Raw genomic sequence first — 72089 nt, forward strand, 5'->3', positions numbered from 1 at the left:
TATATATATAATTCTAAAAAATGCAAATCTATAGTGACAGAAATCAGGTTAGTGGTTACTTGGGGATGGGAGGCAGGGAAAGGTATAAGAGAGAGTTTTCAATGTACAATAGGAAACTTTGAGCACGATGGATCGGTTCATTATTTAATTGTGGTGATGCTTTTATCTACATATACATATGTCACAACACCAAATTATACACTTTAAATATGCACAATTTGTTGTATGCCAATCATACTTCATTAAAGTTGTCTTAAAAATTGCTTCTGATAATAGACTTTAACAGTGATTAAAAATACACGATCTGCCTAATTTGCTTTTGTTCATGGCTTACATCCAACAAAATGGCAATACCACCTCTTAAGCTTTTCCTCTTCTTTCCCAGAAGAATGGCAAAAGCCATTTTAAAAACTTTTTATTCTCAGGACCCATTTCCCTTTATAACCATGCTTACAGGAACTGTTGGCAAGGAGGATCTTAGGAAGTCTTACAGTATGAGGCATAGTCAATTAATTCCCTGTTTAAGCCTGACTGAGAACATGTGGTTACCATAAAGATTTAACAAACTGACAAAGTATATAACATTCCAAGTTTCTGTCTCGTTTCTCAAGCCTTCCTCTACAAGATTCCGCTTTGTTTGGCAGATTCCAAAGTTGTCTAACTTATGTATATGTTTGACTGTAAAAGTTGTTAAGAAAGACACAGGGAAATTATAAAGGTGAAAAGAGAAAAGAAAACAGTTGTCTAGAAAAGATGAGGAAATGAAAAAGATGTCTAGATGATGCACATGTTGGGTCTTTCAAGCTTGCTTTGAGACAATGTCACTAATGGGGAAGGGAATGAATGTTTTTAAATTCTTAAACTTTTTATGATTTATATATGTCATCTGTGTGATTACTAATGTAATACACTTTAGCCTCAAATGTTGTCTGGTAAAATCTTAAGTTTTCTGTACAGCAAGACAATCTCCAAGGCATCTGTACATTCAAATTCCAAGTGTTGAGGCCCCATAGGTAACCACGGCTCTGCCCTTCTGGAACTCAGGCCTAAATTGACTTCCAGATACATTCTCCTCATATCCCTTTTGTATATTAAGGCTATAACATAAACATAAGCGTGATTACAACAAAAACCAAACTCGTTGCCGTTGAGTCTATTCTGACTCAGAGTGACCCTGTAGAATAGAGTAGAACTGCCCCTTAGGATTTCCTAGGAGCAGCTGGTGGTTAGCTATTTGGAAACCCTGGTGGTGTAGTGGTTAAGTGCTACGGCTGCTAACCAAAGGGTTAGCAGTTCGAATCTTCCAGGAGCTCCTCGGAAACTCTATGGGGCAGTTCTACTCTGTCCTATAGGGTTGCTATGAGTCGAAATTGACTCAACGGCACTGGGTTTGATGGACACAGTATTTGCTTTGTAGCCAAACTTAGTAGTTGCATGTTCGGCAAATCACATAAGTATTTTTAAACCTGTGTTCTAGAAAATGACAATAGTAAAATTTAGTTGGTAGATTTATGTTAAGGCTAAAAGTAAAGAATACATGTTATTTTTCTTGAGCATGAGAGAGCAAGTGGGAAGAAAATGTGGAAGGAAACAAAAGACTATGAAATGAAGATTAAAAGAGCAGGAGAAGCAGATCAGCAGAGATAGAGAGCAAAGTTTTCAAAGAAATTATCTGTATGCTCAGCCATATACTTCTAGGTGTTCTGTTTTATTCTGTTTTTCCATTTGGAAGAGAAAGAGGAGGAGAAGGAGCTGACAAAAAAAGAGCATCAGACCAGTAGATGATGAATGAAACTAGTGCTCTTAGGGGAGGAGTTTCCAGAAGACCAGATTACCTTTCTGGAGGGCAGGGGGAGGTCAGAGCAAGCAAAGTTGTTTCCTCTGCTGATGTACTGGTAGAATCTTGAAAGGGGAAGCCTTTCAATAAAGTAGTGGGCAGAATTCTACTTGTAAGGGTATAGGGAGTAGTGGGCTCAAAGAAATTCAGCCTAGTGAGCCTAGACTACCTTTAAAGGAAGAAATCCACTTTCAAACATAGTGCAAACATGTGCTTAAGAAGACTGCTGTTGCCATGAATCTTATTCATCTTTTACTGTTGGATTCAATTTTCTCTGTCTTAAACAGAGTCAGTGTGCTGTTTACCCTGCGTCTGATTTCTTGTTCTTTTTTTCTCTTGAAAATAATGCATTTTTAAATTTCTTTAATGGAGTCAGAATAGTAATAAGCAAGTTTCATTTGAGACAATGGAAGTTTACTTTTGTCCCCAGTCACCACAGACAACGTCAAGAAAGAGAAAGACAATCTGAAGTATTTCAAACTCTCAGTTTGGGTCTCCTCTCTGGTGCTGCCTGAGTCAACACAGAGCACAGCAGAGGGCCCTCAAGGACACCTACCACCTGAGGAGGCCAGGGTTTCATCTGAACAGCTGGCCCACACCAGGCTTAGTGCTTGGTGCTGGTAGTTGTTAGGAAAACTCTTATAAATTCCTTCCCACCCTTCCCCAACATTATTGCAGGCTCTATTTCCTAGAGCAGAGATCACTTAGAGCTGGAAAGAAAGCTGCTTGGTGAGAAAGTAGTAAGGGTTCTTACCTGTTTTTCCCCCTCAGTTTAGATGGAGTGATTTCTCTTGCTTCTGTGTCCCTCTCTTGATTTTTTGACTTCTGTTTCACTTCTCCAATGTTCCTGGGCTTCGGACTTCCTGCAGAGACCGGATAATTAGAAACAACAGCCCCTTCACAGAATAAAGTAATATGAAACTGAAAGCACTGAGTGCAAGGCCGTGACTCAACCACTGTAAAAACAATTGCTGGAAGCTGTGCTAGTGGGAGGGTACATGGGTTTCACACGATTTCTCAACTAGAATCTTCAAATTTTCGTTTAATAACAGTTCTTAGAGGCCATTTGCTGTGGGAAGGAAAAAAAATATCCACTGGGTCATTTGAATGGAATGAAAGGTACCTCAGATACGGGGGGTCAATTTGAGAAGTCTAGGATAAGGAAGCAGCATAATATTTTTTTTAGGTCTACTTTCCTGAAATAACCTACACACTCATAATGGGCCTGGTTACTCATTAAAAGATGAAGTAAATGAAGGAGAGACCATGTCCTATACACTATGAATACCCAGCCCCTGCCCCAGGAGCTGGCACTTGTACAGAATACACAATGGGTAGGGTAGCTTCCATGTATTATGCACATGTTCCTGGCTCGCTGCTGATCTCTTTACATGTATTACTTAACTTAAATATTATGACAAATATCTTCCCATGCTTTTACAAAAACAGAAGCACAAAAAATTTAATCACTTGTCTAAAATCACAGTGCTGTAATTAATCTGAATCCAAGCAGTCTTTTTCCTAAACTCTTGTTGAACCACTTCACCCTGCTGCCTCTTTATGCTTGCTGAGTAAATGTGACTGGCTTTTTTCACCCCTGAAAATCTGAGTGTTTCACAACTGAGATGTCCACAATATGAAATTCTAAATACCGGATTAAAAAAAAAAAATCTTCCATGAAACTGATCTTTAGGAGTATACCTGTTAACACTTCACTATTCAGAAAAGTTTTACTTTACCATTGTCTCAGAGTTGACTCCCTCTCTACAAGAAAACCTCCCTTGCGATTGAAAAATTAAAAACAACCACATGCACCTATCCACCCACACTCACAAACATGATTCTTAATATGTAGCAACATTCAGTATTGGCAATTGATTTGTCATGTTGTTGTTAGGTGCCCTGGGGTTGGCTCTGTGTACAGTGGGATGAAACACTGCTTGGCCCTGCATCCACTCACAATCGTAGTTAGATGAATAAAAACAGCTTAAATACTTTTTAATGAAAATTTTAAACCAGTCCATCTGACCACAATGGCCTGAAATTGGTTAATTTTGGGTTTCCTCAAATGATAAGACAGTGTGTTAAACTAGGAAGGTTAAATTAAGTTCATTCGTAGCTCTGTATTCTGTAAAGTGGACTAGAACACTCTGTACTGTCTTTCCCTTTTCCCTCCCTGTCTTTGACATTTTATAAATGATCAGTCACTGGCCATCCTCTACTTCTTCTGAGGGCAAGAATTTGTAGTGTTAATTCAAGAAAACTTGAAACTCTTTTCACTGCAAACATGTCAGATTGAACGTGAAAGCAGGGTCCGGCTCTTAGTTTCAGGGAAATGAACTAGATGCTAAGAAAACAGCTTCTTGTCTAACAAGTTGTAAGCAGTTTTATGTGTTTTAATTTTATGTCAGCCTGCTTGAATAATTCTCTGTGGAGTTTTTCTTTTCAACTTTGCATAAGAGGAAGCTAAATATTTCTACTTTCCATTTTTATTGGAGTTGTTGTCTTTCAAATCCTAATATCCTTCTAATAGATAGTCATGGATCAAATTATTTCACTGTTTAGCGTTGTTACATTAAAAAAATCTGTACACGTGTATAGGCTTAGGAAAAGGCTTGGAAGAATTTGTACTAAACTATTAAGTCCATTTAATTCACAACAATAAGTGAGGACTGTTTTCAGGAACACTTTTGCAATCATTCATTCTTTCCAGATTTTATTAAGGACCAGCCACATGCTACAGCTATTGTGAGAGTCATATATCAACATTCAAAAGCTGGATGTGGCAGTTTAAGGAAGAAGTAAGAGAAAGAAAAAGAATGCTCAGAGGAGCCTTCTGACTTTTTCCAATATAAAATATTCCAGTCAAGGCAAATACAGTCTAGTTCCAAATTTCATAATTCTCCTTCAAGCTCAGACTTGCCCATGTGATTGGAAGGTGGGAGTGGCAGTGGGGTCTGCCCTTTCACTTCTCCCTTCCTTCCCTTAATTTTTAGGGTTTCTTTTTTCTCTTACAAAAATATTGGAGGTCAAGGTTGTTTAAAGGAAGAAATTCAAAATCTTCTTTCCTAGTGTATCTCTCGATTTTTCTTACCAAGTTTGCTCCTGTACTTACTATTATGCACAGAAGCAAACTTAGTATGAAGTATTATGCACTTATTATTTTCTGTATAAACTGTGAGGGTGTGACTTTCTATATCTTTTGCAACACCAGGGGCTATTGTTTCATGTGTAAGTTAAAATGCTGAGGGGTTATTCTTCCACATCTTGGTAAAAATGGTGGCGAAATGATAGCTTGTCCTTTCAATAAACAACTTCTTTTTTTATAAATTTTTGAACATATTTTAATCTTTTAGTATTCATATGTAATTTCTATGATTTATATTAAAATACTCTGCCCGTTTGTCCTTGAGAAGATTTAAAAAATCCTTTTGCATAACTATTTATGCATACCCAGACACAGAGCAAAGATCACAAGCAGAGTGCTGGAGAAAAACTGATGCTCAGAAAGTTTGTTGTGTCTATCTCTGATGCCTGAAAACGAGACACCTTTATTGTTAACGTTAATGAGCCTCATTTACATATTTCATATAAATACACATATAATTCCTATATGTACTATATATGTTTATGTACTTAGTAACTATAATTCATAATGGTAACTATAAACAAAGTTTCTCTTGCTGCTGTAGCATCATGAAAAAATAGCTGCACACATTTCTGAACTATTTGGAGCATGTATTACTCGAAAAATAGGTGCATAGCCTTTAAATATAGGCTACATGACATGTACTCTGATAGCTCTGAGGGACATCTCTACAAGGTCATTAGTCAGTGTTAAGGTCTATAAAATTGCATAATTAGGACAGGCACATAATCTGGAAGGATATTTCATACAAATTATTATGCATTGGGTTAAGAAAACAAAGAAGGGATTCAGAAATGGTCCTGAGTTTTAAAGTCTCATGAACATGCTCTGAATTGTGAATGTATTTACGTGGAGGTGATTTTCACGTAAAATACTCTATTCTGTATGCTTTAGGGGCACAGCTGCAGGGATTCATTTATTCCTCTGGGGTTAATAATTCTCTTATACAATGGAGGCAAGATCACATAGTTAGAAAGGTGTCATGGATTGAATTGTGTCCCCCAAAAATATGTGTATCAATTTGACTAGGCCACGATTCCCAGTATTGAGTGATTGTTTACCACTTTGTCATCTGATGTGATTTTCCTATGTGTTATAAATCTTATCTTTATGATGTTGATAAAATGTGATTAGCAGCAGTTACGTTAATGAGGCAGGACTCAATCTACATGATTGGATTGTGTCTTGAGCCAATCTCTTTTGAGATATAAAAGAAAGAAGCAAGCAGAAAGACAGGGGGATCTTGTACCACCAAGGAAGCAGCAGGGCGCTTCCTTTGGACCCAGGGTTTCTGCTCAGAGAAGTTCCTAGTCCAGGGGAGGATTGATGACAAAGACCTTCCTTCAAAGCCAATAGAGAGAGAAAGCCTTCCCCTGGAGCTGATGCCCTGAATTTGAACTTCTAGCCTACTAGACTGTGAGAGAATAAACTTCTGTTTGTTGAAGGCATCCACTTGTGGTATTTCTGTTACAGCAGCACTAGATAACTAAGACAAAACGCAAAAGACAATATGTGTGAGTGTAGAGAGAGAGAGAGAATATGTCTCGTGTTCACGAAACACTGCTAGGTGCTGAGGGGTATATGAAAACTACTTTTGCATAGTGACTGCCCTGAAAAGGATTTACTCTACTGGGTGAGATAGACTGTCACCCATAAATAAAAGCAAAGGAATGAGACAACAGGGAGGTGGGAGCACTATCATAGTAGCCAGATTCAAGACCAACCATTGGAAAATTGGAAACTTTTACCAGTGGGAATTTATTTTGATATCAGTTGTGTAAAACTTATTTTTTTTAATAGCTAGGCAGTTGTTCCTATATATATATATATATATATTTAAATTTGTTTCTCCAACATACATTCTTTTCTGTTTCCATTTATTCTTATTATATAAACTCAATACCTCACTTCAAAATGACTATAATTTATAGTTCGCTTTAATATCTGGCAGCAGAATTCTTTCTCAATGCATTGTTTTGGCTCTTCTTACCAAACAATTCATCTGAGAGATAGTACCATGAGGTGAAGACCCTCCAGAATTTTTTTAGGGGTATATTTTAATATAGCAGGCAAGTATAAATTGATTTATATATAATTTATTTATAGATATTTAATAATTATATTGATTAAAATAACTTACAGATAATTTATAGTTATAGATTTTTATAGGCATTTGTAGATAATTTGAAAGCATAACCACTTGGTTTTCAACCCTGAGAAAATATGTAATTGTCAAAAATCTAAATTCTTCCCCTCTTACGTGAAAATTGTTTTTCTATTTATCCTGACCATTCAGTGAGAGATTTCTGCTGGATTTGTGTTTTACCAACAAGAACAACAACAAACAAACAAACCCAGTGCCGTGCAGTCAATTCTGACTCATAGCAACCCTATAGGACAGAGTAGAACCGCCCCGTTGAAATTCCAAGGAGCACCTGGCGGATTCGAACTGCTGACCCCTTGGTTAGCAGCTATAGCACTTAACCACTACACCACCAGGGTTCCCTTGTGTTTTACAGACAGGGAAAAGAATATAATAGGGAAGAATAGCATCTCCTAATCCATCATCCCGTTACGTGCATTATGGATATACTGACCTGCAGATTTGTGGCCTCTTTTGGAGCTAGGAGGACTAGGGGAAGAACACATGATGCTGAGAAATTGTCCTGAAGAGAGCACTGAAAAGTCACGGTAAGGCCAAATCTCCTGATTTTGTGTTAGAGCAAAAGGAAGATCGTGGACTACATTTTAAAGTACGATTTAAATGTATAGAGTTTTTGATCCCGATATGTGGGCTAATACCCAGAACTATATTAAATCGTAATGATCACAATGTCTCTCAAGGGCATGACGCTAGGATTCACCATTAGGTATGATTTAAGCTCTTGGACAAGTGTCTTTTCTTCATCAAGCCATATCTACCTTCCTCACACATTTGAAAATATGTTTTGCTGCTCTCTAGAAAATTTTTTAAAATCATAAAAAGAATGCAAGTACAAGCCAGAAGACAACAATGTAGGTGACAAAATTAGAAGACTTCACTTAAAATGGACTAAGTTTAGGACGTTTAGAGTCTAACCTCCATGAAACCTAGAGTTTGGGCGTTGATGGTAATGGTTATTTATTTTTTATTCTTTCTTTTCTGAATACCTCACTTGTATTTTCTTAGTCTGGTTTCCCTCGTTTTCCCAAAATGGCTGCTGTAGTTCTGGGGACCACATGTTGACTCAATATGCTGAGAAAGAAAAGGTACTTTCTTTTTTTCCTCATGTGTTCTTTATTCTGTGTGAAGAAAACATTTCCCAGAAGCCCTGTCACAGCCGTGGGACCACAGTGCAGAGGCATGAAATAACTACAGGCTACATAAACTGATTAAATTTTTAATTTTATATGTATCTATCAACTTCCCACTTTACAAAGTGAGGAAATTAGTACCTCTGCACAGCTCCCACACCCTTTAATGATGAAAAAATGCAACTTCACAATCAAAGAATATCGTACTATGAGAAAGATGGGTTTATTCCAGGAAGGAAAGGTCAAAGTCTTAAATGACCACTTTGTGTGAGACCTGATCAAATTCTGAAAGAAGGAGAGGACATACCTCCCCCTTATTCCTTGGGTTGATGGGTTTGAGGTGCTTGTACACTTACATCTAAATGCATTTGTGATCTACCCTGACTTCATTTGCTTTTTCACCACTGGTTTTGTTTGTTTGTTTTTTAATTTTTGTTAGGGTTAGAGTTAAGATTTAGGTTGATTTTCATGATTAGGTTTAGGGTTAGGCCTAGGGCTAGCATCAGGTTTAGGTTAGAATTAGTGTTAGGTTTAATGTTAATGGTAGGCTTAGGGTTCCACAGCACTGTTTTGAAGTTTGAGTAGAACTATTCACTGTCAGGACTGTGCCATCCTATGTACCTGCAGTCAAGGTTCTCCATATATCCTATAAAGACTGATCACTCTTTAGCAGTGGCTTACATGACAGTACATTATACTACCTACAGTCTAAATACCATTTGCTAAATATTTCATATTCTTTCACTAATGAAAATGCCAAATTAATCATACACTAAACTTCTATATGACCTTGCAGTGATTTATAAACTTTCAAGTATATTTTATTGCTGTTTAAATATTCAAGTGCCAATGCCACTGTGCTAATTGTTGGGATGTTTTAGTGTATAGTTAGAGCTAATCTTTCCTCATTAATCATATATTTTTTTCTAATTTCATTGGCAATTTTTGTTTGTTGTTTTCTGTATAATTTTTAAAATAAACCTGTCTACTTCTAAAAAAAATGTGCGACATATTTATTTGAATCACATTAAATGTATATATTGGTTATAGCATATTGACATTTTTATTTCACCCATTTTTATAGATTTTTAGTCTTTCTACTAGTATTTTAAATATTTCTTCGTATGGGTTTTCTATACTTTTTTTTTTAAGTGTTGGAATAACTGGCTTTTATTAAGGAATTCCAAATCTTGCCAGAAAATTAATAAATTTTAACGTAATTTTCTTTTTTTATTGTGCTTTAGATGAAAGTTTATAGCTCAAGTTAATTTCTCATACAAAAATTTATACACATATTATTATGTGATATTAGTTGCAGTCCCCACAATGTGACAGCACACTCCTCCCTTCCACCCTGGGTTTCTTGTGTCCATTCAACCAGTTCCTGTCCCTTCCTACCTTCTCATTCTGCCTCCAGATGGGAGCCGCCCATTTGGTCTCGTGTATCTGATTATACTAAGAAGCACACTCCTCACGAATATTATTTTTTGTTTTATAGTCCAGTCTAATGTTTGTTTGAAGAGTGGACTTAAGGGATGGTTTTAGTTCTGGGTTAACAGAGCATCCCAGGGGCCATAGTTTTGGGGGTTCCTCCAGTCTCTGTCAGACCGTTAAGTCTGGTCTTTTTATGTGAATTTGAGTTCAGTTCTGCACTTTTCTCCCATGCTGTCTTGTCAGGACAGTCATCGGTGGTAGCCAGGCACCATCTACTTCTTCCATTCTCAAGCTGGTGGAGTCTGTGGTTTACGTGCACTTTTTGTCTCTTGGGCTAATATTTTCCTTGTGTCTTCTGTGTACTCCATTCTCCTTTGCTCCAAGTGGGATGGGACAAACTGATACATCTTAGACGGCTGCTTGCAAGTTTTTAAGACCCCAGATGCCACACACCAAAGTGGGATGCAGAACATTTTCTTAATAAACTTTGTTATGCCAATTGATTTAGCTGTCCTCCGAATTTTATACACTTCTTAATTATTTTATTCTGCAATATTTTGTATGTTTTGATGCTATTGTAAATTTGATTTTTTCTTCCATTACATCTTTTATCTATTGTTTCCTGTTTCTTTAATTTCATCAAAATTTAGTTTGTCTTTGGCTATGGCAGCTCCTGCTGTTGTTTAGTAATCACTTTTTATTTTTAAAGTTTTAAAAATGACATTAATATGACACATACACTGCACAATGAGCTACAACATAACAAAAGAAGGGTCATTATCTAATTTCCTCAGCAGGAATTCTAAGCTCACTTATTAAGTGAGCTGAGATATTTCATTATTCTAGCTAACAGGTCAGAGTCAGTTGGTAGTACTGTCAATAATATTCTGCAAGCCTCCTCAATGACCTGTGAAAACCATGAGCCTTTGCTGTTCTTAGTTTTTTCAATTTCTTTTAGTAGTTGACGTATGTCTTTCTTTAATTTCTCAGATTTCTTTCTAAATCCTTCCATTAACAGTTCTTCTTGGACCTATAAAGGGGAAAGAGTAATTTTTGAAAAACCCAATTATGAAGATTCCGGATTTTCTCTTTACAACTTCATCCCCAACCCAGTGCCATCGAGTCGATTCCGACTCATAGTGACCCTATAGGACAGAGTAGAAATGCCCCGTAGTTTCCAGTGAGCGCCTGGCAGATTCGAACTGCCAACCCTTTGGTTAGCAGCTGTAGCACTTAACCACTATGCCACCAGGGTAATGTTTTCTCTATGACATTAGAGTGCTGTTTGATGGAGCTCTGCAATGTCTACATAGTTTGGATCTGGATGGTGAGAGCATTCATAATCTATGCCAAAAACCAAACCTATTGCCATTGAGTTGATTCTGACTCATAGCGACCCTATACGGCAGAGTAGAACTGCTCATAGACTTTCCAAGGCTGCAAATCTTTATGGAAACAGACTGCCATGTACTTCTCCCATGGAGCGGCAGGTGGGTTCGAACTGCCAAACTTTTGGTTAGCAGCCAAGTGCTTAACCACAGTGCCACCAGGGCTCCTTTCCCAAAATTCCCTGAGCACCATCTCACTGTGAGTGATGAGGCTCAAGGCCAGGTCAGGCCTGAGAAGGGTCCCCGGAATGTGTTCCAGCCCAAATGTTGCACTTTAGAAGGGAATGTAGGTTTGGTGTAAAATAATTTTTGGTTCCACTTGAGAGAGCATGGCCACATACATATTTGTTAGAACAATTGAAACTGCTGGCCCTATTAGATAATATATTTTCAAGCTCCGTGTTGGGCTTTTCCCTTCTTTTTTTTTGTTTTTTTATGTTGGGCCAAGGAAGGAATTCTCCTTACTTTATAGGGTGACTCAGGCATATATAGAAACAAATGCAGCAAGTTTTAGAGCTTCAGCTACTCTATATCATACCAGGTCATTTCTAATACTTTTAAGACCATATAGATCTACTTGAGGTCTCTTTGAAGTTTTATCCAGGATTCTAAGGACTGTGAGACTGTAGACCAAAAGCCCTATTAAATTGGATCATAATGAGACCATCCTAAAATCACCACAGATAGCAGCCCAATACCCCAGGGAATGTTATTCATCTTCTCAAAGCCTAAAACTATAGAACATACTGCACTGTTGTGGATTCAGCATGATCCAGACGAATTTGAGGTTTTAGTGAATCATATCCATTATGTGCTTCTTTCTGAGATCATGACTTTGCTTCAAATTTTGGTCCTTCTCTTTCTAAGGTACCAGGTCATTACATTTCAGGCACTGCCCAAATCCAAGCTGAACTTATCTTCAGCTTATGCTCCAACATTCTCTCCCGCTCTCTCAGAAAGTTTTTTCTTTCTTCCTTTATCTTCCTTTTCAATTGGGCTATGTGTTCCTGGAAAGTTCTCTGTTGAGCGTTCATCTTTTGCTGACACTCCTGGTTTTTATGTTTTAGCAGCTCCTGTTCCTTCTCAGCTGCCTCCTCCTTGGCCTGCTCCACTGCCCCATGAAGGTTGTAAAGAGGGAATAAAAAACAGTCATGCCAGTGCTGTGCTGTCCTGAGATTAGAGACGCTGAATTGAAGGGAAGGTTTGAAATCTCTGAATTTGCCTAGTGTCATCACTGTTAAGGACACTTTTCAGAATGTAATGGGAAAGGCCCTCCTGCCTGCCTGGGTGAATGCACAACCTCAGCTTCCTTCATTATTTTCAGATCGTGCAGTATACATTCCTCAGGAGAGGAAGCTCATTGTTTCAGAAGATCTTCCTGAGGGCACTGTAGGAACCTCTCTGATGCATGTGAGCTGAGTCCTGCCCCTATACCTGCTATGGCCTTCTTTGCATCCATGAGGCCTTTGTCTGACTGCGAGATGGATTCTTCTGTTGCTACATGCGCCTGCAAGAACCTCTGGAGGACCTTGTTCACCTGAGGAAACAACCAGGAGCAAAAACGTGTGAGGCAACAAAGATCTAGTTTCTTGCTGGGAATTTGTCATTCAAAAAAATCTAAAATCTGACCCCATAAAATTTGCAACCTCCTTAGAATCACCTAGTATTTCCCTTTTGTCTGTAGCCATACTATAATTTCCAAGCCCATTTTTGGGACATGAACACCCTCAACACAGCCTCATTCCTAGCTCTCCAGCCTCCTCTCCCAGATACCACTACTCGTCCCTGGAAACAGCCAATCAGTTCTACAAACACATGACACTTATTGTTTTTATATATTTTCGCAATCTTTTTCTTCTGCCTGTATATTATCTTGGAAACCCTGGTGGCGTAGTGGTTAAGAGTTACAGCAGCAAACCAAAAAGGTCAGCAGTTCAAATCCACCAAGCGCTCCTTGGAAACCCTATGGGGCCATTCTGCTCTGTCCTATAGGGTCACTATGAATCAGAATCGACTTGATGGCAATGGGTTTGGTTTTGGCTGGTATACTATCTTATCCATTATCAACAAGGATAACATCTATCAATGTTTCTACTGGTATCTCCTATCTCCTCTTGTAGGATGCTTTCCTAGGATGCCTTCCCAAATTATAACAGCTGCAGAGTACTCTGAGCTTCCCTACCAGCTCTACCACCTGCTGACTTTGTGACTCCAACAGCTTATTAACTTCTCTGTGCATCACATTTCTTAACTGTATAATATGGATAAAAGTAGTACCTAATTCATAATGTTATTGTTAGAATTAAATTAATAATTCAACAAAAGCACCTAAGGTCATGCCAATAAAGAAAGTGAGTACTCAATATGTGTTAGCCATGATCATCATCATCGTCATCGTCATCCTCATCATCATATTCTGTGCATGCTAGTATGATAACTCTTATCATGCCATATTCAGTTGACTATATATTTGTTTTATTTCAGATCTTAACAAACAAAATTGAATCTTTAATCTTTATATCACCTGTACTAGGAACGAAAACTATCACACTGCTTGATAAATGAAAGAAATATTCTCTTTCTTCTGGATTCCTAATTCTAAATCCTTTCTTTGGGAAAAAAATAGTCCTGGTCTTCTCTAGAGTATATAACTAATTGTGGATATAAAAACTAAAAACGTTAAGAAATAGTCATGCTCTCCTTTCTGCCCACAATGGGTTTTATGGTCTTAGACCCTCTGTCTTACTCTGCTGGCCTTCCCCCTTTTCCTTTATTCCTCACCTTAACTCCTTTCCTGGGCACTCGCTCATAGCCTCTTCAACCTTTTTCCTTGCCTCTAAGTAGAGACTGTGTCCTCCAGGAATAGAGAAAGTTCCTCTTGAAATACTTTCCACCAGGGGCTCTGAAAGCCGCTCAAGCTTAGCCTGGCAGTATTTGTTAGATGCCGCTTCATTCTGCAGCACAAAATCCTCCATCTTTTTCCCTATAATACAATGGGAAGAAGCTGTTAGAAGGACTGATCTAACTGTGGTCCTCTTGGAAGAAGCAGCCCGACAGCCTCAGAGTAGAATGGGACATAGAAAGGACCATGAGCAGGAAAGTTGTGTTAGTCCCAGCTCTGACCAATTCTCTGTGTGTTTTTTGGGACATTTGAAATTCCCTTATGGTCAGGTTCATCATATGTAAAATGATAGTTCTGCACAACATGAACTCCATGATTCCTTCAGCTGTAGTATGATTAACAGTGACCCTACCATCAACAATGAGCAATAGCAGACTGTGACGGAAGTAGAGTTTCTTCCACGAACCTGGGTTGCTATGGATGAAAATGTATACATGAAAAAGCAACCCATTTATTCATGACTTTAAGTGTACTCTGAACAGGGTTTGGAATGCTTCATGAATTCTTTTAACGAGGATTTTGGTGCGTGAAGCTTTAGAACAGATTTTTTTTTTTTTTTTACTTGAACTTGTAATATACAATCCAGCTGATTTTCCTCAGTATGATCCTAGAGATTTGTGTCACTTTAGGGCAGTCACAGACAAACTGAAAAATGGCATTTCAGTTCCTGTGGTAAGCAGAAATAAGATTTCCCTCAAATTTCTCTGCCACGGTGCCCACACTCTGCATTGCCTCCGGGCTGTTAATATCAGTATTGCCCTTTTTGTTTGGTTATGTTGTACGGCACAGTGACTCTATGAAGTGGAGATTAAAAGGGTGGGCCTTTCCTAATTACATGAGAACTTTAAAAAAACAGATGATTTTCTCTAGCTAGTTGCTGAAAAGGAAGCAGAGATACTAAAAATAAGAAAAAGATTCTATGTACCACTGCTATCTTGACTGTGGAGGAGGGTACATGGAAAGGCCCCGAAGTGGCATCTAGAATACAAGAGTGCCCCTCCCTGGTGACAGCCATTAAGAGAATAGGGACATCAGTCCTACGACTCCATGGACCTGGATTCTGCCAACAACCCGAATGAGCTTAGAGGCTTCCCATAGTCTCCAGATGAGAACTAAGCCCTGTTGCCACCTTGATTTAAGTTTATGGATTCCCTGAGCAGAGGGCTCAGATACCCTGTACAGAAATTCTAACCTAAAGAACTGTGAGTCAATAAAAGTGTATTGTTTTAAGCTGCTAAGTACATGATATTTTGTTTTACAGCAATACAAAATTAATCAAGTGCCCACCTTTTAGAAAAAGAGTGAATTGCAGGCCTGCAGAGCCTTGTCACTCACAAGAATCCATGCTCCTCCTACCATAGGATAAATATTAAGACACAGTACCATGAGATTCTTCTGGAATTCCCTCTTGTCATCCTTGAACGAGTGCTCCACGAAGACTGCAATAGCTCCCCTCTCACAGGCTGCGTGCATGTCCAGCAGCTCCTGCAGTGTGTCTGTGGGAAGCCTCACACACTGGGCCATCTGGTTGCTATAGTGGTTGGCTGCCTTCTGCACAGCCTTCGAATTCTCACACTGGGTCAGAGTTGTCACTGCATTCTCCAAACAAGGCACTGATCCGCTGTTGATGGCATCCACGTAGGTTTCCACCAGAGTCCCCAGCCCTGAGTGAACCAGGAAATTTTTGTATAAAATCGAATTCTCATCCAGTGATTTACAAGCTTTAGGAATTTGCATTCTAAAAATCACAAAAGCACTGATGACAATGAACTTTCATTTATTTTTTTCTTTTGTGAATCCATTTCCATCTAAAAACATCATTGTTTTCCTGTCCACTCTTTCATTTTTCTTTCCTCATTCATCACATTACTGATCACAGTCAATATGCTCATGGGTACCCTGAAAATACATTCTCCCATAAAATGAACAAGAACAGGGTAGATTAGATATGTGAAGTCTCCTACATAAATAAGACCAGATGCGTAATTTGCATGGCCCAGTACGAAATGAAAATGTGGGACTCCTTATGAAAAAGAAAATAAATACATCAAGAATTTGATGGTAGTGACACAAAGCATTGCACCAAGCATAGGTTCCTTCCGGCATTGGAGGCCTTCTGATAGTGAGGTACTATGTGAATTCACAAGGTCACAGGGCCATGGAGACAGCCCAGTACATAAGATTTTATTTAATTTTGTTTTTTGAAGTCTCAAGGGCTTCTAGGGACTCGTGGTCTGCTATGTATTTTCTGACCTGTGTAAATTCACAACATATCTTCTCTACCTTCACAGAGAAGCACTTATCCCATAGGACTTCTCACAATGCAGACATTTTCTCTTTAATTGCATTTTGTCTTTTTGCAATTAGTGGATTTGGATTTTCAGATTTATTAGACTTCATGAAACTCTCAGATATGCAGAAACATGCATTTAATTAAGAAACATGCATTTCTATGTGTGGCAGGAACATCTGATTCTCCACTTTCACATAGAGATGCAAATGATACACTGACAAACCCACAGAAAAATCATAGCTTCACACAAACCCATCAACAGAGAGACATGCTTTGGGACAAAGGTGACTCATGGTTCCCAGTGATGACAATTCCCTCTGTCAGAGTCTTGGTCTTTGCATGGCTGAAGATATAGGAACAGAACTCTTTTAATTTCACCTGGAAATTGATATCCAGCTGATCTCCTGGTACTTCCTCAAGCTGGTGTAAGAGACTGTTGTCACTCGTAGGCCAGTCAAAGACAAAGCACTTCCATTTTGGGAAGAAATGCCTGATACACTCTCTAGACAGGTTGGAATTTTGGATTTTGGGATTCTAGCCTGCAGAAGTGGAAAAAGAGCAATCATTGAACGGACAGCCTTCAGACAAAGGGGCTGTCCACTATATTTCCTATGATCTCTGCATCATTGCAGCTTCTGTGCCTATAAATCTTTTTAATCTAATTCTGTAGTACCTCACCGCAAATCAACTTTGTCCTGGTCTATCAAATGCAACAAAAATTCATTTCTGTACAGAGCAAAGAGACAAGGAAGTGCTTCTGGAGACGAAGAGGGGGACCCATCCCAAGTGAGGAAACTCATGTGTAGTTTTTCTTAGCACATGTGTGGAGTTTGGTGGATTAAGTATTTAATAAAGGTTTATTGAATGTTTGACTAATGAAATAAAATTTGGACCCTAAAATAAAGTAATACAAGAAACTAGATTAAGGTATTACTTGTGAAAATATCAGGATTAGGAGAGATAAAACCCAGATCAGTAAGAAAAACTTTTAAAAATCAGAGCTCAAAAAATACAAACACTATAAATATATTTAGAGATACTTCCAAAAAGCTTAAGGTTAAACTAATGTGATTTGGAGACCTCACCCTTGCCCTATATCATGTAGTATCAGACATGAAAAGGCCTGCACTAACAAGCAAAAGCAAGCCACATGATGGATACCTTCCACTGTTTTGTTAACTGCATGGTCAGGATCAGTATGAATCCAATTCCCACCTGGAAAAGAGTCCAGTCTTCACCTTCACACTTCATTCTCATTGCCGTCAGATCTAGGGGCAGATTCTCACTCTCATGTAAGAGTTAGGTCAGAGACTCACTAATTAAAGGGATCCTGTCCCTTTTAGACTGCCAAATAGGCAGATGCCAGCCACAAGCTTGGGGAGGCCACCGGCCACCAACTTCTGCCCTCCCAACCACAGATGTGTGCCTGGTTTCTCAATACCCCTTCAGGATGCTAGTCATAAGGTTGGAGCTCCACCTGACACCCCACTCTTCTGCTGGCTCCCACTAATTAGGGCTAGCTTCCCACCATCCCTTCAGGATGCCAGCTAAAAGTTCAGGAGTCCACATAACACCCATACTCTGATCTGCTTACTCCCCTTTGCCCATGTTGGTTTGATAATTTCTTGGAATGACTCACAGAATTCATGGAGCAGTATTTGTATTTACGACTACCTATTTATTTATTTATTTATTACAACCAGATAGGGCACAAATAAAGAGATGCATAGGGATGGGCCTGGGATGGATCCTGGTGCAGAACTTGCATGTACCCAGGGCACCCTCTACCCTCCTTAGAGCAGAAAGTTCACTCTCTCCAACCTGGAAGCTCCCTTTTAGTTTCAGGGCTCAGGGCTCTTATAGGCCTTGTCAAGTAGCCATGCTGGATTAGATGCTCTAGCCAAGTAGAGCATGCCTCAGCACATGGCCATCACGCCTTGTGAGCTCTTGGTTCCAGGTAAGCCTTCTTGGGCTTATCAGCCCCCAATCATTGGCCTCAGATGTGGTCAAGCTCTCAGGAACCAGCACCAAAGGCCAAATATTTTGCTGTAAGGAGGTTCTACACTTTGCAGTACTTTTCAGAGTGATTCTGTGGCAAATATCGGCTATTAAATGTTTTTTGCTAAAATGAATAAATGGTATTCCTTCCAGCTGTCAACAGTTATCCACCCTCTTAAATATAATCCATGTAGTAAATTTATCATATTAAAATGGTAACATAACGTGTTAGGCTGTAAGAATAAAGAGGGTGAAGTTGTGAGAATGGTAATATGAAGGATTTGAAACTCTTACTGGCAGGATATGTGTTTTTTTCCTGGAACATTTAGGATGTAAATATCCTTTCTCTGAAAGAGGTAGCCCTCCTGGCATTGGTAAAGTATCCATCATGATACATGTACTTTAAAAATTAGATCTTTTAATTTCATTGTGATTTGGTGCTTAGAAACTTCCAATCTGATGAGCTGTTTTCAGTGATATAGAACAAATGGAGCACTTAATAAGGAGCCCAAGTACATAAGCCTTACAAAGTTATGGCACTGATTGTAATCTGGGAATTTTTTTTTATGGTGTCAATTGATCTAGAATCATTTAGTCTAGCATTGAGCCTGAAGCTTCCTCAGTAAGCTTTAATGCCAGTTGCTGGATTTTTTAAGTTATAATACCCCACAAAAACCAACCACCAATTACCATTAAAAAATTATCAATCACCATTAGCATGCATCTCAACTGAGTTTCAAATAAAAATCCTGAATAAAAGCGCTCAATTTATCCCACTCCTTAAGAACCTTCCACCATCTAGGCCGTGCTCTGATACCTGGAATCATCTTCAAGGCATCCTCCAGGTACTCATCTTCAGTGATGGGGCTTTTATCTATCTTCAACTCCAGGGTGAAATCCCATATAGTCCAAATAAAGTCTGGAAAAAAAACTCATAAACTCAGTAGAGTCATCTACCTCATCAGATCTGGAGGAGGATTTTGTCCTGATTAGCTCTGTTAATTCAGTCACATAGCTAGAAACTAAGCTAAGGAAGGAGATGTGCCCTACACAATTTTCAGATTTTATTTAGAAACAAATTTTGTAAACATTAACTTCTGTATCTCCACCTCTTCAACCATGGCAGTTAAGTCACAAGAAGGAAGAAATAACCTCAATTGCCATCCCTGTAAACGTAATAAAACGAGGTGGCTCAGTTCTTGGAAGGATACTGCAGCTGCTCCAGGGCCTGGTGGTTGATGGTACCCATACTGTTGTAAATAAAGGTGCTGCTTAGAAGCACAGCCAGTGCAAAGACCCATGAGTCATTCTTAGAGTCTCCCTAGAATGAAAAGATGAAGAAATTAAAGACTTTTATGAATTGCTACAGTCTGAAATTGATCAAATGTGTAATCAGGTTGCTTTGATAATTACTGGTGATTTGAATGCAAAAGCTGGAAACAAAGAAGAAGGATCAACCATACACCGAATAACTATAAAGTGGACCTCTCCTGATGAATTACACAGGAATCAAATCAACTGTTGTTGTCTTACACTGTTGAATTGATTCCAACTCATGGCTACCCTATGTGTTACAGAGTAGAACTGAGCTCCATAGGGTTTTCTTGGCTGTAATCTTAGATCAGCAGATCAGTAGGCCTTTTCTTCAGTGGTGCCACTGGGTAGGTTCAAACCATCAACCTTTTGGTTACCAATCACGGTCAAACCATTTGTGCCACGTGGGGGCCTCTCACATCAACGACATCTGTGGAAAGAGAAGATGGAGAATAACAACATCATCAGTCAGTACAAAGCCAGGGGCCAGCTGTGGAACAGACCATCAATTGCTCGTGTGCAAGTTCAAATTGAAGCTGAAGAAAATCAAAGCAAGTCCACAAGAGCCAAAGTATGACTTTGAATACATCCTATTTGAATTTGGAGACCATCTCAAGATTAGATTTAATACACTGAACACTAATGACCAAAGGCCAGAACATGTGTGGGATGACATCAAGGACAATATAGACGAAGGAAGTAAAAGGTCCTTAAGAAGATAGGAAAGAAGACATGACCAAAATTGATGTTAGAAGAGACTCTGAAACTTGCTTTTAAGGACAGAGAAGCTAAAGCAAATAGAAGAAATGATGACGTAAAATAGCTAAACAGCAGATTTCAAAGGATGGCTCTAGAAGAAAAGGTAAAGTATTATAATGACATGTATAAAGATTTGGAGTTAGGAAACCAAAAGTGAGAAATGATTGGCATTTCTCAAGCTGAAAGAACTGAAGAAAAAACTCAAGCCTCAAGTTGCAATACTGAAGGATTCTCTGGGCAGAAAATTGAATGGCGCAAGAAGTATCAAAAGAAGATGGAGGGAATACACAGATTCACTGTACCAAAAAGAATTGGTCGGCCTTCAACCATTTCAGCAGGTAGCATATGATCAAGAACTGCTAGTAATGAAGGAAGAAGTTCATGCTGCACTGAAGATTTTGGTGAAAAACAAGGCTTTAGGAATAGACAGAACACCAGTTGTGATGCTTCAACAAAAGATGCAATGCTGGAAGCACTTACTCAGCTATGTCATGAAATATGTTGACAATTGCCTGGTCAACTGACTGGAAGAGATCCATGTCATACCCATTCCAAGGAGAGCTAAACAAATGGAATATGGAATTTGTTGAACAATATCATTAATATCACACACTAGAAAAATTTTGCTGAAGATAATTGAAGAGTGACTGCAGTTGTACATTGACAGGTGACAGCTAGAAGTTCAAGTCAGATTCAAAAGAGGATGTAGACAGTGGGATATCATTGCTGTTGTCAGATGGATCTTGGCTGATAGCAGAGAATAAGAGAAGGATGTTTACCCGTGTTTAATGACTTTGTGAAGTATGGATAACATTACAAAAAATAGGAATTCCAGAACAGTTAATTGTGCTCATACAGAATCTGTACGTGGATGAGTATGCAATTGTTTGAACAGGACAAGGCAATACTAACCAAACAAAACCTATTGTTGTTGAGTTGATTCTGACTCGTAGCGACATTATAAACAGAGTAGAACTGCCCCATAGAGTTTCCAAAGAGCACCTGGTGAATTCAAACAGCTGACTTTTAGGTTAGCAGCCGTAGTACTTAACCACTATGCCACCAGAGTTTCCAAGGCAATACTGTATGGTCAAAACAGGAAAAAGTGGGTAGCAGGGTTATATCCTTTCACCTTACTTATTCGGTTTGTATGCTAAACAGATGATCCTAGCTGGACTAATGAAAAAGAACATGGCATTAGGATTGGAGGAAGACTCATTAATAACCTGCAATATGTAAGTGATACAATCTTGCTTGTCAAAAATGTAGACAACTTAAAGCACTTACTGATGAAGGTCAAAGACTTCAACGTTCAATATGGATTATACCCAAACTAAAAAAAAAAAAAAAAAGAAAATCTTCGCAACTGGACTAATAAGCCACATCATGGAAAATGGAGAAGAAATTGAAGTTGTCCAGGATTTCATTCTACTTGGATCAAAAATCAATGTCTATGGAAGTAGCAGTCAAGAAATCAAAGTAAGTCTTGTCTTGGGCAAATATGATGCAAAAGGCCTCTTTAAAGTTTTCAATAGCAGAGATATTACTTCATGACTAAGAATCCCCTGATCCAAGGCATGATCTAAAAGCACTATATTTGGTTGTGCAGACGCTGAGTGCCATATGTCAGTCTCTGCCCTCAAGAAGAAGAGACTCTGAGCGAGCCGATAAATAGGAAAACATATAACTGCAGTAAGATAATAATCTCTTCAGGAGTGGAACCAAAAGCTATTATGTGGGAGGAGACGGTGTAAGTTCAATAAACTAAAACAAGAATTCTGTGAGTTGAGAGTAGGAAGAGACTATATTTTATTGCGAAATGAGAGCAATAAGTTGAAAATAATTGGACTTTAAAGAGTGGATAAAATGTGGGCTTGTAGAGATGATGGGAACATGTAAGTGGAAGGACCAACACAAGCTAAACCAAAAATGTTAGAAAGCACAGTCCTATAAAGGAATTTATAGTTATTCTATTTGACCTTTGTTTGTTTGTTTTTCTATTTGACCGAAGCTGTAGTAGGTGTGTGGGAGTGGAAGACGAGGCTGAAAATGAGGCTCAAGGCAAGACAAGAAAGTCCGTAAAGGCCAGGCTAATAGAATTAGAAAAAAAAAGCAAAACCAGTGTCGTCGAGTCGATTCTGACTCATAGCGACCCTGTAGGACAGGGTAGAACTGCCCCATAGAGTTTCCAAGGAAACCCTGGTGGCCTAGTGGTTAAGTGCTAAGGCTGCTAACCAAGGGGTCGGCAGTTTCAAATCTGCCAGGTGCTCCTTGGAAAAAAAAATAGAACTAGACACTATCTAATGTACACCACAAATTGTAAGATTGCAAATGATATTTCTACTGCTATTAGTTGCTTAAAGTGTGGTACATTTGGGGTCCTTGAATAATTATAATTTATATAAAAACAAACAGGTTTAGAGTACAGCTTGATTTTATACTGAAATGATCACTGAGAAGTTTAAAATTTAACTTTAAAAATCAAAATTTGTAAATCATTCTCCTCCTTTTTTTTGAAGTAATGGAACTTAAGATCTGCTGCTACTTTCCATTTTCACAGACAAATATAAAATGAGGAGAAATGATTGATTGTACCAAACACTATAAATGCAAATATATCCCATTTAAAATTATCCCAGTTACAATGTTTTTCACGGGTGAAGCTCGTGTTTTAATGGTAGTCAGTGAAGAATTCAACTACAAATTCCAGAAACATGCAGAGAAAGATTTATGAATGTTCCAGATGTAGCTGATGCTTTTATGAAGGTGATTTAAGTAGATTACTGAAACCACATTTTCCTGGCTCCTTCCTCAAATCTCCATCAACCCCACACACTTTAACTGGCAGCTCCCATTGACCTCTCAGGTTACAGTTTAATTTTACTCAAGAGTCTTTCTCTAACATGTTTGATTGGGTTAGGTGCCCACTTCTGTGCTTCTGTGGAACCCATTGCTGATCACATTGTATACCTGTTGTCTCCCAATTAGGTCCTGGACTTTTACCTTGTTCACTGCTTTGTCTGTAGTACTTATCACATACAAAAAAAAACCCCAGAGCTCTGGAATTCAGCTGTTCAATAAGTATTTGTTAAATTATTCACCCTCATGTTAAAAATAATAAGATTTATCTCAAATATACCAAAATGTTTTAGTTACCAAAGAAATAGTTCAATAAAACAGAATTTCACCTTGTTACTTAGAGTTTGAATTTGCAATTTAAAGGAATATGTAACTAAAGTGAATTAAGATGGTGAATTAAAAGGTAAGTAGATAATCAAGTGGAAAGAAGATTTCTCCATGACTCCCTGACTTACCTTTTTCACATCATCCAGGCACTAGGTATCCAGAAGGACCAGGATGTGGTCTGGCTTGGATGAGTGAGGTACACACCCCATCCAGATGCCCTTGGTTTCAGGCCACACCGTGGAGCCCAGACCAAAGCCTGCAAGACAAGAGTAGAAAGTAACCTACAATGACAGCAGAGAGTCCAGTCTCCCAGGGGGCTACATTAATTAAGCTTATAAAATTGGACAGCCATCAAACCATTATACACATTAAGACCTTTTTCAAGTAACACTTCATTGTTGTTGTTAGATGCCGTCGATCGGTTCCGACTCATACTGACCCTCTGTACACCAGAATGAAACACCATCCTCACAATCATTGTTATGCTTGAGCCCACTGTTGGCAGCCACTGTGTCAATCCATCTCATTGAGGGTTTTGCTCTTTTTCACTGACCCTACTTTGCCACCCCCATTCCTGTGTCTGTCACCTTGTCATACTGTGGGGGCTTGAGTGTTGCGGTGATGCTGGAAGCTATGCCACCAGTATTCAGATACCAGCGGGGTTACCACGGGAGGAGAGGTTTCAGCTGAGCTTGCAGACTAAGATAGAATAGGAAGAAGGACCTGGCAGTCTACTTCTGAAAAGCATTAGCCAGTGAAAACCTTATGAATAGCAGCGGAACATTGTCTGATATAGTGCTGGGAGATAAGCCCCCCAGGCTGGAAGGCACTCAAAAGATGACTGGGGAAGAGCTGTCTCCTCAAGTAGAGTTGACCTTAATGACATAGATAAAGCTTTTGGGACATTCATCTGCTGATGTGGCATGACTCAAAATGAGGAGAAACAGCTACAAACATCCATTAATAATCGGAACCTGGAATGTAAGAAGTATGAATCTAGGAAAAATGGAAATAGTCAAAAATAAAATGGAACGCATAAACATCGATATCCTAGGCATTAGTGAGCTGAAATGGACATGGTATTAGCCATTTTGAACTGGGCAATCATATAGTCTACTATGCTGGGAATGACAACTTGAAGAGGAATGGTATTGCATTTGTCGTCCAAAAGAACATTTCAAGATCTATCCTGAAGTACAATGCTGTCAGTGATAGGATAATATCCATACGCCTACAAGGAAGACCAGTTAATACAACTATTATTCAAATTTACATACCAACCACTAGGGCCAAAGATGAAGAAATAGAAGATTTTTATCAGCTGCTGCAGTCTGAAATTGATGGAACATGCAATCAAGATGCACTGATAATTACTGGTGATTGGAATGAGAAAGTTGGAAACAAAGAAGAAGGACCAGTAGTTAGAAAATATGGCCTTGGTGATAGAAACAATGCTGGAGAATGAATGATAGAATTTTGCAAGATCAACGACTTCTTCACTGCAAATACCTTCTTTCACCAACATAAATGGCAACTATACACATGAGCCTCACCAAATAGAATGCACAGGAATCAAACTGACTACATCTGTGGAAAGAGACGATAGAAAAGCTCGATATCACCAGTCAGAACAAGGCCAGGGGCTGACTATGGAACACACCATCAATTGCTCATATGCAAATTCAAGCTGAAACTGAAAAATATCACAGCAAGTCCACGAGAGCCAAAATATGACCTTGAATATATCCAACCTGAATTTAGAGACCATCTCAAGAATAGATTTGACACATTGAAGACTAGGGACTGAAGACAAGATGAGTTGTGGAATGACATCAAGGATATCATCCATGAAGAAAGCAAGAAGTCATTGAAAAGTCAGGAAAGAAAGAAAAGACCAAGATGGATGTCAGAGGAGACTCTGAAACTTGCTTTTGAACATAGAGCAGCTAAAAGAAAAGGAAGAAATGATGAAGTAAAAGAACTGAACAGAAGATTTCAAAGGGCAGCTCGAGAAGACAAAGTAAAGTATTATAATGACATGTGCAAAGTGCTGCAGATAGATAACCAAAAGGGAAGAACATGCTCAAAGTTTCTCAAGCTGAAAGAACTGAAGAAAAAATTCAAGCCTCAAGTTGCAATAATGAAGGATTCTACAGGGAAAATATTAAATGACCCAGGAAGCATCAAAAGAAGATGGAAGGAATACACAGAGTCATTATACCAAAAAGAATTAGTCAATGTTCAATCATTTCAAGAGGTAGCATATGATCAGGAAGAAGTCCAGGCTGCTCTGAAGGCACTGGCAAAAAGCAAAGCTCCAGGAATTGACGGAATATCAACTGAGATGTTTCAACAAATGGATGTAGCACTGAAAGTGCTCATTCGCGTTTGCCAAGAAATATGGACGACAGCTTCCTGGCCAACTGACTGGAAGAGATCCATGTTTATGCCTATTCCCAAGAAAGGTGATCCAACCGAGTGTGGAAATTATAGAACAATATCATTAATATCACACACAATCAAAACTTTGCTGAAGATCAGTCAAAAACAGCTGCCACAGTATATCAACAGGGAACTGCTAGAAATTCAGGCTGGTTTCAGAAGAGGATGTGGAACCAGGGATATCATTGCCGATGTCAGATGGATCCTGGCTGAAAGCACAGAATACCAGAAGGATGTTTACTTCTGTTTTAATAACTACACAAAGGCATTTGACTCTGTGGATCATAACAAATTATGGATAACATTGCGAAGAAAAGGAATTCCAGAACACTTAATTGTGCTCATGAGGAACCTTTACATAGATCAAGAGGCAGTTGTTCGGACAGAACAAGGGGATACTGATTGGTTGAAAGTCAGGAAAGGTGTGCGTCAGAGTTGTATTCTTTCACCATACCTTTTTTTTTTTTTTAATTTAATCTGTATGCTGAGCAAATAATCTGAGAAGCTGGACTATATGAAGAAGAATGGGGCATCAGGATTGGAGGAAGACTCATTAACAACCTGCATTATGCAGATGACACAACCTTGCTTGCTGAAAGTGAAGAGGACTTGAAGCACTTACTAATGAAGATCAAAGACCACAGCCTTCAGTATGGATTTGACCTCAACATAAAGAAAACAAAAATCCTCACAACTGGACCAATGAGCAACATCATGATAAACAGAGAAAAGACTGAAGTTGTCGAGGATTTCATTTTACTTGGATCCACAATCAACAGCCACAGAAGCAGCAGTCAAGAAATCAAAAGACTCATTGCATTGGGTAAATCTGCTGCAAAGGACCTCTTTAAAGTGTTGAAGAGCAAAGACGTCACCTTGAAGAATAAGATGTCCCTGACCCAAGCCATGGTATTTTCAATCACATCATACGCATGTGAAAGCTGGCAAATGAATAAGGAAGACCAAAGAAGAATTGATGCCTTTGAGTTGTAGTGCTGGCGAAGAATATTGAATATACCATGGACTGCCAAAAGAACGAACATATCTGTCTTGGAAGAAGTGCAACCAGAATGCTCCTTAGAAGCAAGGATAGCAAGACTGCATCTTACATACTTTGGACATGTGTCAGGACAGATCAGTCCCTGGAGAAGGACATCATGTTTGGCAAAGTACAGGTTCAGCAGAAAAGAGGAAGACCCTCAACGAGGTGGACTGACCCAGTGGCTGCAACAATGAGCTCAAGCATGACAACGATTGTAAGGATGGCACAGGACCAGGCAGCGTTTCGTTCTGTTGTGCACAGGGTGGCTGTGAGTTGGTACCAACTCGACAGCACATAAAAACAACACATACTTTGCCGAGCATGATGTCCCCCAGAGACTAGTCCCTCCTGTTTTGAATACTGTGGTGATAAAAAAAAAAGTATGTTCTAAAATCAGGTAATGTGAGGCCTCCCACTTTGTTCTTCTTTTTCAGTAATGCTTTATTTATCTGGGGCCTCTTCCCTTTTCATGGGAAGTTGGTGATTTGTTTCTCCAACTCATTAAAAAATGCCATTGGAATTTGGATCAGGATTGCATTGTATCTGTAAATCCTTGAGTCTTCCTATCCATGAGCAAGATGTGTTTTTCCACGTATGTAGGTCTCTTTTGGTTTCTTGCAGTAGTGTCATGTAGTTTTCTTTGTATAGGTCTTTTACATCTCTGGTTAGATTTATTTCTAAGTATTTTATCTTCTTGGAGGCTATTGTAAATGGTATTGATTTGATTTCTTCTTTGATGTTCTCTTTACTGGTGTAGAGGAATCCAACTGATTTTTGTATGTTTGTCTTGTATCCTGATACTTTGCTGAAATCTTCTTAGTTCCAGTTTTCTTGTGGATCCTTTAGGGTTTTCTGTGTATAAAATCATATTCTCTGTAAATAGAGATACTTTTACTTCTTCCTTACCAATTTGGATGCCCTCTATTCCTTTTTCTAGCCTAATTGCTCTGGCTAGGACCTCCAACACAATGTTGAGTAAGAATGGTGATAAAGGGTATCCTTGTCTAGTTCCGGTTCTCAGGGGGAATGGTTTCAAACTCTCTCCATTTAGGATATGTTGGCTGTTGGGTTTGTATAAATGCCCTTTATTATGTTAAGGAATTTCCCTTCTATTCCGACATTGGTGAGAGTTTTTATCATGAGTGGGTGTTGGGCATCTTTTGATTTCTTAACCGCTGCTTCCATGTGTGTTGCTTGTGGAGCCACGTAAAATGAAATCTTTTAAAACTTCAATCTTTTCTCTGTTTATCATGATGTTGCTTATTGGTCCAGCTGTGAGGTTTTTTTTCTTCATGTTGAGGTGTAATCCGTACTGAAGGCTGTAGTCTTTGATCTTTATCAGTAAGTGCTTCAAGTCCTCTTCACTTTCAGCAAGCTACAATGACAAACACTTTGTGTACTCTATTAATATCATTCTTTCAAAGGCTCAAACTCCATCACAAAACAGAATTAATATAGTCTATTAACATGTATTTTTTTTTTTTGGTTTGGTTTATTAACATGTGTATTTTTATCCAACACTCAAAAAGAATAAAAAAGTATGAAATTCAAAAGAATTAAAGAGAGTGCTGAAATAAGATTGTCTGTTTTTCCTGTTCATTTTTATTTAACACCTCCTTTTTCTTATTTGGGTCCCAAATTTTAAAAAAGTCACCTAAATGGAGAATACGCCAGCATGGGAAGGGACAGGACAGCAGTGAGCAGTCACTAGAGTCCAGTTCTGCCAAACAGGCTTCCATTAGCAGAATAGCGAGAATTAAACCTTGAAATGTAGTTGAGGAATCCATGATTTTATCCCCATCGTGTGTATTTAAGGAGACTTTATTTGTTAGACAATAAACATCAATTCACTGTTTGAGATGAAAAATAACAAAGTGAAAATATTTAGGAATATCAGTGTTGTGTTGGAATGCAATAGTAGTTAGTCATTGAGATCCTGGAGTAGTTAGGAGAGTTCTGGAAGTTTAAAGCTGGCAAGGACTCAAGTATTCATTTAGTGAAACTCATTCATTTTGTGGTTGATACAAGTGAAACCCAGAAACTGTTACTAATTAGCACAGCTATTTAGACATACAGCCTGCACTTAACAAAGGCCCTCTAACGTCTAGCCTGGGGTTCTGTGGGCCACACTGGCTGTGTCTACAGGTTCACAGTCTCATGAAAAGGGGTGGGCAACCAACGCGCAAGTAGTAGAAAATGGTAGTAGTAAAATGGTAGGAGCCATGAAAATATGGTTTCGGTGAAATGATCTACTTAAATCACTTTCATAAAAGCATCAGCCGCATCTGGAACACTCATAAAGATTTTGCTCCATGTTTCTGGAATTTGTAGGTGAATTCTTCACTGGCAAATATAAAAGCATGAGTTTTACCCATGAAAACCATTGTAACTGGGATACTTTTAAATGGGATAAATTTGCCTTTATAGTACTTTGTACAATTGATCATTTCTTCTTATTTTATATTTGTCTGTGTCTAAACTGAAGGTAGCAGAAGATCTTTAGTTTCCATTACTTTGAAAAAAAGAGGAGGATGTTTTAAAAATTTTGATTTTTTAAATTAAGTTTTAAACTTCTCAATAATCAGGAGAACAGAAGGCAGGAATGCGTTCTCTTCCCCCTGCTAGACCACAGATTCCCAGTGGCTCTGTTCCTTTATCTCAGGTCACATCTCCTTGCATGTATCCCCATCTGGTGGCTCTGGGCTTTGGCACATTCTGGTATCCACTCTGCTTGTCCCTGTGGGCCTTGGTGTTATAATGACTATCCTGCTATTTCCAATCTCTTGGTATTTCCCCATCTCTCATTGGCTCCTTTTGCCTTGCTGATACCCTTTTAAATAATCCCTCCATTAAATGCTCTGTAATGAACTTTTGAATGAGTTATCTGTGTTCTGCCAGGATCTTGACTGATACATTAGTGTTTGCTGGATTTCCTCCTCCCTTTCCCTCTGTATTTTTTTCTTTTCCTTTCTTCTATGAGTTCTCTGCTCATAGCCTCTGAAGGGGGATATAACAGAAGGGAAAACAGAAAAGACCTGTCAGGCTTTGTGGCTTTTCTTTCCAAATGATTAAACTTCAGGGATTGAGAGACATGTCCAGAAATCTTTGGATGATATGTCTTGTCCAACAATTCAGTACTTTGAACATCTGTTATACGCAATACTTTTTTTCAACTGAGACTAGAAATGAACATGACGAAATATCTGGGGTCGCACAGTTCAGCATGGTTCAGACCATTCAGCTTCTATACCCTGTGTTTTCTCCAAGGAGAGGGCATAAAAGCAAGAATTGGTCGGTAATTTTCCATATCATGATAATTTTTTTTCTTTTTTATTGTTTGCTGATTCATGTAGAGTAAGCCCAACTCCAGTGCCCCAATGAGAAAGGACAAGGTATAATTTCAGGTCATCACCCTCAGATATCAGAGGTATAAAAAAGCAAAGCAAATTACTGCCAGGAACATAAAAGTAGTGCCAAGGTCCTGCTCATGAACCTTGACTGGGAGTGAATCTCTTTATATTCTTCCTATGATATGGAAGGCTTGGTAGAATCAATATAAGATGTTTAAAACATTGTGAGGGTAGAAGCTTCCTCAGCAGAGCATTGGGAAATCACCTGGTTATCATTTGATACTATTTTGACTAGAAAATAAAAAGTACATGTTGAAAGTCCCTCTCAAGGTTCTGAACTGTAATTCATCCATTTATCAATCAATAAATCCATATGAATTTATTTGAACCAGGCAAGGAAAAGTGTCCTCCCCTGATTGATGGTCAAGAATTCGTTCAAAAGAAAGCTAGAAAATGTTTGGTTTAGAAGCCAATGGCAGATTGGGAAGCAAAAAGGGAAGAGGAATGAAAGAAGGGGAGAGTGTATGATAAAGAGAGTGAGAATTGGATTGGTGGGATTCTCAGAGTTTACTGGTCTGAGGTTCAACCATTAGTGATGCTGAGATGGAAGGAGTAAGACGTTAGAAAAACTGACTTCATGGTCTGTGTAGACCAAAGAAGACAAATGGAAACATGGACATATTCTCTGAAAATCAATAAGAATCCAAGAGACAACCCAATAGTAAAAACAAAACAAACAAAAAGAACAAAGGATAAAATAGGAAATCCAAATGATAAATAAATATGTCAAAAGGTGCTTAAACTTATTTATAATGAGGCATATGACATGTAACTCTATAGCCTCCAAATTTGCAAAATTTAAATGTCTGACATTACCATTAGAATTTTCAATTACTGTTAATAAGCGTGTGAAGTGTGTATAAAGTTTAAAAATCTGTTTGATATCTAGAAAGGCTGACGACCCACATAACCTGTGATCTAGCAACTCCAATTTTGGGCACATTACACAAGGGAAGCTGTGTACATGTGCAAAAGGTTATAAGTGCAGGAAAATTCCTGACAGCCTTGTTCATAAATGGTAAAAACTAGATAAAATGCAAATGTTCATAAACCATAAATGGATACATTTTGGTACCTTCTTAGAATTGCACACTATAAAGTAATGAAAATAAATTGCAGCTACATACATTAAGTAGGCGAATATTATAAACTTCTTGATGAGAAAAGCAAGCAAGACACAAAACAATATGCAAAATTTAATTCCATTTATATCAAGATTAAAATCAGGGCAAACTAAGCTTTTTTAAAATATATAAATGCATACTGAATGTGTAAAATCATTTTTAAAGAGCAAAAGAAGTATTACCATGAAAAACAAAATATCAATGAGCTCTAGTGTTTAATGAGGGTGTAAGAGGGTATGATTTGGACTTTTCAGTGTCCGTAATTTCTTGACCTGGGCAGTGATTCCACAAATGTTCACTTTATATTGATTAATTTTATTGTATAGTTATGTTTTATGCACTTTTTTGTATAAGTTACAGCTCACATACTTGAAAAGATTCATAGAGATAAAAGAGAAGAGGGTATAATTTATCAAAGTTTTGCTATGAAATGGGGCAAAAAGAAATAGATGGGTGTGACCTTTCCTTCATTTCCTCCTTCCTTTCATGTCTGAAATAGAACATAAGAAACTACATTTGTATGCTATTTGGAATGAACCTGTAGTTGAGGCAAAAATTGCATGGAAAAAGGGAATAATTGTATGAGCTGAGCTCCTGAGCAGGAGAGTGTGGAAGAATCCAGAGGACTATTGGGGGAGATCTTTAGGTAGGGTTGGGGGAACTTTTCTTTATTATTGTGAAAAACAGCAAGATTTTGTGGACAGATGGGGTAGAAGTTATAAATTTGATGGTAAGAATTAGAAGTTTTCATCATCGTGAAGAGTTGAGCTCTTTTTTTAACATGATCCTAGAGGAGGCGTGATCATCCTGCTGTATCACTGGTTTCAAGCTATTGGCCCCTGCCCCAGAACAACACTCACCAGAGTTCTGCCCTACCAGGTGGTTCATCAGGTAGGATTCTCCTGTACGATACAGCCCTACAATGGCTACCACCATCACAGGCTGGGATATCTCATCAAGAATTTTTAATGCATTTGGATTCACCATCAGCTGCTCTTTCTGGTTTTCCACTAGACAAATGGGGGCCATCATGATGGGTCTAAATGCCTTGATTTCCTGCAAATCCAGAAGAGTCTGTCAGTAAAATACAAGACCCCAAAATCCTCTAATGGTTATTCAAGGCACATGCATAATGCCTTCCTGCTGTGGCACAGGTATACCAAATTCCTACTTTTTGTACATTTCTAAGGGAAAAGTGTATAGCCTGGCATTGGCAGATCATAAATCTCTTCCTTAATTATTCCTATAATCCCTGGTGATATTGATGATGGCATTTAAGGTATTGCTTGTCTCCAATAGCTCATTTCTCTAAAAAATAATATTCTACTTAATGAATAAGGTGAAAGTTTATTTCTCTCTCTAATAAGATTTCAAAGTTAAACAGTCCATCATTCTGATACAAAAAGTCAACAGAATAGCCTAGGACCATAGTCTCATGGGACTACTCAGTCAACTGTCATGATATAGTTCACAAAGTTCATGTTCTGGATCCTAGTGAAGGGAGTAGTGTCTGTGATCTTAAAAGCTTGTGAGTGGCCATCTAAGATATAACTATTGATCTCTCCTCAAAAGAAGCAGAAAGAGTAAGAAGATAACCAAAATCTCAGAGAAGAAACAAATCTAGAAGGCTGATAGCCTACATGAGCCACAGCCTCATCTACCCTGAGGCCAGAAGAACTAGATGGTGCCTGGCTACCATCACCTACCATTCTGACTGGGCTCACAATATTTGGTCCTTGACATAATGGTAGAAAAATGTAGAACAAAACTCAAATTTTTACAAAAATCCAGACTAACTGGACCCTTGAGACCAGAGGACTCCCTGAGACTATTGCCTCTAAACTTTGAACCAAAACTATCACTTGAGATCACCTTTTAGTGAAATAGCAGAGTGGTACACAAAATAAATGATATCACCCATAAGTATGGTACTCTACTGAAAAACCATCTGTATGAGACCAAAATGTCTATGTTTACTTTAAAGCAAAGATGAGAACATAAAGGGGCAGGGAAACCAGAGCACTAGAAATGGAACAACCAGGCCACAATTAAAGAGAATGTTGACACATTTTGAAAAATGCAACTGATGTCACTGAACAATTTGTGTGAAAATTGTCAAATAGGAACTTAACTTCCTGGGTAAATTTTCGCCAAAAACACAGTAAAATATATTATTTAAAAAAAGTCTTCAGGAATACTGGTTCATTTTATTCTCTGTTTGACTACGTTTCACATGCCTCCTCGTAATCCAGGATGGCTCACCTCCACATGACTGGAATATCGCACATACCTCCAAGTACTAAGAGTCGGAATCTACTCTATGGCGATGAGTTTGGCTTTTGATTAAAGAAGCAGTAAGTGTGGAATTACAATCAGAGGGAATGAAAATGTAATATTGCGTCTGGACTAGAAAGGTCTATTTCTGGGTGACATTCTCTTCCCCTATTATGTATTCTGATCTGGGGCCAATGGAAGTCAAAATTGAGATGATACAATTGTATACCTGGAGGTTAAGTGCTGGAGTCCTATTGAGCTCTGTGAATAACTGTTTTGTATCCCTCTCCATCTTCTCAATAAATTGATTTACTTGTTTCTGGTCACACTTTTGTTTCTATTCCATCATCTGCTGATACTTTATTTGCATTTCATCCAACATTTTTTTTTTTGCATCTTGTACAAATTCAGCTATCACAAGTTTCAATGAGAAAGAAAAGAAGAAGAAAAATTCAGGTGGAATTGCAGCATGGACTTCTTTCCACATTTATTTGTTATTGTTGCTACTGCGTAAAAAAATTCCCTGGGACTATTTTTCTTTTGGGGTGATCATTTTCCACTTGTATTGTACACACTAAAAAAGGGCCTTAGGAGCTAAGATGAGTCTCATAGGGACAAAGAAGGCTGAGTCTACACTTGTACATCCACTCTTACAGTTGTGAACTCTCCAGGACCCAGAAACCCCAACAGTATCTACAAACCCTGCATCCTCCAGCCATTTGAGAGCTGTACACTGTCTACACACTGAAGCTAGGCTAGTTGTCTCTAACACTGGTGGTAGATGAGCACTTCCCTCTTATTGTACCCATTGCATGGCCCATTGACCAATTGAAGGGAGTAAAGCTCAACTTTGCTGAAAGACTTTATTAAGCCCTACTCTGATTTACTGCATATTCTCAACACTCCAACCCCATTCCAGGACACAAGTAAATCCTTGATTAAGGGGATGATGCTGAGGGTATATAGAAGGATGGTGTAGAAAAGGAAGAAAAAGTCAACCCTGAACTGAACTGGCCTGATACCTTCTCTTTGTGAAATACACCCCAATTACAAAATTTATAACCTCTCTAGAACCAATGTGTGTGACTTCAAATATAGGATTCAGGTGACGTTTATTTTAAACATTAAGCATTACAAGTAAACATGAAATGAATAGCCTCAGTAGGTAACACACATTGACTTCTCACTTAAGCTGCATCTTTGCAAACTTTATGGCTCAAAAAAAGTACAAGCATCACGATTTCAAGTTTTCTTTAGTGAAAATTGACTGATGTTCTCAAGTTGCTCATGTAACTTGTTTCCTGGTGAGAGGATGTGGGAGAGGAAAGCTCTATTCTTTGGATTATTAGATTATGATACCTAATATACTTATCTCTATGCTTCTTATCTGGAGATCTTGGATCTCCTTCTGCAGTTTTATTCTCTCTTCTTTAAATTCTTCCTTAAGAAGTTGCTCCTGTTCCTAAAGAGGAAAAGAGAATACTTAAACTCACACAGTATAAAATAGGATCACTAAACTTGTTCCGTAATTGCTAAGTTAGTTTCCCTTGTAGTACTTCCACTAATTCTCAAACGCTTTTGGCATTTTTTCTTGAAATAATTTCCTCTCTTCACTTTTATCATATCACTCTCTGAGTCTTCTATCCTTGCTATTAATTTCTCTTGAGCATTTTTCTGTAGTTTCAGAATTGTTATTTTTTATAGTACCTAAAATATTGTTGTTTTACATTGAACACAACTATTCTGTGAAAATTGTGTCCCCACACCCACATACTTTTTTTTTTTTTTTTGCTTCACCTCTCACCTGTATGGATTTTCATATATATGTACTAGTAGAATGTTTGAAATCTAACAGGAAGGTTTCTATATGATGCTGAGAATCAGGGGTAATGTCTGATCATGGAATTCAGTTCAAGACTCCAGAATTTTGCTGGAAGTAGAGAAAAAAGTTAAGATCAGGTCTGTAGTAGCCAATACTGCATTTCTGGGCCAACATTTATGCTCAACATGGATTCATAGCATGACTAAAGAACAGGAATGTACTGGCAGACTGGGCACTTAAGCAGTGTGGTTAAGTGGGTGGATGGTTAGGGAATCTTCCTACTCATTAGAGTGCTTACAGAGAGTCCTACAAGGTATGGCAGAAACAAAATCATTGTGAACTCCCCTCAGTAAGAAAGGTAAGTTGGATATTTTTCAAGGAGGTATAACCCAGAGAAATAATGTATCTGTCATGAAATTACAGTTTTCTCATTTAAAAAAAGAGAATATAATAGTTCCTGTGCCATAAGACGAGGATTCCAATATGTAATATACGGAAAGCTGTTTGTGTAGAGCCTGGCAATTAATAGCTACTGTTTATCGAGTGATTTAATGATGAAAAATTCCATCTAAATCTTCATGTAAAAGACAAGAAATTGGGCACAGATAGAAGCAGTAAGGTAATAATGAGCAGCTGGTAAAGTTCTTATTTTTGACCTAAAGCTATAACCTCCATGCTGTTTTTTAATTTGGAGCAGTGGAAGACAAAACTGAAATGAGACAATTAAATACCTGAAGTTTGAGAGCTAGGATGCCCTCTTGTGCCAACAATTGAGTCCTATCCCTCTACACCTTCTCAGTCAATTGTTTCACGCGTTCCTGATGACTCTTTTCTTTCTTTCTGTTTCATTATCTGCTGACGTTTTGTGTGCATTTCCTCCAATATTTTTAGTGCAGCCTGTGTAGATTCAGCTTTCACACATTCCACTAGGAGAAAAAGGAAGAAATTTTCAGTAGGTTTATAGTGTTACCTCCTTTTTTTCTTCCACACTTACTTGTTACTGTTGTTACTTCATAGATGAAATTCCCTCTGACCATTTTTTCACCCCCAAGCAACCATAAGGCTGCTGATTGTATTATGTCCCACTCAGAAATGACTACCTCAGCTCAAACACATCTTTGCTGTTCTTGCTCTAGTTTGAAGATCACAGGTTTATCCACCCAAATTATTTAAACTTTTAGGAGCATTTGTCTGTCTAGTTTCTTGACTCGCTCCTCATCTTCAGTTTCCTTTTTTTTTTTCTGTGAGAATCAGGTCTGTCTGTAGAATTTCATCAGCCACAGACTCCTTGGACATCAAGTATTTCTGCAGAATCTCTTCAGCGTTAGGACTCAGGGAACACAGAGTTAGCAGTAGGAAATGGCTGTAAGCATTTGTTCCCGAGTTGTCAGTTCACCATATTTTCCTCTAGGGACTATTCTTTTTGAATCTGATGGGACTAGCAGTCAAGGTTCACTGTCACAAGTGGGCACATGCTCCCAGGCTGGCCAATCAGAGTGCGTCACTAAGCAGAGTCCTTCATAGGTGACTGATACAGCTACTGAGAGACAGAGAGTCTTGGTCCTTTTTACACTGAGGGCTTTGAGTTTGGAGTTGTTGATGCTGTGGTTATATATGGAGCAAGATTGCTGGATAATGAAGCTATCGTGAAGAAAGTAGATCATAGGGATGGAGATAGAGGCAGAAGGCTGGGTGAGAAGTGGTGGGTCTGAGGGAACAAGGGACAGAAAGAGTTGATGACATTGTTTGAACTCTTGGATCCTGGTGTCCTTAAATCCAGTTTAAAGGCTAAATTAACAAGTTACCATATTTGCTTAAATGATTATCATTGGAGTTTTTTCCTTTGCATCATCAGTGATTAGTTGTAATAGTGGGCTATCCTGGCAGTGTTAGTTGCACTCTCTTTGATGAGCACCTAGGACTTATCTAGTATAACAGGCTCCCTGTACATGTTTATTGAAGGAAAGAGTAAATGATATGCAGACAATAGGGCACATTTGTGTGCAATTAAGAGTCTCTGAGTGGTACAAACGTTTAACACACTTGGTTGCTAACCAAAAAGTAAGTGGTTTGGGTTCCACCCAGAGGAACCTCAAAAGAAAAGACTGGTAATCTGTTTCTGAAAAATAAGTCACTAAAAACCTTATGTAGCACAGTTCTTCTCTTACACCCATGGAGTCACCATGAGTAAGAGTCAACTTTATGCCAACTGGTGTGCAATTACCCTTGATTACATTGGTGTTTCAAAGAGGCACCTCAGCAGCTTCCCAGAATTGACAGTTAATCTTGGTTACCTGTATTCCCTTCCTGGGTTCCTGCAGGTACTTTTTCTTCAGTTCTTGTGACTTATGAATGAAGAGACGATACCCCCTGGTTTAGAATAAACCCTCTGCTTCACTTCTAGAGGACTAAAAATATCCTGAAGTAAAGCTGAACAATGATCTGATGATGCTTGAAGATTCTGTTTACAAAAGTCATCCCATTTTTTCCCTAGCTGGGCCTTTAATGTAAGAATAGGAAGTAGGGAGAACAACAGGAAAAAAATATTAGCAAGACCTTGGAATTTCTAGAAATGCTTTTCAAAATAGTCTATGAACCCTAGAAACTTATCAATACCTTACCAGAAATATATACTTTCTCCTGACTTGGACTTTCTAGGCCCATTTGTCCTTGGAGGTGATGGTCAGACCAGAGATTACTAGATTATACTGCAATTTTACTAGTAAACTTCCGCTTTTCAAATTAGACCAATGATTGTCATATATGGAATAAGGGTGTAGCAATGTAAGCCTGCTCAAGATAACTAAGACCAAACATTTCTTGCTTTTGGTTAGTATGAAATAAAGTCAGTAAGGTAATCGTGGGCATGTAATCTATTTAGAAGATCTGATTACCAGTTATATGAACTTAATTAAAGGGAAGACTGTTAGCTGATTCATGAAAGAAAAAAAAATGTTTCAAAACTTTGAGTCCATAATACTAAAATTGGTTCTTCTGATTATAAATTGGTGGCTGTCATCATTTTAAAGTCTACTAATAATTGCTACTCTGAAAAACAAATCCCCGTTTTATTTCCAAGTAGTATTTTCCCTTGCAAGACTCTAATTCATATAAACTAGAGAGGAAATTACCAGAATTCCTTTTGAGATAAATGCTTTATGTCTTTGATGAGTTCTTGATGAAGACTCCAATGGCCTCTCTCTCACTGGCCCTGTGCAGATCCAGCAGCTCCTGCAGGGTTTCTGTGGGCAGCTGCACCTTTTGGCTCATCTGTTGGTCATAGAAGGCAATGGTCTTTTGCACTGTGGCTGAGTTCTCTATCTGGGCCAAGGCAAGTACTGCATTTTCCATGCAGGGCAAATCCCCACTGCTGATGGCATTGACGTAGGTCAGCACCAGACTCTTCAGACCTTCAAATGGAGAACAACTGGTTATATTCATTGTGAGTGGTGTGATGACACCTCTATTCTGTGCAATTCTGGTATGTCTATTTTCAGCTTTTTCCACCACAACGTAAATGCCATTAGCATTTCCTGGAAGCTTGCCAGAAATGCAGATTGTCAGGTCCTGCCTCAGACCTACTGATCAGAAGTTGCCCTTCAGCAAGACCCACATATGATACGTTGCACAACAAAGGTTGAGCATCACTGTTCTATATAAAGTACACCTATGTGTATCTAATGTTTGCATCCATTTACTTCCAAGTACCATTATGACAGAAACTGTTTCTCTCACTTTTACATCTTTGTCATCGATTGTCTGTACCCTTGCCCATGGTAAGCTTTCCATCAATACCTGCGGGATAAAATGATGTTATTCCAATTAAAGGAGTCCTTCATAAGAAATGAAGTCAAAGATCTTTCATATGAAGAGGAAGACAAGGCAATATAAAGAGGTAAAAATTAGGTTTAAACTTACAAAAATAGAAGTAAATATTAAGCTAGCCACAAAGGAGACTAACAATCCTACTCATCAAAATAAAAAAAAGAAAAAGATAGAGACTCAGCAGAAACAAAATCAACAACAAACAAGAGGAAAAGACAATATATAAAGATAAACTACTCAGCACAAAACATTAAGTGGCAAAAAGAAACTGTCAAAAACACTAAAAAAAGACATCAAAATGACAACACTAAACTCATACCCATCCATGATTACACTGAATGTAAATGGACTAAATGCACCAATAAAGAGACAGAGAGTGGCAGAATGGATACAAAAACACGAATCGTCTATATGCTGCCTACAAGAGACACACATTACACCTAGAGACACAAACTAAATCTCAAACAATGGCAAAAAAAGTATCAAGAAAACAACAATAAAAAAAGAGCAGGAGTGGCAATATTAATTTCTGACAAAATAGACTTTAAAGTTAAATCGATCAGAAAGGATAAGGAAGGACACTATATAATGATTAAAGGGACAATACACCAAGAAGATATAACCATATTAAATATTTATGCACCCAATAACAGGGCTGCAAGATACAACAAACTCTCACAGCATTGAAAAGTGAGAGAGACTGCTCCACAATTATAGTAGGAGACCTCAACATACCTCTTGTGGTGAAAGAAAGAGCATCCAGAAAGAAGCTCAATAAAGACACAGAAGATCCAAATGCCACAATCAACCAACTTGACTTCATAGACATATACAGAACACTCCACTCAACAGCAGCTGAGTATATTTTCTTTTCTAGTGCACATGGAACATTCTCTAGAAGAGACCACATATTAGGTCATAAAGCAAGCCTAAGCAGAATCCAAAACACCGACATATTGCAAAGCATCTTCACTAACCATAAGGCCATAAAAGTAGAAATCAGTAACAGAAAAACCAGGGAAAAGAAATCAAATACTTGGAAACTAAACAATACCCGGCTCAAAAATGACTGTGTTATAGAAGACACGAAGGATGGAATAAAGTAATTCAGAGAATCCAATGAGAAGGAAAACACTTCCTATCAGAACCTTTGGGACACACCAAAAGCAGTGCTCAGAGGTCAATTTATACCAATAAATGCACACATACAAAAAGAAAAAAGGGCCAAAATCAAAGAATTATCCCTACAACTTAAACAAATAGAAAGAGAGCAACAAAAGAAACTCTCAGTCACCAGAAAAGAGCAAATAATAAACAATAGAGCAGAATTAAATGAAATAGAACACAGAAAAACAATTGAAAGAGTTAACAAGATCAAAAGCTGTGTCTCTGAAAAAATTAACAAAATTGATAAACCATTGGCCAAACTGACCAAAGAAAAACAGGAGAGGAAGCAAATATACCGAATAAGAAATGTGATGGGTGATATTACAACAGACCCAACTGAAATTAAAAGAGTAGTATCAGATTACTACAAAAAATTGTACTGTAACAAATTTGAAAACCTAGAAGAAATAGATGAATTTCTAGAAACACACTTCCTACCTAAACTAACATGAACAGAGGTAGAACAACTTAATAAACCCATAACAAAAAAAGAGATTGAAAAGGTAATCAAAAAACTTCCAACAAAGAAAAAGCCCTGGCCCAGATGGCTTCACAGCAGAGATCTACCAAACTTTCAGAGAAGAGTTACCACCACTACTACTAACGGTGTTTTAGAGCATAGAAAAGGACAGAATACTTCCAAACTCATTCTATGAAGCTAGCATATCCCTGATACCAAAACCAGGTAAAAACACCACAAAAAAGAAAATTACAGACCTATATCCCTCATGAACTTAGAGGCAAAAATTCTCAGTGAAATTCTAGCCAACAGAATTCAACAACATATCAAAAAAATAATTCACCATGACCAAGTGGAATTCATACCAGGTATGCAGGGATGGTTCAACATTAGAAAAACAATTAACGTAATCCATCATATAAATAAAACAAAAGGCAAGACCCAAATGATCTTATCGATTGATGCAGAAAAGGCATTTGACAAAGTTTAACACCCACTCATGATAAAAATTCTCAGCAAAATAGGAATAGAAGGACAATTCCTCAACATAATAAAGGGCATTTACACAAAGCCAACAGCCGACACTATCCTAAACCAGAGAGTCTGAAAGCATTCCTCTTGAAATTGGGAACTAGACAAGGATGCCCTTCATCACCATTCTTATTCAACATTGTGCTGGAAGTCCTAGCCAGAGCAATGAGGCTAGATAAAGAAATAAACGGGATCCAGATTGGTAGGGAAGAAGTAAAAGTGTTTCTATTTGCAGATGACATGATCTTACCCACAGAAAACCCTAAAAAATCCTCAAGAAAACTAGAAAAACTAATAGACGAGTTCAGCATAGTGTCAGCACACAAGATAAACATACAAAAATCAGTTGGCTTCCTCTACACCAACAAAAAGAACATTGAAGAGGAAATCACCAAATCAATACCCTTTACAGTAGCCCCCAAGAAGATAAAATACTTAGGAATAAATCTTATCAGAGATGTAAAAGACCTATAGAAAGAAAACTACAGGACACTACTGCTAGAAACCAAAAGAGGCCCATGTAAGTGGAAAAACATACCTTGTTCAAGGATAGGAAGACTTAGCATTGTAAAAATGTCTCTTCTACCAAAAGCGATCTATACATACAATGCAATTCTGATCCAAATTCCGATGCCATTTTTTAATGAGATGGAGAAACAAATCACCAACTTCATACGGAAGGGAAAGAGGCCCTGGAGAAGTAAAGCATTACTCAAAAACAAGAACAAAGTGGGACATCTCACTCTACCTGATTTTAGAACCTATTATACTGCCACAGTAGTCAAAACAGCCTGGTACTGGTACAACAACAGATACATGGACCAATGGAACAGAATTGAGAATCCATACATAAATCCATCCACATATGAGCAGCTAATATTTGACAAAGGCCCAAAGTCAGTTAAATGTGGAAAAAACAGTCTGTTTAATGAATGGTGCTGGCATAACTGGACATCCATGTGCAAAAAAACGAAACAAGACCAATACGTCACACCATGCACAAAAAAGAACTCAAGAATCAAAGACCTAAATATAAAATCTAAAACGATAAAGGTCATGGAAGAAAAAATAGGGACAACACTAGGAGCCCTAATACATAGCATAAACAGTATACAAAACATTACTAACTGGGAACTCCTAAAAATTAAACACCTATGCTCATCTAAAGACTTCACCAAAAGAGTAAAAATGCCACCTTCCGATTGGGAAAGAATTTTCAGCTATGACATCTCCGACCAGCGCCTGATCTCTAAAATCTATATGGTTCTGTTAAAACTCAACCACAAAAAGACAACCAACCCAATCAAAAAGTGGGCAAAGAATATGAACACACACTTCACTAAAGAAGATATTCAGGCAGCTAACACATACATGAGAAAATGCTCTTGATCATTAGCCAAAAGAGAAATACAAATTTAAACTACGATGAGATTCCATCTCACTCCAACAAGGCTGGCATTAATCCAAAAAACACAAAATAATAAATGTTGGAGAGGCTGCGGGGAGATTGGAACTCTTCTACACTGCTGGTGGGAATGTAAAATGGTACAACCACTTTGGAAATCTATTTGGCGTTATCTTAAACAGTTAGAAATAGAACTACCATACAACCCAGAAATCCCACTCCTCGGAATATGCCCTAGAGAAAGAAGAGCCTTTACAAGAACAGATATATGCACACCCATGTTTATTGCAGCACTGTTTACAATAGCAAAAAGCTGGAAGCAACCCAGGTGTCCATCAACAAATGAATGGTCAAATAAATTATGGTATATTCACACAATGGAATACTATGCATCGATAAAGAACAGTGATGAATCTGTGAAACATTTCATAACATGGAGGAACCTGGAAGGCATTATGCTGAGTGAAATTAGTCAGATGCAAAAGGACAAATACTGTATAAGACCACTATTATAAATCTTGAGAAATAGTATAAACTGAGAAGACCACATACTTTTGTGGGTATGAGGGGGGGAGGGAGGGAGGATGGGAGAGGGTTATTTACTGATTAGTTAGTAGATAAGAACTACTTTAGGTGAAGAGAAGGACAATACTCAATACGGGGAAGGTCAGCTCAACTGGACTGGACAAAAGCAAAGAAGTTTCCGGGATAATCTGAATGTTTCGAAGGTCAGCAGAGCAAGGGTGGGGTTTTGGGGACTACGGCTTAAGGGGACTTCTAAGTCAATTGGCAAAATAATTCTATTACGAAAACATTCTGCATCCCACTTTGAAGTGTGGTGTCTGGGGTCTTAAATGCTAACTAGCGGCCATCTAAGATGCATCAATTTGTCTCAACCCACCTGGATCAAAGGAGAATGAAGAACACCAAGGTCACACAATAACTATGAGCCCAAGAGACAGAAAGAGCTGCACGAACCAGAGACTTACATCATCCTGAGACCAGAAGAGCTAGATGATGCCCGGCCACAACCAATGACTGCCCTGACAGGGAGCACAACAGAGAACCCCTGAGGGAGCAGGAGATCAGTGGGATGCAAACCCCAAATTCTCATAAAAAGAGCAGACTTAATGGTCTGACCGAGACTAGAAGAATCCCTGTGGTCATGGTCCCCAAACCTTCTGTTGGCCCAGGACAGGAACCATTCCTGAAGACAACTCATCAGACATGGAAGGGACTGGACTGGAGAGAGATGCTGGTGAAGAGTGAGCTACTTGCATCAGGTGGACACTTGAGACTGTATTGGCATGTCCTGTCTGGAGGGGAGATGGGAGGGTAGAGAGGGGTTTTTTAATTTTTTTTATGAACTGGCAAAAGCATCACTAAAAGAGAGACTAGACGGAGGGAGCTGGCTGACTCATTTGGGGGAGAGTAAGTGGGAGTATGGAGTAAGGTGTATATAAACTTATATGTGACAGACTGACTTGATTTGTAAACTTTCACTTAAAGCACAATAAAAATTATTTAAAAAAGAAAATTATATTCACGAAACTCTGAGTTTCAGTTTTCTCTTTCTTTGTCTTTAACACATTCGATGAGCTTTTTACCCTGCATCTCATTTATTGTTATTTTGTTCTTATAAAAATAACACATCAGGAGCCCTTTTAGTTTCTTAACTGCAGTTGGAACAGTATTGAGCAAGTTCCTTCAAAGTCAATGATAATTTCATTTTTTGCCCAGTTGGTACAGACAATGTCAAGAAGAAAAAGACAATCCTAAAGCATTTCAAGTTCTCAGTTTAGGTCTCACCTCTGCTGGTGACTGATTCAACCCAGAGCACAGCAATGAGCCCTCAGGGACGCTCTGCTGCCTGACTAGGCAAGGATTCCATCTAAAGTACTCAAGCTCAGTGCAGCCTAACTTGGTGCTGGTAGTTTTTTTTTTTTTTAAAAAAAACTGTCTCTTATAATCTCTTCCCACCCTGCCCCAACTTTGTCGCAGCCTCTATGTCCTGCAGCAGAGATCTTTTGAAGGTGGAGGGAAAGCTAGTTGATGAGAAAGTAGTAAGAGTTCTTACCTGTTTTTTTTCTCCTCAGTTAGGTGAAATGATTTCTCTTACTTCTCTGTCTCTCTCTGGATCTTTAGGCTTTTATTTCACTCCTCCTATGGCCTGGGACTTGCAAGATTTCCTCAAGAGGACCGATAAGTAAATAAAGCAACTATCTAATGGAATTAGGGTAATATGAAACTGAAAGCACTGAGGGCAAGGCAGTAACTCAACAACCATAAAAGGAATTGCAAGGGCCTGTGCTAGTGGCCAGCAACCCTGGTAGCATAGTGGTTAAGAGTTAGGCTGCTAACCAAAAAGTCAGCAGTTTGAATCCACCAGGGATTGACTACAGAACGGGCCATCAATTGCTCATATGCAAGTTCAAGTTGAAACTGAAGAAAATTAGAACAAGTCCACGAGAGCCAAAGTACAACCTTGAGTATATCTCACCTGAATTTAGAGACCATCTCAAGAATAGATTTGATGCATTGAATACTAATGACCAAAGAGCAGATGAGCTGTGAAATGACATCAAGGACATCGTACATGAAGAAAGCAAGAGGTCATTAAAAAGACAGGAGAGAAAGAAAAGACCTAAATGGATCTAAGAAGAGACTCTGAAACTTGCTCTTGAACATCAGTATAGCCAAAGCAAAAGGAAAAAAATGATGAAGTAAAAGAGCTGAACAGAATATTTCAAAAGGTGGCTCGAGAAGACAAAGTAAAGTATTATAATGACATGCCCAAAGACCAGGAGATAGAAAACCAAAAGGGAAGAATACGCTCAGCATTTCTCGAGGTAAAAGAACTGAAGAAAAAATCCAAGCCTCGTGTTGCAATAGTGAAGGATTCTATGGGGAAAATATTAAATGACGCAGGAAGCATCAAAAGAAGATGGAAAGAATACACAGTCACTATATCAAAAAGAATTGGTCGATGTTCAACCATTTCAGGAGGTAACATATGATCAAGAACTGATGGTACTGAAGGAAAAAGTCCAAGCTGCACTGAAGGTATCGGCGAGAAACAGGGCTCCTGGAATTGATGGAATACCAACTGAGATGTTTCAACAAATGGATGCAGAACTGGAAGTGCTCACCCATATATGGAAATTTGAAAGACCGCTACCTGGCCAACCAACTGGAAGAGATCCATATTTATGCCTATTTCCAAGAAACGTGATCCAACCAAATGCAGAAAATATCGAACACTATCATTAATATCACATGCAAGTAAAATTTTGCTGAAGATCATTCAAAAGTGCCTGCAGCAGTATATCAACAAGGAACTGCCAGAAATTCAAGCCAGATTTAGAAGAGGATGTGGAATCAGGGATATCATAGCTGATGTTGGGTGGATTCTGGCTGAAAGCAGAGAATACCAAAAAGATGTTTACCTGTGTTTTATTGACTTTGCAAAGGGATTCCACTGTGTGGATCATAATAAATTATGGATACGATTACAGAGAATGGGAATTCCAGAACACATAATTGTGCTCATGAAGAATCTGCACATGGATCACGAGGCAGTTGTTTGAACAGAACAAGGGGATACTGCATTGTTTAAAGTCAGGAAAGGTGTGTGTCAGGATTGTATCCTTTCACCATACCTATTCAATCTGTATGCTGAGCAAATAATCTGAGGAGCTGCACAATATGAAGAAGAATAGGCCATCGGGATTGGAGGAAGACTCATTAACAACCTGTGTTATGCAGATGACACAACCTTGTTTGCTGAAAGTGAAGAGAACTTGAAAAACTTACTGATGAAGATCGAAGACCACAGCCTTCAGTATGGATTATACTTCAACATAAAGACAACAAAAATCCTCACAACTGGACCAATAAGCAACATCAGGATAGATGGAGAAAAGATTGAGGTTGTCAAGGATTTCATTTCACTTGGATCCACATCAACACCCATGGAAGCAGCAGTCAAGAAATCAAAAGCCACATTGCATCGGACAAATCAGCTGCAAAACACCTCTTTAAAGTGTTGAAAAGCAAAGATGTTAACTTGAGGACTAAGGTGCGCCTGACCTAAGCCATGCTGTTTTCAATTGCCTCATATGCATGCAAAAGCTGGACAATGAATAAGGAAGCCTGAAGAAAAATTGATGTCTTTGAATTGTGGTATTGGCAAAGAATATTGAATATACCATGGACTGCCAAAAGAACGAACAAACCTCTCTTGGAAGACGTACAACCAGAGTGCTCCTTAGAAGCAAGGTTGGCAAGACATACTTTGGACATGTTATCAGGAGGGATCATTCCCTGGAGAAGGATTTCATGTTGGTAAAATAGAGGGTCAGTGAAAAAGAGGAAGACTCTCAATGACATAGATTGACACAGTGGCTGCAAAAAAGGGCTCAAGCATAGCAACAGTTGTAAGGATGGCACAGGACCAAGCAGCATTTCGTTCTGTTGTGTGTAGGGTTGCTATGAGTTGAAACCTACTCGACAGCACCTAACAACAATCCATTTAATCAAAAAGATGCAATAAAGGTGTAAATATAAGACAAAAGGTCTAATTTTTACCAATTTGAAAAAAAAAAAAACCTTTGGAAATGTATAAGAAGTAGTAAAATGTCTATGTAAAATTGTTTAATTTATTACCTTAGTAAGACATACAGTTAAAATGACATATTTTATTTATGAAATGTGGGTATATTGTTTTTCCTTAATCACATTAATAAAACAATTTTATTCAAACTTTTTACATCCTTCTTTAACATTGTAGCTTCATTATTGAAGCTACCTTAAAAATGTTTAAATTATTTTTTCACAGTACATCAACCTTACTTCCATTAAAGTTATTTGAAATGCAACACTTTTTGAATTTGTATATTATACTTTATATTTTATCCCAAATCACTGGTACTTGATTGTGTAACATTACTGCAATTCTTTCTCCATTAGTTCAAACAGTGTGTGCTTATGTTTTACTTTTTAAAGGCTCTTTAAAAGGCCCATTTATTTGAGGTTTTGGAAGTGTTTAATTTTAACACACTTTCTCAGTTGTCCCCTGCATCGTGCTTTTCCTTATTCACACAGGCAAAATGGACTAATTTTGCAAAAACTAGTTCATAGTTCTTCCCAACTTTCCCAGTTTCTAGGAATTGCTAATATTCCATTATCTTATATGTATATTTCTATATTAATATTTTCTAAAATAAGTGGTTTAATACCAGCACATATTGAAGTTCACCTACATTTTTTCTTTCTGCTTAGGCAATCGCAGAAATGTTTCTGGCATTTATTTTTCCCCTGAAAACTTGGGTATTTCATGACTGAGATGAGTTCTAGGCAGCTTACAAACTTTATTTCTACATGTAGAATTTTTTTTTTTAGGTCCTCTGTAAAACTTATCATCAGGAATACATCCGTTAACACCTCATTATCCAGAAAAATTTCCCCAGGCCATTATCTTAAGTTGATTCCCTCTTTGAGAAATCTTTCCTTGCAGTCAAAAATAGCCACACTCACAACCACTGGCCCCAACAACATGATTTTTAATACATAGCATCCCTCGAGTATTTATAATTGTGTATTAATACCCTCCACTTAAATAGGGGCTAATTTATTGTGAAGTTAATGAAGCTCAATTTCCAGGGCCCCCCCTCTTGCACAGTTCCCTTCCAAGGCCTTGGAACAATACATAGCAATGTATTTTATGTGGCTAAATGTTTTTTTAAATTTTCAAAAAACGAGTTACTCTGGTGCCACTTTTGGAATGACAACACATGGAGTTTTGTGGAACTGCTTATTGGCTAACTAAGCATAAAGGGTTAAAATTATATTGAAAAAAATACTTAAAATCAGTGGGAATTGTCCTAAGGGTATAGTTTCAATGAAGAAACATTTATTAGACAAAAAATCCTAAAACTTGGTAATAGCAGTGAGAATCTGTGTATTTTACCAGAATTAACTTAGTATAAATTTGAAGTAGATTCTGATAAATTAAGATGCAAGGTCACAGCCTCGAAAACCCTATGGAGTGCAGTTCTACTCTGCACACGTGGGGTCACCATGAGTCAGATTGACTGGACAGCAACCACCAACAACAGCAACTACTAAGAAAATAACTTTAAAACTATACTGAAAAAATTATTAAGGAATTTAAAATGTTTAACACCAGAAAATATTCACTTAGTACTGAGGGATGTGTTAAGAGGAATAGAAGAACAAAAATACGTGAGAAATATGGAAAACCAAAAGTAGAATAGCAAACATAAATACAAGTATATCAACAATAACATTAAGTCTGATTGAACAATACAATTGAGAGGCAAAGATTACCAGACTAGATAAAAAAAAAAAGACTCAACTGTATACTATCTACAGAAGACATACTTTATATTTAAAGATACAGATAGGTTGAAGATAAAATGATGGAAAAGATTTATTATGTAAACTGCAACTATTATAAGAAAGCTGGAGTGGCTATACTAATATCAGACTCAATAGAATTTAAAACAAAAATGATATAAATCAATAGGAACATTTCACAGTCTTAGAATGATCAATTCATCAGGAATTTATACCAATTATAAACATAATTCACCTAATAACAGAGCCTCAAAATATGTGGAGCAAAAAATGACAGAATTTAAGTGAGACAAATGTTCCAACGACAATACTTGGAAACTTCAGTACCACACTTTCAATAGTGGATAGAGCAAATAGAAGGTCAACAAGGAAACAGAAGACTAGACTTAACAGACATCTATAGCACACTGCACCGAACAACAACAGAACATACATTCCTCTCAAGTGCACGTGGAATGTTCTCTAGGATAGACTCTATGCTAGGCCATAAGACAAGTTCCAATAAATTTAAAAGAACTGAAATCATGCAAAGTTTGTCCTCAAGCCACAATGGAGTGAAATTAGAAATCAATAATTGACAGATGTTGGAAAAATTCACATGTATTTAACATTGGTATTTAACAGACTTTATGGATCTATCATTGCAAATGTATAACGGACATGTTGCTATAAGAAGTGAATAGTTGATATCATGTATCTGTCTAATTTATTGTGAAATGATAAAAGTTTTAATTTGGATATATGGTATCCTGTGATGTCATTTGTTAAATTCTTTAATGTGAGGGATTGGAATCACTGTGTCTGGACTAGTTATATTGGCATTTGTTCCTGAGCTAATAAACAATAGTCACAATTTTAAAACTGTTCAAATTATTATATAATCCTGGCCAGTCTATTCCAGAACAATAATTTTGCATATACGCTTCAGTTGCAAAATTGTTTTCACCAGTCATTACTTACAACAGATGGCGTGACCATTAAGTTTGTGTGTCAGTTTGGCTGGGCCATGATTCTCAGTGGTTTGGCAGTTATGATGCAGTTTGGCAGTCATATAATGATGTAATCACCTATGTGATGAGATCTGATATACTATGATCACCTCCATGATGGAATCTGCTATGAGTATTCAATCAGTTGAAAGGGAGTTTCCTTGGGTGTGTGGCCTGCATCCAATATAGGTGGACTTTCTGGCAAGGCTCATAGGCTTTTCCTCCCCCTGGATCCTGCAGCTGGCTCCTGTTCTTCTGACCTCTGATTCTTGGGACTTGAGCTAGCAGCTTACCTGCTGATCTTGGGATTCATCAGCCTTTGCAGTCTGTGAGCCAGCGGCCTGTCAGCTTACCTACTGATTTTGGGATTCTTCGGCCTCTGTAGCCTGTGAGCCAGAGGCCTGTTGTCTTACATGCTGATTTTGGGTTTATGAGCCTCTGAAGCTATATGAGTCAGGAGAAGCCTCCAGCCTGACCCATGGACTTGGGACCTTCCAGCCTGTACAACCTCATAAGCCATTTCCTTGATATAAATCTCTTTCTATATATATATATATATATACATACAGACGCTTCACTAGTTTAGCTTCTCTAGAGAACGCAGCCTAAGACAGATGGTTTTGAAACTGGATGAATACAGAAAGATGTGTTGAAGGCTCTGCACAGCATAAGAAGGCTTGAATTTAGTTGGATTCCATGTAAATGAAGTTTAAAATAACTAATGCCTTGATGAATATTCAGTATTATTATTGAGTAGCTGTAATTATTACAGTTTTGATTGAGGTTTGTCCTACCAGTGGTCATAATATGAAAAGTAGAATTCTTCAAATAATGGAAATTTCATGGAAATCATCAATTTATTTGCTATATTGGACACACTTGTACATAAGCCCCTGAAAAAATGCCAAAATTAAAAAAAAGTGACATCTGTATCCAAAACAGATAATGAAGAGTTAATCAAAATAATAGAAAAACAAAGGAACATGTTAAATAAATCAATAAACTAGACTGCAAATACTACTCTATTATTGTAGGTTTTGTAGCACATGCGGCAAATACTGATCAATTGGTGATAATTGTGAGCTAAAGTTATTTTTTAAAACCCTGAATTTTAATTTTTTAATTTTTTGCCAATTAAAAACCATTCATCAGTGGCTTTATTTAACAAAATTAAACATGGTATCTACCACCATCTGTCATTTTGTCATACTGTGGTGGTTTGTGTGTGCCATGCTGGAAGCTATGTCACTGGTATTTTAAATGTCACCAGGGTCAACCAGCAGAGCTTCCAGACTTAGACTAGGAAGTAGGACCTGGTCATCTACTTCTGAAAAATTTGGCCACTGAAAATCTTATGAATATCAGAGAACATTGTCAGATATAGTCCTGGAAGATGAGCCCTTCAGTTTTGAAAGGCACTCAAAATATGACCAGGGTAGAGCTGCCTCTTCAAAGTTGAGTCAATCTTAATGACATGGATGGAGTAAAGCTTTTGGGACTTTCATTTGCTGAGGTGGCATAACTCAAATTGAGAAGAAACAGTTGCAAACATGCGTTAATAATTGGAACATGGAATGTATGAAGTATTAATCTAGGAAAATTGGAAGTCATCAAAAATGAAATGGAACGCATAAAAATCCAAATCCTAGGCATTAGTGAGTTGAAATGGACTGGCATTGGTCGTATTGAATCAGACAAACACATGGTCTACTATGCCGAGAACGACACATTGAAGAGGATTGATGTCGCATTCATAGTCAAAAAGAACATTTCATGATCTATCCTGAAGCACAACACTGTCAGTGATACAATAATATCCATATGCCTAGAAGGAAGGTCAGTTAATATGAGTATTATTTAAAAAACTTACACACCAACCACTAAGGCCAAAGATGAAGAAATTGAAGATTTTTACCAACTTCTTTAGTCTGAAATAGATCAAGCATACAACTGAGATGCATTGATAATTACTGGTGATTTGATGTCAAAAGTTCAAAAGAAGGATCAGTAGTTGGGAAATAAAACCTTGGTGATAGGCACTGGAGATTGCATAATAGAATTTTGCAAGACCTGCGAATTCTTCACTGTAAATACCTTTTTCAACAACACAAATTGTGGCTATACATTTGGATAGCCAGATGTAATAAACAGAAATCAAATCATCTACACCTGTGGAAAGAGACAATGGAGAAGCTTAATATCATCAGTCAGAACAATGCCAGGGTCCAGCTGTGGAACAGACCATCAATTGCTCATATGCAACTTCAAGTTGAAGATGAAGAAAATTAGAACAAGTCCATGAGAGACAAAATATGACCTTGAGCACATCCCACTGAATTTAGAGACCATCCCAAGAACAGATTTGATGCAATCAACACTAATGACTGAAGACAAGAAAAGTTGTGGAATGACATCAAGGACATCATACATGAAGAAAGCAAAAGGTTGTTAGCAGTCCAAGAAAGAAAGGACCAAACAGATGTCAGAAGAGACTCTGAAACTTGTTCTTGAACTTCAGGTAGCTAAAGCGAACAGAAGAAATAATGAAGTAAAATAGCTGAACAGAAGATTTCAATGGTGGCTTGAGAAGACAAAGTAAAGTATAATGAAATGTGCGAAGACCTGGAGTTAGAAAACCAAAAGGGAAGAACACGCCTGACATTTCCCAAGCTGAAAGAACTGAAGAAAAAACTTCAAGCCTCGAGTTGTAATATTGAAGGATTCTGTGGGGACAACATTGAATGATGCAGAAGCATCCAAAGAAGATGCAAGGAATACACAGAGCTATGTTACAAAAAAAAAAAAAACTGGTCAGTGTTCAACCATTTCAGGAGGCAGCATATGATCAAGAACCGATGGTACTAAAGGAAGAAGCCCAAGCTACACTGAAGGCATTGGTGAAAAACCAGGCTCCAGGAATTGATGGAATACCAACTGAGATATTTCAACAAACAGATGCAATGCTGGAGGTGCTCACTGGTCTATGCCAGGAAATTTGGATCCTTAAAATTTGGAAGAAATCCATATTTGCCCATTCCAAAGAAAAGTGATCTAACAGAAGGTGGAAATTATTGAACAATATCATTAATGTCACACACAAGTAAAATTTTGCTGAAGATCATTCAAAAGCACTTGCAGCAGTACATTGACAGGGAACTACCAGAAATTCAAGGTGAATTCAGAATAGGATGTGGAACCAGCAATACTATTGTTGATGTCAGATGAATCCTGGCTGACAGCGGAGAATGTTAGAAAGATGTTTACCTTTGTTTTATTGACTATGCAAAGACATTTGACTGTGTGGATTATAAATTATGGATAACATTACGAAGAATGGATTGTGCTCATGAGGAAAGTGTACATAGATCAAGAAGCATTTGTTCAAACAGAATAAGGGGATACTGCATGGTTTAAAGTCAGAAAAGGTGTGTAACAGGATTGAATCATTTCACCATACTTATTCAGTCTATATGCAGGGCAAATAATCTGAGAAGGTATCAGGATTGGAGGAAGACTCATTAGCAACCTGTGACATGCGCATGACACAACCTTGCTTGCTGAAAGTGAAGAGGACTTAAAGGACTTACTGTTGAAGATCAAATAGCACAGCCTTCAGTATGGATTGCACCTCAACATAAAGAAAACAAAAATCTTCACAACTGAACCAATAAGTAACATCAGGATAAATGGAAAAAATATTGAAGTTGTCAAGGATTTAATTTTACTTGGATCCACAATCAACACCCATGCAAGCAGCAGTCCAGAAATCATATGACATACTGCATTGGGGAAATCTGCTGCAAAAGACCTCCTTAAAGTATTACAAAGCAAAGATGTCACTTTGAGGACTAAGGCACAAGCTGTAGTATTTTCAATTGCCTCATCTGCATGTGAAAGCTGGACAATGAATGAAGAAGACCAAAGCATTGATGCCTTTGAATTGTGGTGTTTGTGAAGAGTATTGAGTATACCATGGACTGCCAGAAGAATAACAAGTCTGTCTTGGAGAAGTACAGCCAGAATGCTCCTTAGAAGCGAGGATGGTGAGACTTCATCTCACATACTTTGGGCATGTTATCAGGAGGGATCAGTCCCTGGAGAAGGACATTATGCTTGGTAAATTAGATGGTCAGCAAAAAAGAGGAAGATCCTCACCAAGAGGGATTGACGTAGTGCCTGCAACAGTGGGCTTGAGCATAATAATGATTCTGAGGATGGTGCATGACTATGCAGTGTTTTGTTCTGTTGTTCATAGGATCACTATGAGTCAGAACCAACTAGACAGCACCTGACAATAACAACAAACATATGGATGATTGTTATGTCATGGGATAATTGTCATGGACAGTAGTGTGATTATGTCATATGGCAATACAGCTATCATAAGAAGTAAGTACAAAGGGCTGGTGCATTTATTAAACACATTAACGTAAGATGCTATGTGGAGCTCATTTCCTTTTCATCAGAGAGGAAACTGACTAGTCAGTTTCCTCTCTGATGAAAAACCCAGACACCCAGTGCTGTCGAGTTGATCCTAGCGACCCTATAGGCCAGAGTAGAACTGCCCCATAGAGTTTCCAAGGAGCGCCTGGAGGATTTGAACTGCCAAGCCTTTGGTTAGCAGCTGTAGCACTTAACCACTATGCCACCGGGGTTTCCCTCTGATGAAAAAGGAAATGAAAATCTGTGTGCTGCTTGGGAATCTTAGTTGAATTGAGCCCTTGTTGTCTAGGGAGCAAATGACTGTAATTTATCCGTACGTTGCCTTTTCTTCCTTTATATTCACTCTTCCCCTGTCCTTCACTTCTGCTCCCTGGGACCACTTTCTGAATAAACTGCCCTCATATAAGTCGTTGCCTCAGAGTCTGCCTTCAAGAGAACCCATGTTAAGATGCTAATCCTTTATCAAATTCGGTTAGCTGCACCGTCAAAATACTACCAGACTCTGGCAACTCTTTACCATCTCTTCCACTGCAACCCTGATTTAGTATTTTCTCTACTTCTGCTTTTCTCCTCTGTATTCTATTGTCATTCCACAGCCATAGCAATCCATTTACAGTGTAAAATCATGTCATCCCTCTGCTTACAACTCTGCAATGGCTTCTCATCTCACTCAGAGTAAAATCCAAGTCCTAGCAAGAGACTGTGAAGGCTTATGGCATCAAGATATCCCACTCCTAAAACTGCCCCCTCCAGCCTCTCTCAAATATGCTGGTGATGGTCTTACTTATGGGCCTTTGACTTGATGTTCGGTCTGTCACATATTCTGTTTTCTCAGATATCCGGATGATCTACCCCTTACAACTTGATGTCTTTGTTGAAATACCACTTTATTGATGATGCTATTTCTGACCCCCCTATATAAAATTGGCGACATCCCTGGGTAGCAAAATTGGTTAAGTGCTTGGATGCTAACTGAAAAGGTGATAGGTCAAACACACACACAAGAGCTTTGGAAAAAAGGCCTGATAATCTGCTTCTGAAAGGTCACAACCTTGAAAATACTATGGAATACAGTTCTACTCAGTATACATGGGGTCACTGTGAGTCATAATCAACTTGAGAGCAACTTTTTCTTTTTTTTAATATAAAATTACTATATTCCAAATTACTGGCATACTTTCTCCCCATCCGCTCTTCACTCTTCTGCGTAGACTTGCAGTCAATGCACATTTAGTATATTTTACATTTTTTTTTTATTGCCTCCCCACACACTAGACTTAGTGAAGGAAGACATTTTTGTCTCTTTGTTTTCTACTGGACCCCTGTCCCCTCATAACAGTGCCTAACACATAATACGCCATCAATAACAGTTTGTTGATTGAATAAATAAAAAATATGGAAGAGATTTGCAGTTAAAGCTGATGATCTTTTTAAAGATGTTTGATATACATTATAAAACATGCCTCTAGCAATGTTTGCAGCCCCTCCCACTCCTCCAAGAGTATATGAAAGTCTCTGTCCTTTAACATCCTCCCCAACAGGTGGAATTCTGCTTTTTAATCTTAGCTAAAGTGAGAAGTCAAAAATGGCATGCTGGGAGGTGGGGCCAAGACAGTGGAATAGTCAGATGCTTACTGTGGTCCCTCTTACAACAAAGACCTAAAAAAAACAAGTGAATTGATTATATATGACAATCTAAGAGCTCTGACCATCAAAGACAAAGTTGAGGAGTCAGACTGAGTGGCAGGGGAAGTGACAGACAGTTCAGAAGCAACGAAGAAGTGCCAGTCTTGGGATAGCTGGCACCTTGTGGGCTGGGTCAGTTGGCTTCACAGGGGTTGAGGTGAGCAGCAGAGCTCGGGATGCTTTTCACCACATAGGGAGAGACCGGGTTGTAGAGGGTCTGCACAAGTCTCTGAAGTCAAGGGGAAGTGGTGCTGGGTCTGCAAAAGTTAAGTGCAAGCATCTAACTTACCACACAGGACCAAAAAACCTCCCCCCTGCAAATTTCATGGCTGAGAAGAGCCACTTTCCCCTCACCCACCCACCTTTGCCACTCTACTCTGAGACCATTCCGGCAGTATAAAAATTGCCATGCCCCCTAATCCAGAAATAAGGGCTATTGTGCCCAAAACAGCCCCTCAGCTTTAGGGAAAAAAACAAACAAACAAAGCTGCCGTGTCCTCTAAGCCCTGAATTCAGGACTATCTGCAGCCAAACCAGTCTCACAGCTTTAAAAATCACCACAGCCCCTAAACCGGGGAATTAGAGTAGGCACTGCACTTATGCCTAGGCACTGGCATAAGGGGTCCACAGACTTGCAACACCCTTCACCCCTGCCTAAATCTGTGCAGGCTGATTCAACAGTGTAGGCCTTCATTAGCATAGAGCAATACTTGAAGCCTATTTTCAACTGCAGCATCCAAGGGCGAGTTGCAGATTCGTGACATTTGACATGGCCCTGCCCATTAAGCAGGATCCTCACCCACCCACATCAGGGGCCTGAGGGCCGACAGTTTCATCCATTTCACCTAGCCACCGAAGGCAGGAGTCCGAGAATAAGTGGTGCCTCCCAGTCAGTCCTTACAGCCAACAGCATTGGGTGACTAAAGTCCAGCTGTAAAATCCACCGACCTATGCATGTTAGGGGACAGGGGCACATCTTCCACCCAGGCACTCGGGGGCAGCCATCAGCCCCCTCCCTTGCTCAGCATATACCCCCTACTGCAGACACATACCTGTACCTCTTCCAATCACCCCTACACAACCCTAGGATTGCAGGTGAGGGTCTGAACCATATACTTGGTGACTCACAACCTAGAAAAACAATCAATGTAATCCATCACATAAATAAAACAAAAGATAAGAACCACATGATCTTATCAATTGATGCAGAAAAGGCATTTGAAAGTCCAACACCAATTCATGATAAAAACTCTAGCAAAATAGGAATAGAAGGAAAATGCCTCAACATAATAAAGGGCATTTATACAAAGCCAACAGCTAACATCATTCTATACAGAGAGAGTCTGAAAGTATTCCCCTTGAGAACAGAAACCAGACAAGGATGCCCTTTATCACTACTCTTATTCAGCGTTGTGCTGGAAGTTCTAGCCAGAGCAATAAAGTGAGAAAAGAAATAAAAGACATCCAAAATGGTAAGGAAGAAGTAAAAGTATGATCTCATACATAGAAAACTCCAAGGAACCCACAAGAAAACTATTGGAACTAATAGAAGATTTCAGCAAAGTATCAGGATGTAAGATAAACATACCAAAATCAGTTGGATTCCACTAATGGACCACAACTACCACAGCCTCCAACAGACTGAGTCCAGCACAAATAGATGGTGGCAGGCTACCACCATTGGCTGCTCTGGCAAAGATCAAAATAGAGGGCCCTGGACAGATCTGGAGAAAAATGTAGAATGAAATTCTAATTCACAAAAAAAGACCAGACTTACTGGCCTAACAGAGACTGGAGAAACCCCAAAAGTATGCCCCCTGGGCACTCTCCCAGCTCAGCAATGAAGTCACTCCTGAGATTCAACCTTCAGCCAAAGATTAGATGGGCGTATAAAACAAACCGAGACTAAATGGGCATACCAGCCCAGGGGCAGGGACAAGAAGGCAAGAGGGGACAGGAAAGCTGGTAATACGGAACACAAGGTTGAGAAGGGAGGGTGTTGACAAGTTGGTGTTGGTAACCAATGTCACAAAACAGTAGGTGTACTAACTGTTTAATGAGAAGCTAGTTCTGTAAAACTTCATCTGAAATAATAAAAAAAAAAATCAGTTGGATCCCTTAACACCAACGAAAGGGCTTCGAAAAGGAAACCACCAAAAGGATACCATTTACAATAGCCCCTAAGAAGATAAAGTACTTAGCAATAAATCCAACCAGAGACTTAAAAGACCTATACAAAGCAAATTACAAGACATTACTGCAAGAAACCAAAAGAAACCTATATAAGTGGAAAAACATACCGTGTTCATGGATAGGGAGACTCAACATTGTGAAAAAGTCAATTCTACCCAAAATGACCTACAGATACAATGTAATCCTGAACCAAATTCCAGCAGCATTTTTTAGCAAGATGCAGAAACAAATCACCAACTTCATATGGAAAGGGAAGAGGACCAGATATTAATGAATTACTGAAGAAGAAGAACAAAGTGAGAGATCTTACACTACTTGATTTTAGAACCTATTATACTGCCATGGTAGTCAGAACAGTCTGATGGTGGTACAGCACTAGATACCTAGATCAATGGAACAGAATTGAGAACCTAGATGTAAATTCATCCACCTACGAGCAGCTGATATTTGACAAAGGCTGAAAGTCAGTTAAATGGGGAAAAGATAGTCTGTTTAACAAATGGTGCTGGTGCAACTGGATATTCACCTGCAAAAAAAATGAAAGAAGACCCACGCTTCACACCATGTTAAAAAAAAAAAAAAAAAAACTGAAAGTGGATCAAAGACCTAAATATAAAATCTAAAACGATAAAGATCACAGAAGAAAAAATAGAGACAATGCTAGGAGCCCTGATACATGGCATAAACAGAATACAAACCATAACTAACAATACACAAACACCAGAAAAGAAACTAGATAGCTGGGAGCTCCTAAAAATCAAACTGTTGTGTTCATCAAAAGACTTCCCCGAAAGAGAAAAAAAAAGAACCGACAGATTGGGAAAAAATGTTTGGCTACGACATATCTGATAAGAGCCTAACCTCTAAAATCTACAAGATACTGCAAAATTTCAGCAACAAAAAGACAAATAACCCAATTAAAAAATTGGCAAAGGAAATGAACAGACACTTCACCAAAGAGGACATTCAGGTGGCTAACAGATACATGGGAAAATGCTCACAATCATTAGCCATAGAGAAATGCAAATCAAAACTACAATGAGATACTACCTCATCCCAACAAGGCTGGCACTAATCCAAAAAACACAAAATAATAAATGCTGGAGAGGTTGTGGAGAGATTGAAACACTTATACACTGCTGGTGGGAATGTAAAATGGTACAATCACTTTGGAAATTGATTTGGTGCTTCCTTAAAAAGCTAGAAATAGAAATAGAAGTACCATACGATCCAGCAATTCCACTCATTGGAATATATCCTAGAGAAATAAGAGCCGTTACGTGAATAGATATATGCACACCCATGTTCACTGCAGCACTGTTCACTATAGCAAAAAGATGGAAACAACCTTGGTGCCCATCACAGATGAAAGGATAAACAAATTGTGGTACATACAATGGAATACTACCCAACAATAAAGAATAATGGAGAATCCTCAAAACATCTCACAACCTGGGTGAATCTGGAGGGAACTATGCTGAGTGAAATTAGTCTCAAAAGGACAAATACTATATGAGACCACTGTTATAAGAACTCCAGAAAAGGTTTAAACCTAGAAGAAAATATTCTTTGAGGTTGGGGAAGGAGGGAGAGGGGAATTCACTAACTAGATAGGAGACAAGAATCATCATAGGTGAAGGGAAGGACAATACACAATACAGGGGAAGTCAGCACAACTGGACCAAAGCAGAAGCTAAGAACTTTCCTAAACATGATCACTTTAGGGACAGAGTAACTGGGGCTGGGGCTTGTGGACCATGGTTTCAGGGGATATCTAGGTCAATTAGCATAACGTAGTTGATTTAGAAAATGTTCTGCATCCCACTTTGGTGTTTGATGTCTGGGGTCTTAAAAGCTTGCAAGTGGCCATCTAAGATGCATCAATTGGTCCCAACCCACTTGGAGCAAAGGAGAATGAAGAACACCAGAGACTCAAGGAAAATATTAGCCCAAGAGACAAAAGATCCACATAAACCAGAGACTTCATGTTTTAGGATGGGTTCTCTAGGGAAGCAAAACCACTTAAGTGTATAAATACATACATCTATATCTATCTATCTGTATAAATATACAGAAAGAAAGAAATTTATATCAAGGAAATGGCTTATGGGGTTGTAGAGGCTGGAATGTCCCAATTCTGTGAGTTAGGATAGAGGTTTCTTCTGATTCACATAGCCTTAGGGGATGGCGAAACCAAGATCAGCAGGTCAGAGAGCAGAGCTCTTGCTCACCAACTGTGAAGGTTAAATTGGCAGGCAAGACCACAGGCAAGGTCCTAGCTCAGGTTCCAAGAACTGGAGGTCAGGTGAACAGGAGGCAGCTGCAGGTAAGTAAGTTTCCTTACCTTCCAGTTTACTGCTAGTTGCTGTCTCTAGAATATCCTAGCTATCTAAATATCCTTGTAACAGACAGTCTCATATCAAATTAATTTGCAGTTTCTGTTAATACATTAAAAAATCCATATATATGTATATGCTTAGAAAAAATTCTGGAAGAATATGTACAAAAATAAATCAATTTAACTCAACAAAAATATGTGAGGACTGTGTGTCAAGAAGATTTGTGTTATTTTTTCTTCTACTTTTTTTTAAGAAAACTCTATATTTTACACATCGTGAGAGTCCTATCTCTGGATTCAGCTGGACATAGCAGTTTAAGCAACAGGGAAGCGGAAGGAAAAGTATACTGGTCAATGTATTGCACAGATTGCGCTCTCAGGGGCACAGGCAATGACACCTCTCCCCTTCTTTCTCATCATTTTTGTGGTCTCTTTTTCTCTTTCAAAATATTGGAGATGACAAGTGGAATAAAAGAAGAAAGAGGAAGTCTTTCCTAGCTCATCTTTAGAAACCTTTTACCAAGTTTGCTCTAGGAAAAGTACCTTTCAGCATACTGTGAAAGTATGATTTCCTCATCTTCTCCAACACCAGGCATTATTCTTTCAAGTCTTGTTTAAAATGGTGATGGAAGATGATAAGTTGCCCTTTCAATGAACAATTATATTTCTACATGAATACCACGATTTTTTTTTGTTGTTGTTATAAGAGAGAACAAGAGGGAAAGAAAATATGAAAAGAAACAGAAGAAATAATGCTTAAAAGTAGGAGGAAAAGATCAGGAGAACTAGTGAGGAAGTTGTTTGGAAGAAAATATCCAGATTTCTAGTCATACACTTCCAGGTTTTGTGTTTTGTTCTATTTTTCCACTTGAAGGTGGGAGGGAAGAGGAGCAGGAGGAAAAGCTGACAAAGGAGAGAGAGAACTGGACAGACAAATAGATGACGAACGAAGCTAGTGCCATTCCAATGAACTCAGGAGAGAAGCTCTCAGAAGTTACAGTAAAAATTTCAAGAAGGCAGAGAGAGGTCAAGGTAAACAAAGATGCTGCACAAGGTAGATTCTTTAAAGAGGAAGGCCTTTAGTAAAGTAAAAAACCCACCAAACCTGTTGCCGTAGAGTCAATTCCAACTCATAGCAACCCTACAGAACTGCCCCACAGGGTTTCCAAGGAGTGCCTGGTGGTTTCAAACTGCCAACCTTTTGGTTATCAGCCAAACTCTTAACCACTACACCACCAAGATTTCTACTTGAAAGGACTCAAGGAGTGAGTAGGCATGAAGAAAATGAACCTAGTGAATCTGGACTATTTCTAGAGGTAGAAATCACTGTCAAAGTATAAGCATATGATTAAAAAGTATGAATGTTTTCATGAATCACCTTCATCTTTCACTCTGGGTTTCAGTTTTCTCTTTAATGGTGTCAGTGGGCACCTTACACAGCATCTCATTTTCTGCTTTTTCCTTCTCATGAAAATAACACATTCCTAGTCCTTTAAATATCTTAACTACACTCAGAGTAGTATTGAACAATTTCCTTCAAATTTAATGGTAATTTAATTTTGTCTCCAGTCAACACAATGTCAAGAAAGAGAAAGTCAATCCTGAAGCATTTCAAATTCTCAGAATAGGTCCCATCTCTGCTGGTGCCTGATTCAACCCAGGAGCACAACAGGGGCCCTCAGGGACATGCTGATGACCTAGTAAGAGGAGGATTTCATCTGAACTGCTGACCCACCTCAGGCTCAATGGAGCCTATCTTGGTGCTGGTTGTTGTGAAAACTAACTATCCCTTATAAATCCCTTTTCTTCCCTGGTCCAATGTTAGGATCTATGTCCTGAAGCAAAGATTCCCTAGAGCTGAAGAGAAAGTTGCTTGATGAGAAAGTAGTAAGAGTTCTCACCTGTTCTTTTTCTCCTCAATATAGGGGAAAGGGTTTTCTTCTCTCACTCTCTCTCTCTGGATCTTTGGGTTTTTATTTCACCCCTTTAACCTCCTGGGGTTTTCCAGATTTTCTCAAGAGGGCAGATAAATAAGTAAAGCAACCTCTGTATTGGAATTAAGGTAATATGAAAATGGAAGCTCTGATGGCAAGGCAGTGACTCAACAACCATAAAAGGATTTACTGGGACATGGGTTTGACATGATTTCTCCACTATAACTGTAAAATTTCGTTATTGGAAGAACATTTTTGACCCCAGACTCTTTTCTTGAACCACTTCACTCTGCTGCCTTTCGAGGTTTGCTGAGTGAATAATAATAAAAGTAACGGCCTTTCATTATTGATTGTTTTCTAAGAGCTAGAAATGTTCCATGTCTAATTCAGTTCTGACTGCAATCACACAAAATAAGTGGTATCGTTTCTATTCTACAGTAAAAACAGAGAGCCTGAGGGAAGGTAAGCCATGTCTGCCCAAAATCACTAAGCAAGTCATTGAAGTGGGATACAAAGTTTCAACTCTCCTGTTTATTTGCCCTTTTAATTGCTTCTGTAAGGAAGAAAGAGGGAAGTGAGAAGGGAAGGATTCACAGGGTCCTTTGCTGATCCACACACCCAGATGGTTCTCTACACCCAGATGCCAGTGTCAGCATTTGACAAATAGAGATAGTTACTCTCTCTCCCCTCTAATTTGCCATTATCTTTTTAAACATCACAGAGTAAGTAGCACTTTAATTTGCTTTGGAAATTATGATATGTCTGAATCTTTAGAATGCTGAAACACAGCCAGGCTATTTCTACCTTAGGGGTCTTTTCCCCAGCAATTTTCCATATCTGAAACTTTCTTCCCCCTACCCTCTCCCAGTTCTTGGGAAGCTCAGTACCTTGTTATCCTTCAGGTCTGAGGTAAATGGTGTCTTCTCAGTGAAGTCTGCCATGACCCCTCAATGCATCTCCATAATATCACCCTGATTTTTTTGTTTTTTAATCTTACTTATGAGTATCTGTAATTCAAGTTTCTAAGAGCAGGAACCTCATATATTCATAGATGTATCTACAGCACCTTGCATAGGACTTTGCATAGAGAAGCTTGATTGTAACTAAATATAAAATGACCCTAAATGTTAGACAATCCCATGTTTGCCAATTTGAATAAGGTTTTTGAAACGTAGCCGAAATAGTAAAATATCTGTGTAACAGCATTTGTCAATTTAGTTGCACAAAGATTTAAATTGCAGGTTGTATACATGTAATGCAGATATATTGTTTTGTCTTACATGTCAAAAAATATTTTTATTTAAACTCTTCACATCCTTAACTTTGTACTTTCATCATTATTAAAGCTACTTTAAACTATTTTAACTTATTTTTTCAGAAAACATTATCCTTACCTTATATGATACAGTACTTTTTTAATCTATGTGTATGTGTGATACTGAACTAGAAATTTTATCCTAAATCACAGTGCTTTATTCTATAACATGAGTACAATACATTTTTTACCGAATCAACCAGCATGTTTGTATATTACTTTTAAAAGATATCTTAAAAAAGTTCTTTTATTTGAAGTTTTGAAAATGCTTTAATATACTCTTCCCGTGGCCCTCAGCATTGTGTTTTTCCTTATTCATAGAATCAAAATGGACTAATTTTGGAAGGAATATTCATAGTTCTTCCCAAACAATTTTTTCCAGTTTCTAGAGATTTCTAAGATCCCATTTTCTTAGGCATATATTTCTACATTTGTATTTTCTAAAATTAACCTTTTAATGCTAGCACATATAAAAGTCTATCTACCATTAGTCTTCGTACTTAGGTAGCCTCAGGAATGTTTTTGGCATTTTATGTTCCTGATAAATTGGTATTTCACCAAAGAGATGAGTTTCATATTATCTTAAAAACTTTATTTCTACTTACAGTAATTTTTAAGATCATCTGTAAAACTGATTATCAGAAATATATCTGTTAACACTTCATCATCCAAAATATTTCCCTCTGCCATTGACCCAAAGTTGATTTTCTATCTGTGAGAGAACCTTCCTTACAATTGAAAACACCTGCACATGCTCCCATCCTCCAATAGAAGAACAGAAAATACATAAGAAGTACAGAAAATAAAAGCGTAATAGCAAATATAAACCCAACTATATCAATAGTAACACTAAGTGTGAATGGATTCAATGATCCAATCCAGAGGCAGAGTTATCAGACTGGATAAAAACAAGATCCAACTGTATGCTGTCCACAGAAGACATGGTTTAGATTCAAAGACATAAATGAATTGAAAATAAAAGAATGGAAAAATATTTATCACGTGAACAACAACCATAAGAAAGATGGACTGGCTATACTAATATCAGAAAAAAAAAAAAACAATTTAAAAGAAAAAAAAATTTACTAGAAATAGAGAAGGAAGTTTTTCAATGAATGAATCCATCAGGAAGATATAATTGTAAACATGTATTTACCTTACAACTGAGGTCCAAAATATGTGAAGCAAAAACTGACAGAATTGAAGGGAAAAATAAACATTCAACATTAATAGTTAGGGACTCTGATATCCCACTTTTAAAAAAGATAGAACCAGACAGAAGAGCAACAAGGAAATAGAAGACTAAAACAACATTATAAGTCAAATAGACTTAACAGACATCTGTAGAATGTGCTTTACCAAACATTTGTTCCTGAGCTAGTAAATAATATTCATGATTTTACAACTCTTGAAACTCTTATGAGTTCCTGGCTAGTCTATTTCAGGACAGTAAGATTGCATATCATGTTTAGATAGTAAACTGTTTTCACCAGGACAGATACCATGACTATATCAAGAACCATCAATATATGTTGAGGCCTCGAAAGAGCATTAGAAGGCTTGAGTCTTTGGATTTCATGCAAATCAAAAACAAAGGTACTTGATCAGTGTCTTTAAGAACATTCATTGTTATTTTGGATCAGCGATTGCAATTACAGTGTTTTTAAAAGAGGTTTTTGCAATAAGCACCTACAAAATTTTCTAAAATGAAAAAAATGCATGATATCTGTATCTAAAATAGATTATGAAGAATTAATTAAAATTGCAGGAAACATGTACAAAATAAGTGTTAAGTAAATAAACTGGACTCCAAATACTACTTAGTCATCGTAGATTTTATGCCACATGGGACTAATACTGATCAATTAATGATTATTGTGAACTCAAGTTATACAGGTACCTTGAAAGATTTGTGGGATTTTGTTTGCTTGTTTCTTTTTCAGTTATTTGCCAACTGAAAACCACTTTTGTGACTGTATTCAACAAAGTGAAATATATTTGGAAAGATTGTAATATGCCATGAACCATATTCATGAAGAACAGTATGCTGTATCTTATGGCTATGCAGCTATTATGAAAAGTAAGGACAAAGGGCAGCATGCACTCTTCAAACACATTCAAAAATAAGCAGAAGGTGCTATATGGAGCTCATCCCCTTTTTCATCAGAGAAGAAAATGAATAGTATGCTCCCAAATTATCAAACTGAAGATGCTGAATATGTATTTTTCAAGTTAAGTTATCTTTTTGAGTTAGTCTTGCAGAAGGAATGTTTTAAGCACGCAAATCAACTGTGTGTGTTTTAATAGTTCAAGTGCTACAGCTGCTTTTGACTATGACAAGGGGAGAAAAATGTAGAGTGGATGGTGGAAGAGGGATATCATGACTATCAATTCTGCCTAGTGACAAATTGCAGAAGCAAAGTCTGTGGAATGCTCCACTAATTTCTGTGTATTTTTTAGCACTCCATGGGATTTTTTCTATAGCTGTTCACCACATCAAAGACTTAATGACACACCAAACTTAATGTAGGGCGCAAGTGAGTCTGAGAGGTGAAAGTGTGGACTATATTACACATGTCTTCTGCCCTGACTCACATCCTCTCATCTCCCCTCTGATCCTAGATGTGGCTGTGGAGGACAATTCAAAGCAGGCCTGGACTCATCTCAGACTAATAGCATCTTGCATCACGTTGTGTGCAGTATGTATTTCTTTTTTCTTTCCTGAGGCATTTTCTACACTACTTTGACCCACTTATAGAAAATAACTATACTCCATATTACCAGCACACTCTCTGGCATTCTTTCTTTACTTTTCTCCATAGAATTTGTGGTCAATAGACATTTTGTATGTTTCACATTTTGGTTTTCTCCTCTTTTCTCCCTACCCAACTAGATTGTTAATTCCAGGGAAACAATTTTTTTTGCCTCTTTTGTCAACTGCTGAATTCTAGCACCTCATAATACTGTCTGACACATTCTAAGCCTTTGGTAAGTATTTGTTGATTGAATGAATTAAATCTATGAATGTATAACAAGTCAGCTAAATGTGAAGGTCATTTTGAAGAAGTTTGAGATATATTATGAAATTTGCCTGTATGAATGCTTGTAGTCTCTCCCATTCTTCCAAGTGTACTTGAAAGTATCTGTCCTTTAAGGTCCTCCCTGACAGGAGCAACCGTGCTTCCTTTTTTTATTTTTTTGTTTTTGAGAATATACACAGCAAAACGTGCACAAATTTCACTGTTTCTACACTTACAATTCAATGATTACATTCTTTGAGTTGTGCCACCGTTCTCACCCTCCTTTTCTGAGTTGTTTCTCCCCCATTAACATAAACTCACTGCCTCCTAAGGTTCCTATCTAATCCTTCAAGTTGCTGTTGTCACTTTGATCCTATATAGATAGTTCTTAAAAGAGCATAATGCTGAAGGCAGACAGTTTTTCTAGTTAAGCTAAACTATTGTTTGGTTTTAAGAGGACGTCAGGGTATATTTTTGGTTTAAGGTTTAAAGATTACCTCAGGGCAATAGTTTCAGGGGTTCATCCAGCCCCCTAGGCTCCAGAAAGTCTCGAGTCCATAAGAATTTGAACTTCTATTTGCATTTTCCTTTTTTTGATCAGAATCCTTGTATAGTTTCCACTCGTAGATGTACACCTGTCATGGATTAAATTGTGTCCCCCTCAAATACGTGTCAACTTGGCTAGGCCATGATTCCCAGTATTGTGTGGTTGTCCTCCATTTTGTGATTTGATGTAATTGTCCTATGTGTCATAAACCCTATCTCCGCCTGTGGTTAATGAGGCAAGATTAGGTTATGTTAAAGAGGATTAGGGTAAGATGCAACATGCCTACTCAGGTCACAGACTTGATCAGATGTAAGGGGAGTTTCCTTGAGGTACAGCCTGCATCACTTTTTATCTAACAAGAGATAAAAGGAAAGAGAAGTGAGCAGAGAGGGAGAGACCTCCTGCCACCAAGAAAGAAGACCCAGGAGCAGAACAAGTCCTTTGGACCCGGGGTTCCTGTGCTGAGAAACTCCTAGACCCAAGGGAAGATTGATGCCAAGACCTTTCCCCAGAGCCAACAGAAAGAGAAACCAGGCACCCTGAATTCAGACTTCTAGCCTCCTAAACTGTGAGAGAATAAATTTTTGTCAAAGCTATCCACTTGTGGTATTTCTGTTATACCAATACTAGATAACTAAGACTTTACTCAAAAGACTTGAAAGCAGAGACTCAGAGACTTGTACACTAATGTTCATTGCAGCACTATTCACAATAGCCAAAAGATGGAAATAACCTAAACGTCCATTGACAGATGAGTGGATGAACAAAATGTGTACATATATACAGTTGAGTCAGAATCGACAGCACTGGGTTTTGGGTTTTATACAGTTGAACACTACTCAGCCAGTGGAAGAAACAAAATCTTGATATGTGCTGCAATATAGGCAGAGCTCGAAGACATACTGAGGGAAATAAGTCAATCACAGGACAAACATTGTATGACCTCACTTATAAACAAAGACAAGAAAAGGCAAATGTATAGAGATCAAAGTTTATTAGCAGTTACCAGAGGCGGGAGGAAGGGGGAAAGGGGTGTTAACAGTGATGAAACCACACTAAAGCGAGATAGCATAATGGCAAGATGTTTTAATATGCAATTTTTGATTACTGCTGGAATGGAACATGTATTGATATAATTATTTTTCACACGATTTTCATCTCATACATAGTACATAGACTTCCTAGAGGCATTGAAGACTGAGTCCGTGTTGTAATAAGAAGTAAAATTTATTTAGTACCTACTGCTATGAGTCAGAATCGACTCAATGGCAAAAGTTTTGTTCTTTTTTGTTTTTATACTGTAGGCATTGTTTTTTGACTGGTGTTATTATGAAATTTAATTTATTCCTCATTACAAGCTTTTGATTACATATTATTTTTTAGCCTGTCTTTTTTTTTTTTTTATTATTACTGTTCTTTAGATGAAGGCTTACAGAACAAACTTATTTCTCATCAAACAACACACACATTGTTCTATGACATTGGTTAACAACCCCGCAACATGTCAACACTCTCCCCTCTCAACCCTGGGTTCCCTATTACCAGCTTTCCTGTTCCCTCCTGTCTTCCAGTCCCTGCCCCAGGGCTCATGCACCTCTTTAGTCTTCTTTTATTCCATGGGCCTGTTCAATCTTTGGCTGAAGGGTGAACCTCAGGAATGACCTCCTTACTGAGTTGAAAGGGTGTCCAGGAGCCATACTCTCAGGGTTTCTCCAGTCTCTGTCAGGCCAGCAAGCCTGGTCTTTCTTTTTGGGTTAGAATTTTGTTCTACATTTTTGTCCAGCTCTGTCCAGAACCCTCTATTGTGATCCTTGTCAGAGCCGTCAGTGGTGGTAGCCGGGCACCATTTAGTTTTACTGGACTCAATATGGTGGAGTGGTAGATGTGGTCCATTAGTCCTTTGGACCAATCTTTCCCTTGTACCTTTAGTTTTCTTCATTCTTCCTTGCTCCTGAAGGGGTGAGACCAGTGAAGTATCCTAGATGGTCTCTCACAGGCTTTTAAGTCCTCAGACATTACTCATCAAAGTAGAATGTAGAACATATTCTTTATAAGCTATGTTATGCCAATTGAGCTAGATATTCCCCAAGATCATGGTCCCCACAGCCCTCAGCCCGTCTTAGCCAGTCTTCTGATGTTTCTTACCAAATTTGTTCCTAGAAAAGTGCTTTCCAGCACACTATCAAGGTGTGATTCTCCACATACTCTCCAACATGTTTCTTTTGGTTTCCAAAGCAATACTATTTATAATAGCCCCTAAAAAAATAAAATTCTTAGGAATAAATATACATACACACACCTAAGTATACTATTTATATATATTTATGTACTTATTATTTTCAATATAAATAAAATAAGGCTTGTCCTGCTGGTGTAGCATCATGAAAGAGCTATGGACAGATTTTTATAATATTTGGAGCATATATCTCTTAAAGAATAGAGTCATATCTCTTAAATATAGGCTCAAACATACCAATTATCATGAAGATTGTGCAGTACTGGGTGACATTTCATTTTGTTATACATAAGGTCACCATGAATCAGAGCCATTTCAACGGCAACTAACAGCAACAGCAAGAACATGACATTTACTCTGGTAGTCCTGGGGAACATCTCCATGAAATAGTCAGTCAGTATTAAAAACAAACAAAAACCCCAACCCCGGTTCCGTCGAGTCGATTCCGACTCATAGCTACCCTGTAGGACAGAGTAGAACTGCCCCATTGTTTCCGATGAGCGCCTGGAGGATTTGAACTGCCGACCCTCTGGTTAGCAGCAGTAGCACTTAACCACTAGCAGTTGTATTATAATGACAGACATGTGACTGGAAAGGATGGGTCACAAAATTAATCTCCACTGGATCAAGAAAACAGAGCAGCTTATATGGCCCTGAATTGTAAAGGCCCATGAACACACTGAATTTTAGCTATAAGAATGTTTTATTGTTGTAAAAATATAATCACTTATTTCAACATTTTTCACATATGCAATTTAGTGAGATCAGTTACATAAGTCATGTTGTGCAATCTTCACCAATATCCTTTGCCAAATTTTCCTTCCTCATAACAAAAACTCAATGCTTCACAAACAATAATTCCCCTCATTTCCTTTCCTTTCCTCCACTGATAATCTCTGTTAAATTCTGATCTCTATATATTTGCCCACTGGTGGCTCAAATGGTTTGTGTTTGACTACTAACCTAAAGGTTGGTGGTTTGAACCTACCCAGTGGTGCTGTGGAAGAAAGGCTGAGTGATCTGTATTTGTGAAAATTACAGCCAAGAAAACCCTGTGGAGCAATTCTACTCTGTTGGAATCGACATGAATTAGAATTTACATGACAGCAATAAATTTGGTTTTCTCTGGAAGTATTTTATATTAGTGATATCATACAATATTTGTCCTTTGCGATCAACTTGTTTCACTCAACATGTTTTCAAGGTGCGTGTATGTTGTAGCACGTATCGTAACTCCATTTCTCTTTATGGCAGAGTAATATTCTGTTGTATGTATATACCACATTTTGCTTATCCATTCATCATTTGATGGGTAATTGAGTTGTTTCTACATTTTGGCTGTTGTGAATAGTGCTTCAGTGAGCCCTGGTGTATATATGTCTTTTGCTTTGTTGCTTTCAAGGCTCTTGTGTATGTACCCAAGAGTGGAATTTCTGGGTAATGTGATAACTATATGTTTGACCTTGTGGAACTGTAGAACTGCCAAACATTTCCCACAGCAGCTATACCATTCCCACCAGCATGGATGAGGGTTTCAATTTCCCCACATCCTTGCCAATATTTGTTATTTTCCTTTTTTTTTTTTCAATCTTTGCCATCCTAGCGTGAGTAAAGTGGTATTTCATAAAGTTTTGATTTGCTTTTCCCTAATGGCTAATGAGGAGTCCCGGTGGTGCAGTGGTTAAGCAGCTTGGCTGCTAACTGTAAGGTTGGTGGTTCATATCCACCAGCCACTCTGTGGGAGGAAGATGTGGCAATTAGCTTCCATAAAGATTACAGCCTTGGAAACCCAATGGGGCGTTTCTGCTCTGTCCTATAGAGTCACTCTCAGTCAGAATTGACTTGACGGTAATGGGTTTGGTTTGGAATGGCCAGTGATGTTGACCATCTTTTCATGTCCTTGACAGTTATTTGTATACCTTCTCTGGTGAAATATCTATTCAGAATTTTTGATT

At 38.2% G+C, this 72089-nt stretch overlaps 2 protein-coding genes across 5 annotated transcripts in view; both read right to left on the bottom strand.

Annotated features, from left to right (window-relative positions):
- The window catches only part of LOC100675756 (guanylate-binding protein 1), a 22568-nt gene extending 19826 nt beyond the window's left edge, over window positions 1-2742 (bottom strand). For 2 of the 4 annotated variants that reach the window (XM_003411198.4, XM_023549401.2), the window contains exon 1: window positions 2592-2700. The gene's annotated coding sequence lies outside the window, so the exon portion shown is untranslated. Of the gene's footprint in view, window positions 1-2591 lie in introns of all 4 variants that reach the window. The other 2 variants (XM_064282196.1, XM_010591129.3) reach the window with 2 other exon arrangements.
- A 3628-nt stretch (window positions 2743-6370) lies between these two features.
- LOC100663892 (guanylate-binding protein 6-like) lies at window positions 6371-45320 on the bottom strand. Its single transcript, XM_064282197.1, has 14 exons — window positions 45133-45320; window positions 37962-39077; window positions 36399-36593; window positions 35650-35775; window positions 35205-35307; window positions 34075-34256; window positions 32432-32627; window positions 23682-23809; window positions 19112-20038; window positions 16675-16835; window positions 15387-15667; window positions 13883-14084; window positions 12536-12638; window positions 6371-10743 (listed from the first exon to the last, which is right to left on the bottom strand). The coding sequence occupies exons 6-8, from the start codon at window positions 34135-34137 to the stop codon at window positions 23703-23705; spliced, it is 366 nt and encodes a 121-aa protein (XP_064138267.1). The 5' UTR covers window positions 34138-34256; window positions 35205-35307; window positions 35650-35775; window positions 36399-36593; window positions 37962-39077; window positions 45133-45320; the 3' UTR covers window positions 6371-10743; window positions 12536-12638; window positions 13883-14084; window positions 15387-15667; window positions 16675-16835; window positions 19112-20038; window positions 23682-23702.
- Between the last annotated feature and the right edge of the window lie 26769 nt (window positions 45321-72089).

Source organism: Loxodonta africana, chromosome 3 (assembly GCF_030014295.1).
Source record: "Loxodonta africana isolate mLoxAfr1 chromosome 3, mLoxAfr1.hap2, whole genome shotgun sequence".
Lineage (NCBI taxonomy): Eukaryota > Metazoa > Chordata > Mammalia > Proboscidea > Elephantidae > Loxodonta > Loxodonta africana.

Excerpts from the sequence above, each read along its gene's own strand:
- LOC100663892 (XM_064282197.1), bottom strand. The coding sequence starts at position 34,137 with ATGGAGAGGGATACAAAACAGTTATTCACAGAGCTCAATAGGACTCCA. Across the intron at positions 32,628-34,074 it reads CTCCAGCACTTAACCTCCAG|GAAATCAAGGCATTTAGACC; the intron begins GTATACAATTGT and ends CTGGATTTGCAG. Across the intron at positions 23,810-32,431 it reads CCTGGTAGGGCAGAACTCTG|GCTTTGGTCTGGGCTCCACG; the intron begins GTGAGTGTTGTT and ends CTTGTCTTGCAG.